Raw genomic sequence first — 69,237 nt, 5'->3', positions numbered from 1 at the left:
ATGTTTACATATGGTTTTACCCACTTCATATGTATATACTGTATTCTAGTCAAGGTTAATCCTATATAACTACTGCTGTACACACCTTTTCTACTCGTATAATGTCCTGTCTATACACACCATCTTATACATACACTATACAGTGAGGGAAAAAAGTATTTGATCCCCTGCTGATTTTGTACGTTTGCCCACTGACAAAGAAATGATCAGTCTATAATTTTAATGGTAGGTTTATTTGAACAGTGAGAGACAGAATAACAACAAAGAAATCCAGAAAAACGCATGTCAAAAATGTTATAAATTGATTTGCATTTTAATGAGGGAAATAAGTATTTGAACCCTCTGCAAAACATGACTTAGTACTTGGTGGCAAAACCCTTGTTGGCAATCACAGAGGTCAGACGTTTCTTGTAGTTGGCCACCAGGTTTGCACACATCTCAGGAGGGATTTTGTCCCACTCCTCTTTGCAGATCTTCTCCAAGTCATTAAGGTTTCGAGGCTGACGTTTGGCAACTCAAACCTTCAGCTCCCTCCACAGATTTTCTATGGGATTAAGGTCTGGTGACTGGCTAGGCCACTGTCGTATCGGATGAGTGGTGGCAATTATTGCTGATGAACAAAAGGAGTCTGCTCATACTGAACGTTGATCATAAGGTTTATTCAGATCAGAAGCTTCAGCATGAGTGACAGGTGACATGACACCCGGAGAGCGACGCCTCAGAATGGCTGCTCGCTCTGCCCTCTCCCTCGTTTTCCCCCCTATTTATAACAATGATGCTCCCTCTTCTGGCCAATCACCAGTCTCCCCTGGGGCGTCACCCTAAAACATTCCCTTTTGATACTAACATAAACAACATTCATTGTTCCTCCAAAACAGTCATAATGTTAATACACCACACCACTCCAGGATCTTAATGTGCTTCTTCTTGAGCCACTTAGCTCAAGTCCCCTTAGCAGAAAAACACCCCCAAAGCATAACGTTTCCACCTCCATGTTTGACAGTGGGGATGGTGTTCTTGGGGTCATAGGCAGCATTCCTCCTCCTCCAAACACGGCGAGTTGAGTTGATGCCAAAGAGCTCCATTTTGGTCTCATCTGACCACAACACTTTCACCCAGTTCTCCTCGGAATCATTCAGATGTTCATTGGAAAACTTCAGAGGGGCATGTATATGTCCTTTCTTGAGCAGGGGGACCTTGCGGGCACTGCAGGATTTCAGTCCTTCACGGCATAGTGTGTTACCAACTGTTTTCTTGGTGACTATGGTCCCAGCTGCCTTGAGATCATTGACAAGATCCTCCCGTGTAGTTCTGGGCTGATTCCTCACCGTTCTCATGATCATTGCAACTCCACGAGATGAGATCTTGCATGGAGCCCCAGGCCGAGGGAGATTGACAGTTGAGTTAATACTTGGTGGAACCACCTTTTGCTTGAATTACAGCCATGAGTCTCTTTGAATACCTCTCTACTAACTTTGCACACCTAGACTGTGCAATATTTGCCCACTCTTCCTTGCAGAATTGTTCAAGCTCAGTCAAATTGCATGGTGACCGCTCATGGACTGCACTCATCAAGTCATTCCACAGATTCTCAATGGGATTTAGGTCGGGGCTCTGACTAGACCACTCAAGGACATTCACCTTCTTGTCCTTCAGCCACTGTACGGTTGCTTTGGCAGTGTGCTTTGGGTCATTGTCATGTTGAAACGTGAACCATCTTCCCATTTTCAACTTCCTGGCAGAGGGCTGCATGTTCTCCTCAAGAATCTGTCGGTATTTTGCGCTGTCCATTTTCCCTTCGATCCTGACAAGTGCTTCAGTCCCTGCTGAAGAGAAACACCCCCCCCCCCCCACCCCACCCCCCAACAGGATGCTGCCCCCGTTGTGCTTTACTGTAGGCATGGTGTTCTTTGGGTGGAAAGATGTATTGGGTTTTCGCCAGACATATCGTTTTGCATTCAGGCCAAAAAGTTCAATTTTAGTCTCATCTGACCACAGCACCTTTTGCCACTTGGCCTCGGAATCTACAATGTGCTTTTTGGCAAAGCTCAAACGAGACTTGATGTTGCCTTTTTTGAGGAGTGTTTTTTTTCTTGCCATCCTCCCATAGAGGCCAGATTTGTGGAGCGGCTGTGATATTGTGGTCACATGCACACATTGACCAGCTTTGCCATGAAGGCCTTCAAAGTCACCATTGGCTTCTTGGTAGCCTCTCTGATCAGTCTCCTCCTCCTTCCAGTTTGGAGGAATGGCCTGATCTAAATCAAATCAAATCACATTTTATTTGCCACATGCGCCGAATACAACAGGTGTAGACATTACAGTGAAATGCTTACTTACAAGCCCTTAACCAACAATGCAGTTTTTTACAGAAAAAGTAAAATAAATAAAGTGTTAAGTGAAAAAATAAAAGCAAATAACTAAAGAGCAGCAGTAAAATAAAATAACAGTAGGGAGGCTATATACATGGGGGTACCGGTACAGAGTCAATGTGCGGGGGCACCAGCTAGTCGAGGTAATTGAGGTAATATGTACATGTGGGTAGAGTTAAAGTGACTATGCATAAATAATAAACAGAGTAGCAGCAGCGTAAAAGGTGGGGTGGGGTGGGGGGGCAGTGCAAATAGTCTGGGTAGCCATGATTAGCTGTTCAGGAGTCTTATGGCTTGGGGGTAGACGCTGTTGAGAAGCCTTTTGGACCTAGACTTGGTGCTCCGGTACCGCTTGCCGTGCAGTAGCAGAGAGAACATTCTATGACTAGGGTGGCTGGAATCTTTGACATTTTTTAGGGCCTTCCTCTGACACCGCCTGGCATAGAGGTCCTGGCTGGCAGGAAGCTTGGCCCCAGTGATGTACTGGGCCGTACACACTACCCTCTAGTGCCTTGTCGTCGGAGGCCGTTCAGACCCCTTGACTTTTTCCACATTTTGTTACGTTACAGTCTTATTCTAAAATTGATTACATTATTTTACACAATGCCCCATAATGACAAAGTGAAAACAGGTTTTTTGAATGCCAAGCATCACGTCTTGCACCATCCCTACGGTGAAGCATGGTGGTGGCAGCATCATGCTGTGGGGATGTTTTTCAGCGGCAGGGACTGGGAGACTAGTCAGGATAGAGGAAAAGATGAACGGAGCAAAGTAAAGAGAGATCCTTGATGAAAACCTGCTCCAGAGCGCTCAGGACGTCAGACTGGGGCGAAGGTTCACCTTCCAACAGGACAACGACCCTACGCACACAGCCAAGAAATGCAGCAGTGGCTTCGGGACAAGTCTCTGAACGTCCTTGAGAGGCCCTGCCAGAGCCCAGACTTGAACCCGATCGAACATCTCTGGAGAGACCTGAAAATAGCTGTGCAGCGATGCTCCCCATCCAACCTGACAGAGCTTGAGAGGATCTGCAGAGAAGAATGGGAGAAACTCCCCAAATACAGGTGTGCCAAGCATGTAGCGTCATACCCAAGACTCAAGGCTGTAATCGCTGCCAAAGGTGCTTCAACAAAGTACTGAGTAAAGGGTCTGAATACTTATGTAAATGTAATATTTTTTATAAATGTACGAACAAATCTACAAACCTGTTTTTGATTTGTCATTATGGGGTATTGTGTGTAGATTGATGAGGGGGAAAAAACTATTTAGTCCATTTTAGAATAAGGCTGTAAAGTAACAAAGTGGAAAAAGTAAGGGGTCTGAATACTTTCCGAATGCACTGAACCAAAATATAGCAACAATTTCAACGATTTTACTGAGTTACAGTTCATATAAGCAAATCAGTCAGTTGAAATAAATAAATAAAGCCCTGATCTATTGATTTCACATGACAGGGCGGGGGAGCAGCCATGGGTGGGCCTGGGAGGGCATAGGCCCACCCACTTGGGAGCCAGGCCCATCCACTGGGGAGCCAGGCCCAACCAATCAGAATGTGTTTTTCCCCACAAAACGGCTTTATTACAGACAGAAATACTCAGTTTCATCAGCTGTCCGGGTGGCTGGTCTCAGATGATCCCGCAGGTGAAGAAGCTGGATGTGGAGGTCCTGAGCTGGCGTGGTTACACGTAGTCTGCGGTTGTGAGTCCGGTTGGACGTACTGCCAAATTCTCTAAAACGACGTTGGAGGCGGCTTATGGTTGAAAAATTTACATTCAATTCTCTGGCAACAGCTCTGGTGAACATTCCTGCACTCAGCATACCAATTGCATGCTCCCTCAACACCTGAGACAACTGTGATATTGTGTTGTGTGACAAAACTGCACATTTTAGAGTGGCCTTTTATTGTCCCCAGCACAAGGTGCACCTGTATAATGAACATGCTGTTTAATCATCTTCTTGATATGCCACACCTGTCAGGTGGATGGATTATCTTGGCGAAGGAGAAATGCTCAATAACAGGAATGTAAACAAATGTGTGCACAACATTTGAGAGAAAGAAGCTTTTTGTGCATATGGAACATTTCTGGGATCTTTTATTTCAGCTCATGAAACATGGGACCAACACTTCACATAGTGTTTATATTTTTGTTCAGTGTAATTATATATGTATGTACAGTGCATTCGGAAAGTATTCAGACCCCTTGACTTGTTTCACATTTTGTTACATTACAGCCTTATTCTAAAATGGTATAAAACATAAAAAATACTCAATCTACACACAATACCCCATAATGACAAAGCGAAAAAACAGGTTTATAGAAATGTTAGCAAATGTATTAAAAATACAAAACAGATACCTTATTTACGTAAGTATTCAGACCCTTTGCTATGATACTCGAAATTGAGCTCAGGTGCATCCTGTTTCCATTGATCATCCTTGAGATGTTTCTACAACTTGATTGGAGTCCACCTGTGGTAAATTCAATTGATTGGACATGATTTGGAAAGGCAGACACCTGTCTATATAAGGTCCCACAGTTGACAGTGCATGTCAGAGCAAAAACCAAGCCATGAGGTCAAAGGAATTGCCCGTAGAGCTCAGAGACAGGATTGTGTCGAGGCACAGATATGGAGAAGGGTATTAAAACAATTCTGCAGCATTAAAGGTCCCCAAGAACACAGTGGCCTCCATCATTCTTAAATGGAAGAAGTTTGGAACCACCAGACTCTTCCTAGAGCTGGCTGCCTGGCCAAACTGAGCAATCTGGGGAGAAGGGCCTTGGTCAGGGAGGTGACCAAGAACCCAATGGTCACTCTGACAGAACTCTGTGGAGATGGGAGAACCTTCCAGAAGGACAATCATCTCTGCAGCACTCCACCAATCAGGCCTTTATGGTAGAGTGGCCAGACAGAAGCCACTCCTCAGTAAAAGGCAAATGACAGCCCACTTGGAGTTTGCCAAAAGGCACCTAAAGGACTCTCAGACCATGAGAAACAAGATTCTCTGGTCTGATGAATCCAAGATTGAACTCTTTGGCCTGAATGCCAAGCGTCACATCTGGAGGAAACCTGGCACCATCCTATGGTGAAGCGTGGTGGCAGCATCATGCTGTGCAGATATTTTTCAGTGGCAGGGACTGGGAGACTAGTCAGGATCGAGGGAAAGATGAACAGAGCAAAGTACAGAGAGATCCTTGATGAAAACCTGCTCCAGAGCTCTCAGGACCTCAGACTGGGGTAAAGGTTTTGTATTTGTATCTATTATAGATCCCAATTAGCTGCTGCCAAGGCAGCAGGTACTCTTCCTGGGGTCCAGCAACATAAGACCGTTATATACAGTTTCAAATACTTAATGGCATTACATTTCATGACACCTTACCCAACACATTCAGTGTTTTCCCTCAGGCTACCACAACATCCATGTGCACGTGTGTGTAGTGTCTTATCATGTGTATGTGTGTCTGTGTGTGTCTCTTCATAGTCCCCATTGTTCCATAAAGTGTATTTTTATCAGTTTTTAAAAAATCAGTTTCTACTGCTTGCATCAGTTACCTGATGTGGAATAGAGTTCCATGTAGCCATGGCTCTATGTAGTACTCTGCACCTCCCATGAAGAGACCTTTGGTGGCATTTCTTGTGGGGTATGCATGGGTTTCCGAGCTGTGTGCTAGTACTTGAAACAGACACCTCGGTGCATTCAGCATGTCAACACATCTTACAAAAACAAGTAATGATGAAGTCAATCCCTCCTCCACTTTGAGCCAAGAGAGATTTACATGCATACAGTGGGGGAAAAAAGTATTTAGTCAGCCACCAATTGTGCAAGTTCTCCCACTTAAAAAGATGAGAGAGGCCTGTAATTTTCATCATAGGTACACATCAACTATGACAGACAAATTGAGAAAAAGAAATCCAGAAAATCACATTGTAGGATTTTTAATGAATTTATTTGAAAATTATGGTGGAAAATAAGTATTTGGTCAATAACAAAAGTTTCTCAATACTTTGTTATATACCCTTTGTTGGCAATGACACAGGTCAAACGTTTTCTGTAAGTCTTCACAAGGTTTTCACACACTGTTGCTGGTATTTTGGCCCATTCCTCCATGCAGATCTCCTCTGGAGCAGTGATGTTTTGGGGCTGTCGCTGGGCAACACGGACTTTCAACTCCCTCCAAAGATCTTCTATGGGGTTGAGATCTGGAGACTGGCTAGGCCACTCCAGGACCTTGAAATGCTTCTTACGAAGCCACTCCTTCGTTGCCCGGGCAGTGTGTTTGGGATCATTGTCATGCTGAAAGACCCAGGCACTTTTCATCTTCAATGCCCGTGCTGATGGAAGGAGGTTTTCACTCAAAATCTCACGATACATGGCCCCATTCATTCTTTCCTTTACACGGATCAGTCGTCCTGGTCCCTTTGCAGAAAAACAGCCCCAAAGCATGATGTTTCCACCCCCATGCTTCACAGTAGGTATGGTGTTCTTTGGATGCAACTCAGCATTCTTTGTCCTCCAAACACGACGAGTTGAGTTTTTACCAAAAAGTTATATTTTGGTTTCATCCGACCATATGACATTCTCCCAATCCTCTTCTGGATCATCCAAATGCACTCTAGCAAACTTCAGACGGGCCTGGACATGTACTGGCTTAAGCAGGGGGACACATCTGGCACTGCAGGATTTGAGTCCCTGGCGGCGTAGTGTGTTACTGATGGTAGGCTTTGTTACTTTGGTCCCAGCTCTCTGCAGGTCATTCACTAGGTCCCCCCGTGTGGTTCTGGGATTTTTGCTCACTGTTCTTGTGATAATTTTGACCCCACAGGGTGAGATCTTGCGTGGAGCCCCAGATCGAGGGAGATTATCAGTGGTCTTGTATGTCTTCCATTTCCTAATAATTGCTCCCACAGTTGATTTCTTCAAACCAGGCTGCTTACCTATTGCAGATTCAGTCTTCCCAGCCTGGTGCAGGTCTACAATTTTGTTTCTGGTGTCCTTTGACAGCTCTTTGGTCTTGGCCATAGTGGAGTTTGGAGTGTGACTGTTTGAGGTTGTGGACAGGTGTCTTTTATACTGATAACAAGTTCAAACAGGTGCCATTAATACAGGTAACGAGTGGAGGACAGAGGAGCCTCTTAAAGAAGAAGTTACAGGTCTGTGAGAGCCAGAAATCTTGCTTGTTTGTAGGTGACCAAATACTTATTTTCTACCATAATTTGCAAATAAATTCATTAAAAATCCTACAATGTGTTTTTCTGGATTTTATTTTCTCAATTTTTCTGTCATAGTTGACGTGTACCTATGATGAAAATTACAGGCCTCTCTCATCTTTTTAAGTGGGAGAACTTGCACAATTGGTGACTGATTAAATACTTTTTTTCCCCACTGTATTATTGTAAGCTCTTCGTGTACATTTAAGGGCCAGCCCTGCTGCCCTGTTCTGAGCCAATTGAAATGTTCAGAGGTCCCTCTTTGTGGCACCTGACCACACGACTGAACAGTAGTCCAGGTGCGACAAAACTAGAGCCTGTAGGACCTGCCTTGTTGATAGTGTTGTTAAAAAGCCAGAGCAGCGCTTTATTATGGAAAGACTTCGCTACTGTTGTATCAACATGTTTTGACCATGACAGTTTACAATCCAGGGTTACTCCAAGCAGTTTAGTCACCTCAATTTGTTAAATTTTCACAATTTATTACAAGATTTAGTTGAGGTTTATGGTTTAGTGAATGATTTGTCCCAAATACAATGCTTTTAGTTTTTGAAATATTTAGGACTAACTTATTACTTGCCACCTATTCTGAAACCAACTGCAGCTCTTTGTTAAGTGTTGCAGTGATTTCACTCGCTATAGTGTTGAATCATCCGCATACATATCCACACTGGCTTTACTCAAGGCCAGTGGAATGTCATTAGTAAAGATTGAACAAAGTAAGGAGCCTAGACAGCTGCCCTGGGGACTTCCTGATTCTACCTAGATTATATTGGAGGCTTCCATTAAAGAACACTCCCGTGTACTGTTAGACAGGTAAGTCTTTATCCACAATATAGCAGGGGGTGGAAAGCCATGACACATAAGTTTTTCCATCAGCAGACTATGATCGTAAATGTCAAAAACCACACTGAAGTTTAACAAAACAGCTCCCACAATCTTTTTTATCATCAATTTCTCTCAGCCAATCATTAGTCATTTGTATAAGTGATGTGCTTGTTGAGTGGATGTTGGTCTGGGCCAATGATGCTATTAGGGGGAATTCCGACCCGAGTTAAGAGCGCGTAAATGGAACGTAGTTCCCTTTATATGTACTTTTCTCTCTATGCGTATTCGGACCTTGAACTTAAGCATGAGAATAGCATGCTATTCAACCCGCTATTTGTTTGGGATGGAGATCAACAAAATGAAGGCGTGGCGGAGGTGTGTCTACAGATACGCCATATTCTGACTTTGACTTAAGTCCCTCATAATTCCACCACCTTTACGCTCGAGGAAACCATTGTAGTGTATTAGGATTATGTCTTTGTTAATGTTTTTCATGTAGAACTGAAAATATGTTTATTTTAGTTCAAAAGTAGCCATTTGTAGGGTGACGCCCCAGGGGAGACAGGTGATTGGACAGCAGAGGGAGCAACCCATATTTTTGCATTGTTTATAAGTATATGCTGGAGGCAGAGGGGGGGAGAGCAGACATTACAATTCGAGGACACTGCTCTCCGGGTGTCATGACATCTGTAAAACTTATGCTGAAAGCTTGTGATATGAATAAACTTATGATCAAGGTTCAGTATGAGCAGACTCCTTTGTTTATCAGCAATGACTAGCAACATTTACTCGACACAACACCATGAATAAGGTTGAGTGAACCTGCCGGTTCCAAGTGGGAAAGTTGGTAGAGCATGGTGCTTGCAACGCCAGGGTTGTGGGTTCGTTTCCCACGGGGGCCAGTATGAAAAATGTATGCACTCACTAACTGTAAGTCGCTCTGGATAAGAGCATCTGCTAAATGACAAAAAAAAAAAAAAAAAAAAAAAATGGAAAAGCATTTACTTTATTTTTTCTGATTAGAAATAACAGCATTCTCCATGCACTGTAATTTATAAATGATAAGAGCTATTAATAAGAGCTAGGTAAATTAGTCATTCGTTTGGAGAAGGGGATTGTAAATACACATAGCAATTGTTTTAGATTAAGTTTTCTTATGATCCATGGAGACGAATATTAAACCAGTCATATGGAAGCAAACTAAAAATCGTATCAACATGACATGTATTGCGGCCCCTTTTCCACAGTGAAGGAGGCTCTAAATAGCTGTGCCATTAAGAATTGTAATTGTATACCCTCATCATTTGCGTGGATGAAATATGGAGACCCAAGCTATAGGCTTATGTAGGTCCGAATCTGCCGAGTTGATGTATGCGCTTTAGAATGTTTAAATTATATGCCCGGCCTTTTCTCAGTTTAATTTTACAATGTGTATCATGTTAATTAGACATTATCGGGAACCACCATCAGTAACCCACATACCTTTATAACTGTCACTTTAGTGTTCGTTTCCTTCAATTTGTAGCCTACATTTTGCATCATTCCATTCAATTCCATTTACCTTTTTTTCCTCTGTAATGTCCGTGTAGTAGTTCCTGAGTGACGCTAGCATTAGTGGATCATATTAGGCTAACGTTAGGACATGTAGCCTATTTGAATCATTATGGAACGCAGACCACACATAGCAGTTTAAACCTGGAGCCTGGCGCACGGTTCACAACGACTGGACCGTTGTCATCACAGTTCCATGATTAGTGAGGATTAGTGTAGATTTATAGGACTATTATTCAACCCCTATTGTACACTTTTTTCCCCATGGATTGAACTTGAATATGGCAACATTCAGGATGAACCAAACCATTGTATTTTTCATTCCTATAAATATATTTTGTGCGTTAAGGCTCTCCAAAACTGTTTTTATGATTCATACATACTTTCCTAACCCTAATATTTGCCTAAGTAATCTACAAGATGAGTATTTTTAAATCTACCAATTAGTGCTGAAATGGAGACGAATATGCATATATTTAGATGGCTTTCTTTCATTGATCACTATATTCTGAACACGTTTTCTCGACGAATTCTAGTGAGTGTCAACATAATTCTAATTAAAGGTATACCGTATTTAAAGGGATGGCTTAAAATAAATGTACTGAAAACCCTACTGAATGAAAACTCCACAAAAATATGTTGGACAGCTAGTGGGAGGGTTTTCAGTGGTTGAATTACATTTATTCAGTGCTTGCAAGGTAGACACACCTGTAGAGCGCATTACGCACCTGCATTAGGTAAGTCTGAATACCAACTACTGAGAAGTGCGTAGGAAAGGCGTACATTTCCTACATCTGAATCGGGCCCTTAGTCATCAACTGTATCAATCTATTCAAACTACAGCACACAGACTCTTGATCAACCTAGCAGATTTTCCTTGCTTTGGTCTTTATTTTGCTAGTTGTAGGTATTGGAATGTTCTATCGTTTTTACCCTCTTGCCATTTAGGTTGTTGCTCACCAAATATATTTCTCTCCATTGGTGCGCTATTTAAAAGATCATGGCGAGTTTGAAATAGAAGACGGGACCATTATTCTTCTGAAGAAAAACAGTCAGGTATGTTCAAAACCCATAATCTTACTTTACATGTGAAAACCATCACTATATACACTGAACAAAAATATAAATGCAACATGCAACAATTTCAGAGTTCATGTAAGGAAATCAGTCAATTGAAATAAATAAATTAGGCCCTAATCTATGGATTTCACATGACTGGGAATACAGATATGCATCTGTTGGTCACAGATGCAATAAAAAAAGGTAAGGGCATGGATCAGAAAACCAGTCAATATCTGATGTGACTACCATTAGCCTCATGCAGCTCGACACATCTCCTTCGCATAGAGTTGATCAGGCTGTTGATTGTGGCCTGAGGAATGTTGTCCCACTCCTCTTCAATGGCTGTGCGAAGTGTATGGATATTGGCGAGAACTGGAACACGCTGTCGTACACGTCGATCCAGAGCATCCCAAACATGTTCAATGGGTGACATGTCTGGTGAGTATGCAGGCCATGGAAGAACTGGGACATTTTCAGCTTCCAGGAATTGTGTATTAATCTTTGCGACATTATCATTCTGAAACATGAGGTGATGGCGGCAGATGAATGGCACGACAATGGGCCTCAGGATCTCATCACGGTATCTCTGTGCATTCAAATTGCCATTGATAATAAATGCAATTATGTTCGTTGTCCGTAGCTTATGCCTGCCCAAACCATAACCCCACTGCCAACGTTGGGCATTGTGTTTACAATGTTGACATTAGCCAGTGTTGGAAAAAGTACCCAATTGTTATACCTCAGTAAAAGTAAAGATACCTTCATGGAAAATGACTCAAGTTAAAGTGAAAGTCACCCAGTAAAATCTTATTTGAGTAAAAGTCTAAAGGTATTTGGTTTTAAATATATTAAAGTATCAAAAGTAAATGTAATTGCTAAAATATAAATTTCAAATTCATTATATTAAGCAAACGGCACCATTTTCTAGTTTTTTATTTATTTACGGATAGCCAGGAGCACGCTCCAACACTCAGACATCATTTACAAACTAAGCATGTGTTTAGTGAGTCCGCCAGATCAGAGGCAGGGATGTTCTCTTGATAAGTGTGAGAATTAGACTATTTTCCTGTCCTGCTAAGCATTCAAAATGTAACGAGTACTTTTGGGTGCCAGGTAAAATGTATGGAGTAAAAAGTACAAAATATTATTTAGGAATGTATTGAAATAAAAGTAGTCAAAAATATAAATAGTAAAGTACAGATACACCCAAAAAACGACTTAAGTAAAACTACTTAAGTACTTCACACAACTGACATTAGCAAACCCACACAACACCATACACGCTGTCTGCCTTCTGCCCAGTACAGTTGAAACCGTGATTAATTCGTGAAGAGCACACTTCTCCAGCGTGCCAGTGGCCATCGAAGGTGAGCATTTGCCCACTGAAGTCGGTTACAACGCCGAACTGCAGTCAGGTCAAGACCCTGGTGAGGATGATGAGCACGAAGATGAGCTTCCCTGAGATGGTTTCTGACAGTGTGCAGAAACTCTGTTTCATCAGCTGTTCGGGTGGCTGATCTCAGACGATCCCGCAGGTGAAGAAGCCAGATGTGGAGGTCCTGGGCTGGCATGGTTACACATGGTCTGCAGTTGTGAGGCCGGTTGGATGTACTGCCAAATTCTCTAAAACAACGTTGGAGGCGGCTTATGGTAGAGAAATTAACAAATTCTCTGGCTACAGCTCTGATGGACATTCCTGCAGTCAGCATGCCAACTGCACGCCCACTCAAAACAGAGAGACATTTGTGGCATTGTGTTGTTAGAGAACTGCACATTTTAGTGGCCTTTTAGTCCACAGCACAAGGTGCACCTGTGTAATGATCATGCTGTTTAATCAGTTTCTTGATATGCCACATCTGTGAGGTGGATGGATTATCTTGGCAAAGGAGAAATGCTCACTAACAAGGATGTAAACAAACTTGTGCACAAAATAAGATTTTTGTGCATATGGACATTTCTGGGAACTTATTTCAGCTCATGAAACAATACTTTAAATTTTGCGTTTATATTTTTGTTCTGTGTATATGTGTTTTGTAAGGCAATGAACATGATTAACTCTCAAACTCAACTGCTCGGTCTCCACAGCACTTTCTACCACAATGGCTGGAGGACATGTATTACATGGTCAGGTTTGTTTTACATTGATTGTGTAGTGCATGACAAATCCACAGCTTGCATGTTAGTGTTTTTACAATAATTAAAATAATTTAGGAATCAAAAGGTTGACTGTACAGCAGTGCATCAGGATAGAAAATTGTGCAGATTTTATGAAAGGCCATGTGTATCAAAACTTTACATTTGTAAATACTGTACTGTGCTTTTGATTGATACTCTAAAATACCACAAATAATACTTTTAAAATAAAGTAGCTAAAACCTTTCTTTGATTAATCTTGTGTGATTAAATGAGGTTTCAGCCTTTAGCTTACAGTACCGTTCATCTCAGACAGACCAAAACATAAACTTAAAAGTTAAGTACCTTAATGGAGTGTGTTTGGTGATCAAACTGGAATGTTATTTACACATTAAAACATCTAATTGACTCTCAGACCTACCAACACAGCATGATGCTGGAGGATAGTCTGTTCATTATCTTCTAGTAACCTAACAGACTACATGTCTCTACAGAGACAGAATACTTCATATAAACTTCTGATTGAACTTCACAAAAAAAGGGTCTTGCGTTAACCTCAATATAATTAAAATAAAAAAATATATTTTATATACACAAAAACACAAGTCATGCATATTACCCTGGTATCTGAAAACACTTAAGACTTTCTGTTCCACTTACCCACAACCTGTGCTAATTGTGTGCAGTTACACAGTGATTTTGTTATAGATCGTACAGAATCATATTGTGGACCACTTGCCACATTAAGCATAAACAGGTAATTGGGATGGTCATCCCTATACTAAGGTTAAGGGAAGGAAACTAAGGTGTTTCCCAAATGTCAATGTATTTTGGGGAGTAGCATTGTTCTGAGTAGTAGGGAACTCCTACGCAGAGAGGGAGGCAGGGGTGATTTTACGAAGGAGCTTGTTGAGGGCTGTAATCTTCTCCTCTAATATGAAGTTATTTTTCTCAGCACTCTTCTGCCGCTGCTCAGTGACCTGCAGTGCCTTCATCAGCTGGGAGTTCTCCACATACAGGTCCTTTAGCATGATGTCCGACTTGGCATTCTTCGCCAGCTGTGGGAGGGAAAGGGACACAATTAATTAGTCCGATTTTCAGGACATGTTTCTCTGACTCTGCTGTGTCTCATATGAACGGTAAACTGACCTGCTCCTTCAGCTGGTTCACCTTCTCCTGCAGCACCATGTGCACACTCCTCAGCTTGGTTTCCACCTCCTCCATCCTCTCCTGCATGTCCCCCATCACCTTCTCATATTGCTCCTGAGCACCAACAGAGAGAGAGAGAGCATTTAGACCATGTCAACATCATACACATTTCCTGTGGTGCAGTAAAGTACCTGCTGCAGGCCCATCTGGGTGCTGGCCTGCTGGGCCTGTATGCGGAGGGTCTGCTCCAGCTGCTGCCCCCTGTGCCGCTCCTCTGCCAGCTGGGCCTGGAGGTGTGCCAGCTGCTCCCTAGACCCCAGTTCTGCCTGCTCCCTCAACCGCTGCAGCTGCTGGGCATGCTGGGCCTGGGCCAGGGTCAAGGATGTGTCTGCCCTCAGTGCCTGCATCAAATAAACAGTGTGTTTGAGCATCGACTACATTGTAGTCAGACTTGCATCCCAAACTATTCTTGCTCAAACTGATCCCCTCAAACATGCTGATAGACTCAATAGGACATAGGAATGGAGTTTGGAAATTTCCATGAAAGGAATTTGCCTAAACTTTCACAAGCCTGAGAGGGAGGATTAGTGCAAACTTAGACCATGGTGTTAGTTGCTTAATTTGAGTTTAAATTGGCAAACCTGCTTTCAATTTAGAGATTTGGTGCCTCAGCAAATGTAATTGATCAATGATTTGACCAAAATGTGTGGCTTATCACCTGGTCCTGTGCCTCCGCCCAAGCAGTCTCCAGTTGTGCCTGTTTGCTCTTCAGAGTCAGGCACTCCTGGGTCAGACTCTGTACCTCCACGTCCTGGCCCTGCAGCTGACACACCTGAAGGAAACAAAGCACAACAACCGTGAACTTCAACCTACATTTCAGAAAGACTATCAAAGACACTGGTAACCAATGTTCCCTCAAATGTTTGGGGGCACTGAGCAAATTTTCCTTGTCAACGGAAACTTGAACGTGGTGAGAATGTTGTGCAACTTCCGGCGCACATTTATAGTGAACACTGAGGCTGTACCCCTAAAGTTTTCGACAGTAGCCAATAGGCATAATGTAGGCCTACCAACAAAACAAAATGGAGCAAATCCCATAACATTTTCACAAAGAAATAGCTTTTGATTTATATGATATAGCCTACAGTAGCCTATATGTGGTGTTCCATGCAGGCCTACATTGCATGAGACTTTAAAAAAAGCTTGACATTAATTAATGATTTTATTCTTGGTCTTTAACACCATGGGCCACATAGGTGACTGTAAATTGCATTGTATGATGCTAGAAACAGAGAATACGGAGAATTAGACATGCAGAGGGCTAGCCTACATATTGGCTTATTGCCCCTTTTCATAAAGACAAAAGCTTTTTACCTGACTGGCTTTTCAAAGACAGCTTGAAATGTAGCCTACACATTTTGTGCTCTTGTAGGAAGCAGTAACTCCCCAATGCTGACCTATACGCATCTATAACTGGGCTAATAACTCGCTAACTAGCAAAGAATATCAACAAATGTGCACACGCGCGGCTCTGAACTGATCTGAAAAGCACATTCACTCGCGGGGGATTGAAAGACAGCTTGTGGGCTACCCCCAACAATAGAATTCTACTCTGTTGCGCTCTGGCTCTGCCTACAACAAAATCAGACTAATTTGTTTCGGTTTGTTGCATTGAAAAGGGGCTTATATAGTGTTGATTTGATCACAGAAAAAAATGATCTATATAGTGAAAATTAATGGGTCGAACTCAGTGAAGTTCATGATCTTGCGTCTCTGTGCGGCCTGGCAATTCTTCTGCGCGGCAGTCCTGGAGGAGGTGCGTGGCCGCGCGCAGCTTCGAGGGAACATTGCTGGTAACTATCCCAAGATACACCACCGGTGTTGTTTCCAATTGGGAGAAAATGAAGCATAGTGGGCGGAAGAAGCAAGGAGGTGGAAAGCCAAGCATGAGCTAGCAAGATCTTATTGGTGCGTTCTAGCATGCATTTGCATATTTACATTAGGGAAAGCCTACTCTGAAGTGCGCGTGTGCAATAACTCAATTCGCCCTTGCATTCCTTCTAAACAATGTCATTTGTTTTACTTTTAGAAATGGTAAAGTCTACAAAACTTGGTGCACTCTTATTAACAGATTCTAGTTTTGGGAGCAGAAATGTATTGAGATCGAATGTTTCATCAATGAGATTTGCAGAATGTTGGCCTAAGTTTCATCTAGCTCCATGTTCTCCCACTGGACTTCCTCTCAATCACCATATTTGGTGGTGAGAAGAAGTGCTAAACGGATGCTTCAGATTTATACATCCGGTGAGACATCTGTCTCCTATCTGTTCTACTATGTTAACTTACTGCCCATCACATCAACTGCCTCAGTGTTATATGTTGTTGAGCAAGGAAGAACAATATCTTTAGGAGCAGGTGACATAGTCCTACCTTGTGGAGCAGCTCCTGGTTTTGGAGGCGCAGGCTCTGGCACTCCTCCTGTAGGGCCATGGTGGCCTCCTCCTCATGATGTTTCTGGGCCAGACACAGCTGCTCCTTATCCCTACTCAGCCTGCCCATGCTGGCCTCCAGCTCCTTTACCTGATGATCAGCACACAACAATGAAGTCAGTCAAAGCACTGTTGTATCAATACTCTATATTAAAGAGCAAATTCAGGAGCAGCAAAAAGTGAGCAGACATTTCCAATGTTTTCATCGTCAGTATGTCACCCACCTTGTCCTGGGCATCCTGCAGCATCCTCTGGTGGTTGGCAACTTCCTGGGCCTGGCCAGTCTTCTCCTGACCCACAGCCTGGAGCTTGGAACGAAGCAGCTCTGTCTGGGAGTCCATGGAGCGAAGAGAATCCTGGAGCTTCTCAACCTGTAAACAAACATAATTCATACATAGGTCAGAGGAAACCTAGCATTTAGTACCTGGAAGATGACAATTCCCCCCCCAACAAAGATGCTATAGCCAAGTAGATCCTTCTCTCACTATATGGGTCCTCCCCTCCACCTCCCTCAGCAGCCTCTCCTTATCCTGCTCCAGCCACTGGTGTTTCAGGGTCAGGCTGGTCAGCGAGGACTCCACCTCTGACAAACGCTGGAGCTAAGAACAAACAAGACATTCAAGAACCAAGGTACATTAATGACACCCGTTAATAAGTTAGAAGATGAATAAAAAATGCTGAACAATAAATTCTTACATTCTCTACAATTTAGACCAAACTTAGTATCGAGATCAGGGATGGGTAACTTTGATGGGGGAACTCAAACGGGTGGAGGCAAATGTTTGCAGTTTTTCATATGATAACTGAGTTGAAGCACCGTCGGCAGCGATTACTGCCTTGAGTCTTCTTGGGTATGACGCTACAAGCTTGACACACCTGTATTTGGGAAGTTTCTCCCATTCTTCTCTGCAGATCCTCTCGAGCTCTGTCAGGTTGGATGGGGAGCATCGCTACACAGATATTTTCAGGTCTCTCCAGAGATGTTCGATCGGGTTCAAGTCCGGGCTCTGGCTGGGCCACTCAAGGATTCAGAGACTTGTCCTGAAGCCACTCCTGCATTGTCTTGGCTGTGTGCTTAGGGTTGTTGTCCTGTTGGAAGGTGAACCATCGCCCCAGTCTGAGGTCCGGAGCGCTCTGGAGCAGGTTTTCATCAAGGAACTCTCTGTCCTTTGCTCCGTTCATCATTCCCTCGATCCTGACTAGTCTCCCAGTCCCTGCTGCTAAAAAACATCCCCACAGCATGATGCTCCCACCTCCATGCTTCACCGTAGGGATGGTGCCAGGTTACCTCCAGACGTGATGCTTGCCATTCAGGCCAAAGTGTTCAATCTTGGTTTCATCAGACCAGAGAATCTTGTTTCTCATGGTTTGAGAGTCCTTTAGGTACCTTTTGGCAAACTCCAAGCGGTCTGTCATTTGCCTTTTACTGAGGAGTGGCTTCCGTCTGGCCACTGTACCATAAAGGCCTGATTGGTGGAGTGCTGCAGAGATGGTTGTCCTTCTGGACAACTTTGGAGCGCTGTCAGTGACCATCGGGTTCTTGGTCACCTCCCTGACCAAGGCCCTTCTACCCCGATTGCTCAGTTTGGCAGAGCGGCCAGCTCTAGGAAAAGTCTTGGTGGTTCAAAACTTCTTCCATAAGAATGATGGTGGCCACTGTGCAGAATGTTTTGGTACCCTTCCCCAGATCTGTGCCTTGACACAATCCTGTCTCTGATCTCTACGGACAATTCCTTTGACCTCATGGCTTGGTTTTTGCTCTGACATGCACTGTCAACTGTGGGACCTTATATAAACAGGTGTGTGCCTTTCCAAATCCAATCAATTGAATTTACCCCAGGTGGACTCCAATCAAGTTGTAGAAATGTCTCAAGGATAATCAATGGAAACAGGATGCACCTGAGCTATATTTCAAATCACTTAGCAAAGGGTGTGAATACTTATGTAAATAAGGTATTTCAGTTTTTTATTTTTAATACATTTGCAAACATTTATAAAAACCTGTTTTCTCTTTGTCATTATGGGGTATTGTGTGTAGATTGATAAGGGGAAAAAAACAAACATTTTAATCAATTTTAGAATAAGGTTGTAACATAACAAAATGCGGAAAAGGTCAAGGGATCTGAATACTTTCCGAATGCACTGTATGTATGTCTGTACAGTTGAAGTCGGAAGTTTACATACACCTTAGCCAAATACATTTAAACTCAGTTTTTCACAGTTGCTGACATTTAATCCTAGTAAATATTCCCTCTCTTAGGTCAGTTAGGATCACCACTTTATTTTAAGAATGTGAAATGTCAGAATAATAGTAGAGAGAATTATTTATTTCAGTTTTTCTTTCTTTCATCACATTCCCAGTGGGTCAGAAGTGTACATACACTCAATTAGTATTTGGTAGCATTGCCTTTAAAATTGTTTAACTTGGGTCAAACGTTTCGGGTAGCCTTCCACAAGCTTCCCACAATAAGTTGGGTGAATTTTGGCCCATTCCTCCTGACAGAGCTGGTGTAACTGAGTCAGGTTTGTAGGCCTCCTTGCTCGCACACGCCTTTTCAGTTGTGCCCGCAAATTTTCTATAGGATTGAGGTCAGGGCTTTGTGATGGCCACTCCAATACATTGACTTTGTTGTCCTTAAGCCATTTTGCCACAACTTTAGATGTATGCTTGAGGTCATTGTCCATTTGGAAGACCCATTTGCGACCAAGCTTTAACTTCCTGACTGATGTCTTGAGATGTTGCTTCAATATATCCACATCATTTTTCTTCCTCATGATGCCATCTACTTTGTGAAGCGCACCAGTCCCTCCTGCAGCAAAGCACCCCCACAGCACGATGCTGCCACCCCCGTGCTTCACGGTTGGGATGGTGTTCTTCTGCTTGCAAGCATCCCCCTTTTTCCTCCAAACATAACAATGGTCATTATGGCCAAACAGCTCTATTTGTGTTTCATCAGACCAGAGGAAATTTTCCAAAAAGTATGATCTTTGTCCCCATGTGCAGTTGCAAACCGTAGTCTGGCTTTTTTATGGCGGTTTTGGAGCAGTGGCTTCTTCCTTGCTGAGCGGCCTTTCAGGTTATGTCGATATAGGACTCGTTTTACTGTGGATATAGATCCTTTTGTACCTGTTTCCTCCAGCATCTCCACAAGGTCCTTTGCTGTTGTTCTGGGATTGATTTGTACTTTTCACACCAAAGTACCTTCATCTCTAGGAGACAGAACGCGTCTCCTTCCTGAGTGGTATGACGGCTGTGTGGTCCCATGGTGTTTATACTTGCGTACTATTGTTTGTACAGATGAACGTGGTACCTTCAGGTGTTTGGAAATTGCTCCCAAGGATGAACCAGACTTGTGGAGGTCTACCATTTATTTTTCTGAGGTATTGGCTGATTTCTTTTGATTTTCCCATGATGTCAAGCAAAGAGGCACTGAGTTTGAAGGTAGGCCTTGAAATACATCCACAGGTACACCTCCAATTGACTCAAATTATGTCAATTAGCCTATCAGAAGCTTCTAAACCCATGACATCATTTTCTGGAATTTTCCAAGCTGTTTAAAGGCACAGTCAATTTAGTGTATGTAAATTTCTGACCCACTGGAATTGTGATACAGTGAATTATAAGTGAAATAATCTGTCTGTAAAGAATTCTTGGAAAAATGACTTGCGTCATGCACAAAGTAGATGTCCTAACCGACTTGCCAAAACTATAGTTTGTTAACAAGACATTTGTGGAGTGGTTGAAAAATGACTTTTAATGACTCCAACCTAAGTGTATGTAAACCTCCGACTTCAACTGTATGTATGTAAGTATGTATGTACAGTGAGGGAAAAAGTATTTGATCCCCTGCTGATTTTGTACGTTTGCCCACTGACAAAGAAATGATCAGTCTATAATTTTAATGGTAGGTTTATTTGAACAGTGAGAGACAGAATAACAACAAAAAAATCCAGAAAAACACATGTCAAAAATGTTATAAATTGATTGGCATTTTAATGAGGGAAATAAGTATTTGACCCCCTCTCAATCAGAAAGATTTATGGCTCCCAGGTGTCTTTTATACAGGTAACGAGCTGAGATTAGGAGCACACTCTTAACCTGTCCACAGAAGCAATCAATCAATCAGATTCCAAACTCTCCACCATGGCCAAGACCAAAGAGCTCACCAAGGATGTCAGGGACAAGATTCTAGACCTACACAAGGCTGGAATGGGCTACAAGACCATCGCCAAGCAGCTTGGTGAGAAGGTGACAACAGTTGGTGCGATTATTTGCAAATGGAAGAAACACAAAATAACTGTCAATCTCCCTCTGCCTGGGGCTCCATGCAAGATCTCACCTCGTGGAGTTGCAATGATCATGATAACGGTGAGGAAACAGTCCAGAACTACACAAGAGGATATTGTCAATGATCTCAAGGCAGCTGGGACCATAGTCACCAAGAAAACAATTGGTAACACACTATGCCGTGAAGGACTGAAATCCTGCAGCGCCCGCAAGGTCTCCCTGCTCAAGAAAGCACATATACAGGGCCTTCTGAAGTTTGCCAATGAACATCTGAATGATTCAGAGGAGAATTGGGTGAAAGTGTTGTGGTCAGATGAGACCAAAATCGAGCTCTTTGGCATCAACTCAACTTGCTGTGTTTGGAGGAGGAGGAATGCTGCCTATGACCCCAAGAACACCATCCCCACCGTCAAACATGGAGGTGGAAACATTATGCTAAGGGTGTGTTTTTCTGCTAAGGGGACAGGACAACTTCACCGCATCAAAGGGACGATGGACGGGGCCATGTACCGTCAAATCTTGGGTGAGAACCTCCTTCCCTCAGCCAGGGCATTGAAAATGGGTCATGGATGGGTATTCCAGCATGACAATGACCCAAAACACACGGCCAAGGCAACAAAGGAGTGGCTCAAGAAGAAGCACATTAAGGTCCTGGAGTGGCCTAGCCAGTCTCCAGACCTTAATCCCATAGAAAATCTGTGGAGGGAGCTGAAGGTTCAAGTTGCCAAACGTCAGTCTCGAAACCTAATGCCTTGGAGAAGATCTGCAAAGAGGAGTGGGACAAAATCCCTCCTGAGATGTGTGCAAACCTGGTGGCCAACTACAAGAAACGTCTGACCTCTGTGATTGCCAACAAGGGTTTTGCCACCAAGTACTAAGTCATGTTTTGCAGAGGGGTCAAATACTTATTTCCCTCATTAAAATGCAAATCAATTCATAACATTTTTGACATGCGTTTTTCTGGATTTTTTTGTTGTTATTCTGTCTCTCACTGTTCAAATAAACCTACCATTAAAATTATAGACTGATCATGTCTTTGTCAGTGGGCAAACGTACAAAATCAGCAGGGGATCAAATACTTTTTTCCCTCACGCATTAAGAAGGAAAGAAATTCCACAAATTAAATTTTAACAAGGCACACCTATTAATTGAAATGCATTCCAGATGACTACCTCCCCTTAAGCAGGGGGACACGTCTGGCACTGCAGGATTTGAGTCCCTGGCGGCGTAGTGTGTTACTAATGGTAGGCTTTGTTACTTTGGTCCCAGCTCTCTGCAGGTCATTCACTAGGTCCCCCCGTGTGGTTCTGGGATTTTTGCTCACCGTTCTTGTGATCATTTTGACCCTACGGGGTGAGATCTTGCGTGGAGCCCCAGATCGAGGGAGATTATCAGTGGTCTTGTATGTCTTCCATTTCCTAATAATTGCTCCCACAGTTGATTTCTTCAAACCAAGCTGCTTACCTATTGCAGATTCAGTCTTCCCAGCCTGGTGCAGGTCTACAATTTTGTTTCTGGTGTCCTTTGACAGCTCTTTGGTCTTGGCCATAGTGGAGTTTGGAGTGTGACTGTTTGAGGTTGTGGACAGGTGTCTTTTATACTGATAACAAGTTCAAACAGGTGCCATTAATACAGGTAACGAGTGGAGGACAGAGGAGCCTCTTAAAGAAGAAGTTACAGGTCTGTGAGAGCCAGAAATCTTGCTTGTTTGTAGATGACCAAATACTTATTTTCCACCATAATTTGCAAATAAATTCATTAAAAATCCTACAATGTGATTTTCTGGATTTTTTTTCCTCATTTTGTCTGTCATAGTTGACGTGTACCTATGATGAAAATTACAGGCCTCTCTCATCTTTTTAAGTGGGAGAACATGCACAATTGGTGGCTGACTAAATACTTTTTTCCCCCACTGTATATACCTTTTCCTTGGTGGTGTTGAGCTCTCTCTCCAGCAGCTCCTTGTCATGCTGCCAGGCTGCCTGCAGGTGGAGCCTCTCCCTCTCCTGCTGGGTGGAGGTCTCCTGGAGCTGCCTGGCTGCGGCCAACCCCTCCTCCTGCTCCCGGGACACCTGCGCCAGCCGCTCCGTCAGCATCTGGACTGCCCCCTGGTCGGCACGGAGACGGGAGCTCAACTCAGCGTTCTCGTCGCTCAGCTGCAGGTTGCGGGCGCTCATGTTCAGGACCTCCTCGCGGTATTTGGCGTTCTGAGAGTGAGGGGATCAAGGAAGGGCTCATCAGACTGGGTCTTGGGTCATTGAGAATGTTCATGTGTCCATTGATCAAATGTAGGCTATGAAAATCTATAAGGCTAAAAGGGTCAGTTAAACTATGCAGGGTTATTATGGTAAAATGGAAAAAAACATTTAAACAAACCTCTTTGCAATGTCTCTCCTGCTCCTCCCTGTTCTTCTCATGTTCCCGCTCCACTTCGTACAGTTTCTTTCTGATGGAATCAAAGATGGAAAGGAATGGTTAATAGCTGTGTAGACAGGATAAAGCTTAAATAAGACATTTGTAAACCCTATCTGAATTGAGCATTTTCTCACAGCAACATTACTGATGGAGCAACTTACTTCTTCATGATGATCTCCACCTCAAGTCTCTGGACATCCTGCTCTAACATGGCCAATCTGTCCTTCAGTGCACTGTTCTCACAGTTGACCTTGTCTAGCTGAGACCTAGAGTTGAAATAGTTGAGATATGATGAGTTTCTCCTCAAATGCATTTTAATCTGGCAGATATTTCAACAGAATATGTTTCTGGGGAATAATTTCATTGAAGCATTTACTATTTCAAGCTAACATTTGAGTTCCAGATAAAACTCTGGGTGAAATCAATGCACTTATGTGATGAAGCAAAATGGACACAGGATTAGACGGGCAAACATTCAATGATACAAATGTTATTTTTCAAACAAATGAAATCTACTAGCATGCACATCTAGGTTGAAAACCATTCCGTTAGAGACACTGTAAATTGTTAATGCATTCCAGACCATTCAAATTTCAAAAGTTTGATGTTGGAGCACAGCCTGCTAAGGTGTAGAAAAGGTTACAGACAGAAGGTTTCTGAGGAGAAAAGGTGAGGATCTCTTTCAGATGAGAGCTGGGCGGTTGCAATTAGTCATTCAAATCTCAGCCTCCATGTTTGGGGCAGAAAACATTACAATCAGGCAGGTGAAGGTTAGTCGTTCGAAGATTGGTTTGATTTGATTTCTGGCAACCGGCCTGCCTGCACAAACCTGTGTGGACTGGCAGGGTCCATCACCATCTCCAGAGCCATGACCAGCTTCTCCATCTCCACCAGCTGCTCCTTCATTCTGCCCTTCTCCCACTCAAAGGCCTCCTCCAACCTGTGGACCTCTGCCTGAGAGGACAGCAGAGCCTGCTGGAGTTGGACAGTGCTGCTGCTGCCAGCCTTTCCTCTGAGGGAGCACAGCTCGCTCTCCTTGGTCTCCAGCTGGGCGTTCAGCAGCTCCTCTTCCCTAGAGTGCTTATTAGACAGGGCTTCCGCTATCTCTAACAGACCTGCCGTCTGCTTCATATCTGACTCAAGGTGGTCTACCTCTGTGGATTTGGCCTCTAGCTGGGTCCTGAGATTAGAAACCAGGTTGGACGTTTCGCTCAGTTGGGCTTTCAGTTCTTGGATGTGGTCTCGGAGTTTGGATGATTCAGTTTCCATTTCTACGATCTGGTTGGAGAGTTGGTCTACCAGGCGGATGTAGTGGGCGTTCTCCTGGCTCAGACTGCCAGTCTCTTCCCTCTCCAGGTCCAGGGTGGATTGGATCTGCGTGACCTTGGTTCGTTCCTGCCTCAAGGCATCCTGTAGACTCTCCTTAGCTCTTTTCCATTGGTCTAACTCCTCAGTGACACAGTCAAGATCTGACTTTAGACGGTCAATGGTTGTCATGTGTTTTCTCAGCTCCTCCATCAGTTTTACTCGGTCCGTCTTTAGGGAGTCCAGCTCAGCAGTCTGCCTTGAGCATCGTTCAACTTCGATTCTCAGAGCCTCCTGTGCCCTCTCCAACTCCCCCCTCAGGGTATCCGTGTCTTCCTTTTTGGCCCTCAGCTGAACTTGCGGTTGTATGAAAGCGCTGGACCGACAGCTGCAATTCTCTGCCACCATTTCTTTGTCCTGAAGAAGTGTCTCAGATTCAGACCGTAGAATATGCAGCTCCTCTCTTAGCTGAGACAACTCACTGAGGAGCACCCTCTCTCTATTCCTCACCAACCCCAGCTCCTCTACAGCATGCTGTTCAGAGGTCAGGCGCTCGGTCAAAGCCTCATGAAACTCCAGAGATGCAGTGCTTTCCTCCAGCTGGGCACAAACCACCTCCAGCCTGGCCTCCAGTTGACTGCAATGTCCGCAAGTCTCTTCCAGTTCAGCCTCTAACTGACTGTGCTGTATATGTGACTCTGAGGCCAGATCTGCCTGCTCCTGCAGACTGGCTATGTGCTCCCTCAGCTGCTGGACTTCCTCCTGGTGCTCCTCCTCCAGCCTCTTCCTTTCCACAGCGGCCCGGCTGCAGATCCTGGCCTGCTCCTCACTCGCCCTCTCTGTGCTGTGGAGCCTCTCCCTGTGCCTCTCCTGCTCCAGTTCCTGCAGCCACTCACAGTGTAGCTGGTGCATGAGGCTGTACTGGGCCTTGTCTTGCTGTGTCTTCATCTGAGACACCTGCTGCTCTGCTTCTTCCCTGATTACATAGCACAGACTGTTCACTTAGGCACACACACACACACACACACACACACACACACACACACTGTACACACACTCACATTGTACACCATTCCCAGTTCACACACACCATTGTTTTGTAAGTCCAGCGTATGTGTTACGGAGTTAAAGGGATGAAGTTGTAGGGACTACGGTTGGCACAAGAAATGTTGAATGAGAAACAGGTCGCCAACCTATACAACAATGTGAACTTGAAATGAATTGAGTTGAATTACAAAATACAGGCCTGGGGAGTAAGATAGGTTGGCCACACCCACCTTACAAGCAGCACTTCCTGGTCCATTCTGAGCTTCAGCTCAGCCTCCAGCTGGTCTTTCTCTGAGGTCAGCCTCTGGACCAGGTTACTGATCTCCCGGGCATAGTTCTGCTCCAGCTCTGCCTGTTCGCGCTGGGCCCGTCTCTCCTGGTCAGTGCCCCAGCCTGGCCCTCCCAGGCCCCCGGAGCTGCGCTGTAGCTGGGCCTGCAGCTTCTCCACTTCCTCCCTGAGCCTCTTAACCTGCTCCTCCACCTGGGCCTTCTGCTCCTCCAGCTCACTGATCTCCATCTTGAAGCCCTGAGAGATGTCCTTCCTCTCCACCTCCATGTTCCGCCGCATCAGCTCCAGGCTGCGCTCGTAGAAATTCACCTGTGGGGTGAGAATGATGAGGAGGAGGGGTCAGGGATATCCCAGAATTAGAAAAATGCACCTCACATGTACTGAACTTCATTTTTTACATCTTATTTCACTCAAATTACCTACAATTTCACATAAAAATAGGAGACGATAATCAAAACAATCCAACAATGTGTCACAATGTATCACAATGCCTCCTCTCTACCTTGGTCTCTAACTCAATCTTCAAGTCCTGCACCTCCTGGCTGTGCCTCTCCTTAAGCTGTCCCATGGCCATCTCCGTCTCAATGCTCACAACAGGGCCTGGCAGACTCTCCAGAGAACCCAGGCCTGAGGGAACAGAAACAAAAACACCAAGGTGTGCGAGTCACACCCAACACGCATTTAGAGAGAGAAAAAAAAAAAAAAGATTGACGTTTCCAATTCTTACCATTCTTATTGGCCACTTGTAGCTTTTTCCTCGCCATGGGAGATATGCCTCTTTTCATCTCAGGGTCATCTGAAGCACAATGGACAAGATTACAGTAAAGAGTAGTTATGCGACTTGTCAGAGTAACTGGAGAGAGACTGAGTAGAGGAATGAGAAGATGTGTGTGAAAGGTATGTGCATATTAGAGAACAACATTTTATAAATGTTCAGGTAACACTTTAGTATACATTATTATACTGTATGTCAAAATAAATAAACTGAACAAAAATATAAACGCAACATGTAAAGTGTTGGTCCCATGTTTCATGAGCTGAAAGAAAGAATCCCAGACATTTTCCATACACACAAAGCTTATTTCTCTCAAATGTTGTGCACAAATGTGTTTACATCTCTGTTAGTGAGCATTTCTCCTTTACCAAGATAATCCATCCAGCTGACAGGTGTGGCATATCAAGAAGCTGATTAAACAGGGGATGTAGCTCAGTTGGTAGAGCATGGCGAGCATGGCGTTTGCAACGCCAGGGTTGTGGGTTCGATAAAAATAATGTATGTGCTAACTGTAAGTCGCTCTGGATAAGAGCGTCTGCTAAATGACTAAAATGTAAAAATGTAAACAGCATGATCATTACATAGGTGCACCTTGTGCTGAGGACAATAAAAGGCCACTTTAAAAATATGCAGTTGTGTCACACAACACAAGTTGTGTCAAGTTGAGGGAGTAACCATAACAGCCCAGGACCTCCACATTCGGCTGCTTCACCTGCGGGATTGTCTGAGGGGGAGTGTGTGTGGGGGGGGGGGGTATTTATGTCTGTAATAAAGCCCTTTTGTGGGGGAAAAACACATTATGATTGGCTGGTCCTGGCTGCCAAGTGGGTGGCCTATGCCCTCCAAAGACCACCCATGGCTGCACCCCTGCCCAGTCGTGAAATCCATAGATTAGGGCCTAATTTATTTATTTCAATTGACTGATTTCCTTATATGAACTGTAACTGAAATTGTTGCATGTTGCGTTTATATTTTTGTTCAGTATACATTTCAAAGTAAAAATTGAAAACGACAAAAACAATATTTAAATATGTTCTAAACAGAGCACAAATATAGATTCTAGAGGCAAATCGGGTGAACACAGTTTATAGCTGAGGGGGATTTACCAGAGTCTGACTCAGTAGTCAGTGATCGTCGGCTGGACCACGCGTGTGTGGACGTGTCCCTTTCCTGTCTGGATCTCCTCCCTATCCCCTGACTCTTTAAAACATCCACCTCCGAGTTCAACTCATCATTCCGGTCCCGCAGCTCCTGTGACACACATACTTGTCATTTAGCAGAGTGGTGATACTTCAGACAAACATAAATAACACACCCAGTAAAACACAGCAGACTTACTATAGAGATAGAGCAACACCAGTCACAATGTACTCACCAACTGCCACGCACATGCTAAATCAAACCACACAGCAACACTAATTCTGTGAACCCAGAATAACACACGCTCACCTTCACTTTCTAGTTTCCCAAAATGGGAGGCATTTGGATAAATCAAGAGGCTTGTCAAGATACACTCAAAACAGATCTCAACTCTGTACAGGCAAGTGGGTGAAAAGTCAGTTTGCCATGAATCATGAATGTTATGTATGCAGTGTATAACCAATTACTATGCTTTGGAAAATTGTGAAAGGTAAACCAGGTCAAGCCTAGTCTGGGTACCAGTCTTTTTAGCTTACAATCCACTCCTTGCCACTCCTGTCATTTGCCAAATTAGTAGAATGTTAGGTAAAAAGACTGGTACCCAGGCTAGGTCAAGCCCCCTCGGGGCTTCCACGCAAGGCAATATTCTTTAAACACACACGCGAGCACACATATACACACACACACACTTTCTCTGGCTCCCCCTCTCGCTTACCCGGCACTGCAGCTCGTACTCCTTGATGATCTCAGAGAAGCGCTCCTCCTGGTTAAGCAGTCCCGTGTTGTTCGGATCCAGGCTCCCAAACTGTGTCAGCCAACCAAAACGGAAACCCTCATCAATCATTCATTGGCAAAACTGCATAGCTCACTCCCTGAGGGATGAGTTACCACAGCATGACATCATCACGCCGATCCTCACATAGCTCCCTCTCACCTTGTCTAGTAAGAGCTGGTCCAGGTCTCTCTGCAGTTTAGAGATGGTTTTCTCTGCCTCTGACAGCTTCCCCTTCAGAACACTGCCCTCCTCCTCCAAACGGCTATTCTCCTGTTAGCCCAGAGGGAGGGTTACTTAGAGTGATACGATAACACATTAAGATATCCACAGCAACACAGTATGATCACTCCACAATAGAGAACAATAGGGGTACTAACGATGGGGGATTGTTAAGAAGCTAAGCATCAGTCTGCCATTGGTTGGTTGTCCGTGGGCGGGTGGTTCTAGTTGGAGTCTGAATAGAGCATGTCTGTGTCTGAAGGTGGATGTTGCAAACAGGAAGGCCAAGACAAAAATCACATGGGCTAATCTAATCCTCTCCTTTGAGTTGTCTAGTCTAGAAATTCCTTGCAGAACATTAACCAGTTTATACTCACACAAAAGTGTATTAAAAAGCTTGAGGAGCCTAATGCAATGCAATCAAATAGAGGTTACGTTCAAGGAATCTTGTAGGAAGGGTGGTCAAGCAATCGCCTGCCTTCTTAGCACTCTTTTGTCATTGTAAAAACCTCATGGTGTAGATCTATAGTGCCAGGCACCTGGGTGGCATTGCAGACTTCCTCGTGCAGACTGGCATCATGTGCCCGTAGGACCTCCACTTCCTCTTTGAGCTTGGCCCGCTCACGCTCCACCTGCTGCAGCAGGACATCGCTCTCCTGCGCAGATTCACTACGCAGGGCTGTAAGCCTATCCCGGAACTCCTGCTCCAGACCCCTGCCAATCAGAGAGAAGTTTAACTAAATGGCCCCTCCTCCGATCATGACTCCGATCATGACAATTCACAACCAGTCAAGCAACATTTTCCAACCACAAGATCAGTCTAATCTGTAACGAGAAGGAAGAACAGGTCTTACTTGATTTTGGTTTCATTCAGTGACTCAATGGTGGCGTGCCTGTCATCCACCTCTCTGACCAGCTGGAGGTTCCTCCTGTCGGCCCACTCCAGGTCGGCCTTTACCTTGTCCCTCTCCCGACACGCCTGGTCTGCTAGGACCCTGAGGGACAGACAGTGGACAAACATCTCAGCATGGACTTTAGCACAACACTCACCTGAAATACCCGATAGCTCAGTACATCATGGAGGACTAACTTTAACAGCAGATATTCTCTATATTATATCTACATTACGCATATAGAATCCAAATAGGCTTACCACGGCAGTTGAATACTGGCAAATTAATACTTAAATGAAAGAATGCTGTATTTTGGTTCCAAAGTTGGTCATTAAATTGACAAAGCAATGATTTTTACAATCAACAATATAAAAGCATCATCACCTCTCGTCTCTAGGTGGAGACATAGTAAAATCAGTTAGAACCAAAATCCATTATGCAAGCTATAGGCTACAGTTTCCCTGAACATTAGTGAAGTTGAACCAATGATTCCCCTTAAAGCAATGCCTGACCATGAAATCAAAAAACAGTTGATGTAAATTAATTAAGGGTCATTGGCTCATACAGGAAATGAACCCAGGGGATGCAATAGAGCTGGCCAGCTTGTAGTCCTAAAAAACAGAAATTAGTTACCATTCCTATGGGGTAAATGAATGGGGAAAGAATGGGGTTTTGGGATAAATACAGAAAATAAGGTCTGAGGTTGACACAGGCTTAGAAGATCTTACACGTTCTGTTCTATGAGATATCAGTCAGTTAATGTGACCTTTATGAATTATAAAGCCTTTATGTGCTCATTTTGATTACATAAATGCTTCGAAATTCACAAAAAGTGATCTCAGAACAAAACGTATAAGATCTCCTAAGCCTGTGTTTACCACAGACCTTATTTTTACCATTTATCCAAAAACCCTACAAAAAAAAACATTAATTTCCCCATATGCTTTGGCCAACGAGCAATGGCGGAGTTAGTGCCTACAAAAAGACACCATTACTTTTGCTCTCTATTGAGTCTCTTTGGCCATGACCTCTATACGAGAGTCCAATGGAAACATGCAGTACCAAATTATCAAACCAAAGACTCACTGGAGGAACTGGATCTCGTTCTTGTAGGAGATGAGGGCTGCCTGGTGGATGCCGTTGCCGCTGACCAGCAGCTCATTGTCCAGGGCCAGGGTGAGCTCCGCCAGACTGACCCGCTCCTCCAGGGGGAAGTCCAGAGTCTGGAGGGGACCGAACAGCACGGGTCAATTTATGAAAGTATGGCACTGGTAACTTAATCACCAACCCTGGTCCTGGAGTGCAATTTGGTGTTTTAGTGCAGCCTCCATCCATGGACCAGGTGTTTTGACAACTGGTGTATGGTAAATATAAATTCAGGTCAAAGTTCAGCCCATCCTCATGTTTACCCTCTACTGTAATCAAAATGTTTCAGATTATAAAATGATTATTTCAGTAACACATAATATAAATCCGAGCGTGTCTAGCTAGGGGCTTTTGTAGGCTGCGTTACATAGATTATAGGTTCTACACTAAAGCATGTAATCTAAACCAAACAGCTAACTGGAACTCACAATCTCAATTCTACTCCTATTACACATTTCACACACAGGAAGGAGATGCCCCTAGAAACCCTGCAGCCTTTATCCTGTACAAACCACCTAACACCAAAGCTTTTCAGCAACATATCAAGTCAAGCAGCCGTAAAGGCAGAGTAATCAACATTTCAAGGCTACTTCTGAAAATAACTGGCACAAGCAATGAGCGTATGTATCCATGACTACAGGACATTCAAATAAAAACAGTAGTTGGATGAACACGTGCATTGGTTCACATTTAGTCCGGGACTAACCTGTAGGATGTCGCTGCTGTTCCGTATGCCCTCCTCGGTCCAGAGGGCGATAACCCTCTCTGGACTGGTGCAGCCCGACCCTTCGTCCAGCCTGGTCAGCAGCCTCTGGCCCACGGTGGCAGACAGGAGAGAGGGAGAGGTGGAGCGCACCAGCCGCTCCTCGAAGGCCTGGGAGAAAACAGAGGAAGACATGAGAGCTACAGGAACAGGCTAGCGGATGGCCCAATTCAGTTCCTCCTCCACAGAACACTGCTACAGACCAGTGCGGCACTGTGTAGTACAGACGTGCTGTGTAGCCTCACTGCTGTTCCCAAATACCATAGAAATACAAAGAAGTCCTTGAGAGGCATGGCATTGTCGCAGGAACACCTCCTTCGGTCATGCAGCTCTCTCCAAGAATAACCTGACATCCTCCACTGTGCATTGTGTAATCCAGGCTCCCACAGACAAAAGAGCTTCAGTGCCACAAATACATTTATTTCACGCGCCACTAATAAAACGCCTTTTTGGTGTCGTAACACTTAATCTGACTTAGCCTACTTTCCATTCCCTATTTGCACATGACATACATCTACCACTACACCCACCAGTTTAGGACATGGAGGAGTGTCAGTAGTATGTAGGTCCTGAACAAGCCTTAGAAACACACTGGTGTCTCAGTGCTGGTTCATGTAGCTATCAAACAAAGTGCAAGTGGTTCCTAATACCTGAGAGGCACCAACATGCCCAGCTTTGAAAGAACGGATGTTGTCTTTCATAGCCCATGTTAACAAACCACAGCCAGATTTCAGTCCTGAAATGCAATACATGATTTCTGACCTTGACTTTCTCCTTGTGTGGAAATGGTCATTCTGCAAAGGAATGTAGGAAGGGCAGACTAAGCTCAATTACAGTCAATTACTTGATTGGTAGCTGCCTAAAGTTCCTTAATTGACCAGCAGGAAAATGGTCTGAGAGACAGATAGCCTACTAATTATACTGTAAAAGTTTCTGTGTATAAGTTTGCCTTGTATGTCAGATCCTGAAGGGAAAATGTATAAATCAATAGATCATACAGTATTTTAAATACTTTATTACATCTTTATCTTAATCCTAAACTATGAGCCACAGAGAATATCTCAATAGGCTCCTTAAACACCAATCAGCCACACATTTAAAGCAAAGAGACAGTTTATTTTGCATAAATATAATTAATATTAAATACTCCTCTTCAGTTAGAGCCAGATGGAGGTCCCACGTGCCAATGTATTGTCATTTGTATTATCCACGGATCATTGTTCTGGCCTAATTAAATGCATTTACTCTACTGACCCAGACCCAATTGCATACATTTCCATATAAATCAATTACTGTTAAACATGTACGCATACCCTAAAAACAGTGTTGTTCTGTGTCTGTCTGGTCGGTCTGCTCACCTGCTGGAGTGAGCGCTGGGGGTTGGGGTGTATGGGGGTGGAGGAGGATGTGGGCGCTGGGACACCCCCCTTTCTGAAAACACCCTTCTGGAACTCCCTGAGGCTGACCCTCCCATCCAGGTCAGTGTCCAACCTTCTGAAGAGGGCGTCCAACTCCTGTGTGATAACACGTAGAGTCAGGGGTTAAAAACATGAAGTCAAATTCACACAGATACTGAGAGAGGGATTTAAACAATTCATACATAGGATAACACACCCAATATACAGTATCTTTGGCTTGTAACCACTGACTTCAGTCTGACTACCTGCCCGTCTCCCTGGTGTGCACTCTTACACGTCATGGATGCACCTCATGGATTCAAAAGGAATGGACGGATGTACGTACTGATATAAGAAATATGGTGAAAACTCCCTTCAGTGAGCAAGTGCACACTTCCGGGAATTAGGGAATTAAAACACAGCCACAGGCTGGAATGATGGGCTGGCCATACCTCTGGATTCAGGTCCTGCAGGCCAAGGTGATCACAGACCAGGGACAGCTCCTGCCTGTTCAGAAAGCCACCTACTCCGACCCCCAGCTCCTCCCACACCGCCCTCATCCGGCTGTCTGTCACCTCGGCCCGCGGCCCAGGGTAGTGGAGCGTGCACTCTGAACTGTCCCGCTTCCATCGCTTCTGCTGCCCTGAGACATACATACACATGTCAGGATGGAAGTCCCTCAGAGGATATAGCAGTAGACTGTATGAATAGGGCCAGGAGTTTTTCCTGATCACATGACCTAACCAGGAAAAACGACTGTCTTGAAGAATGAATGTACAATGAAGTAAATTTAAATACAAATATTTAAATACCTTTAAATACAAATATTTAAATACCTTTAAATACAAATATTTAAGTACCTTGTGCCTCAAAAGTTTGATGTATGGCGTCCTTATGGCTTCCGGTGTCCTCATCCGACTTTAGACTCTGGAAGTAAGACATTGATGAGTGTCACCAAGTGTTCACAACTGAAGAAAAAAAACGACTTTGCCTAAATACTGACCCGTATGACTGTCCACATACAGTCTCATAATCTGGCTATGTTGTTTAGTCAGTGTGTAGTGTGTGTAGGTCTGTGTGTGAACTGCACTGTGAAAGCTAGTTTACCCTACTACTAGGTGTGTTGTGAGAGTGTGTATAGCAGATGAAGTGTGTGTGTGTGTGTGTGTGTGTGTGTGTGTGTGTGTGTATGTATGTATGTAAGTGTGCCTGCGAAGTGTGAAAGAGAGAAATCTGTAAGCGAGTGCTAGCCTATTAGCGATAAGCAATGATAACAGAGAGAGAGAACAATTAACTGATCATAAGGAATTCCACCCCGTCAACATTACTTCTGCTACACTGATCAAGAACAACCAGCAGATTGTGATTCCAGCAGGCTCAAGAGTAGACTGGACTCCCCAGCAGCATATGGGGCTGTTGGCTCTCACGCAGAGGAACTTGTGTGTGTGTGTGTGTGTGTGTGTGTGTACACGTGCTGCAGACTCACTAATTATTTACATTTTACATTTTAGTCATTTAGCAGACGCTCTTATCCAGAGCGACTTACAGGAGCAATTAGGGTTAAGTGCCTTGCTCAAGGGCACATCGACAGATTTTTCACCTAGTCGGCTCGGGGATTAGAACCAGCGACCTTTCGGTTACTGGCACAATGCTCTTAACCACTAAGCTACCTTTCGCCCTCTGTGGTTTATGGTCTAGGTCTTACATAATACCCTGTCTGAAAAGACCAAGTTTAACTGAAGTTAGTAATGGATTAGTTATGGAAGTTAGTTATTGAGTACTGTAGAGGTAAGTTCCAAAGGACTTTGTTGAATTAAATGCATAACTTCAGTTGATGTAATACAAACTTCCCTAATTATCTAACCAAATTAATCCTGGCAACGTCTTAAAAACAGATAATATATTTGTGGAAGGATTGGCTGCTACTATCTTGGTTCCAAGGTCACATTTCCCCCCTCAAAATCTTTGAAATGTATCATTTTAATCAATCCCATGTGGAAGACGGGTCTATTGATTTCATGGCTTCATTATAAGGAATCAATCTGGGCATGGCCCCAAGCTGCAGCAGCGCCACATCAGAAACAGGCCACTTATCATGGGACAACGAGACTATACATTTTTATCATCTTACATTTTTGAACAACATTAACTCATCCATGAAAGACTTTTCAAATGGGAACACTGTGTTGGTTTCAGTATTGTCTCCCTCTCTCCCTCATTTTCTCTCTCTAACGAATCCATTTGGTTCTCTCCAACACATGGCAGCTCAGGGAGTTTATTATTGTTGTCATCAGCACCACTTCAGGGTCACAGAGCACCATTGTGCTCCTTACTACAGTGGCCCAAGGCTTAAGAAATGTAAACAAACACTGTACCAACACAAAATGGTGGGCAGTGATGTAGTCAGCTGAGAAGGGTAAGACATGACTAATCCTCTCAACATAAAGGATAAACATTCAAAACCAATCATTTCAGCTGGATGATGAAATCATAATGTTTATGTCTGTATCTCAACAATAGTTTGACGATTCTTGACTACCAGCTGTAACCAGACAAAATGAATTCTCTTTCTGAACAGAGAGAATGTACAGAATTCTCAACAAATTGCATTTGTGAAAGAAAGGTGAGTGGAAACTGATGCTAAATTAAGCATGCCAGCTAAATGGGACACTAATATTAACATGTCCTTGAGAAAGGTTCTTCAGGCATTTAACCCGGACAGCACGCTGCGCTGTAGAAGGATGTGTAGATATAAATGTAGGATGTGTATGAACTAAATAAGTCATATGAAGTGATGTGAAGAGGGATAAGCGTGTGTGAAATATTTAACAGGGCCAGTTCAATTATTTACATAACAAGGGGTAGCTGACGGCAACATTCCACCACGATACTTCCATAAAGAATGTGTGTTTCAGCCCAAAAGTGGTAAACGACCTATCAACTCCCCAGCCCCATGAATCCCACCCTCCCCCATTCCAATCACATAGTTCACCCAGACAACTGTATATTCCGGTTACCAAGGAGTTGACTGTTACTATGTTCTGCCTGAGTGAACTGCTGTGACCTATCCTGTGTAACCAACACTACGACAGGGATGCCATACAGTAGTTCCCTCTCTATCTTCCAGTAGCAAGAAATCCACCAAGGCTTAAACTGCTGGAAATGTTAACTATTTAAAAATAGATTATTGATGGAGCTTAATGAGAAACATGGCACAGGGATCTATCTGGCACTATGGCCTTAACGAGAGAGAGGCTTTGGAAAGACGTAATCTCACAAGCTATCAGAGAGTCAGTGCAGCGTTACATAAAAGCTGTAAATATTTCAAACTGAAAAAAGAGAAAATCTGGGATAACAGAATGGGTTTCTAAAATGAGCACTGTGTTCACAGGCAGCGGCAGACAGAGGTCAACCATTGCTTTTCAATTATTATGTAGGCTAGTTTATGTATGATAACTCAGATAAATGTGAGAAATGAATAGTCTCATAATCAAAATCTCCATCCAGACGATTTATGCAACCCTTACCTCAAATTAACCTACTCATTCCAGACTCAAAACACACACACACACACACACACGGTGGCTGACTGCAAAGTGCGCCAAACTTTTCACTCTCAGCAGAGTTTCCCACAGTCTTTAACACTTTTAACACTGACAGATACCCCTGTCAGCCACCACAATGACATTTCCTTCACTAGTTGTCTTCTACTGTTATACAATTTAGAGCCCAAATCAATGGGCCTTCAATAGACATGATGTTTTGAGATAAGCACACAGCATCCCCCAACCATGACTTGTAATAAAATGCAATGAGACTAATGAAACCAATGAAAGACAAAGCCATGGAAGATCAGATCCCTTAAGTACCTGATATATGCACCAAGCCAGCAGCATACCAGAGGATTCCACTCATTCCAATATTATCAGTCTCTGAGTCAGCAGATCAAAAATCACAATATTACACAATGCAAAGATACAATATACAGTATAATCAGATGGTCCAAAGCTCTCCTCCCTTAGGTAGAGGTCTTGACTGGTAGAGAGTTTTTTTATTACAATGTATAATGTATACATTGATGCTTTGGCAATATTTACGCAATGCTTTTCATGCCAATAAAGCAATGAGAGAGAGAGAGAGTGCAAGAGAGCCAAAGCTAACACTGAGGGATGGATGGTGTGGGGCGGGAGCAGGGACCATGAGGGCTGCCAGTAGCACATTCCATATAATCCCACTTCCTGAGTGTGGAGTGGTCTGCTCAAAACCCCAAGTACCTCTGAGATTCAACTCTCTCACTCAGATATACAGTGGTCTGAAGAGAAGTATGTTGTGGAAACATAGAAATATGTGGTTGCCAACAAATTGCAGGTCATAGAGATTTGATCCAGACCTCACTCAGCACCAGCACAATGCACCATTCAAGGGGCACATATGAAGGAAATGGAAGTGAAGCACTGAGTTGGGAAATTCTCTCCAAACAGTCAGATCTAGACTAGGCCCTGTGCCAAGCTTGAGAAGTCAAAAGTCAGCAATCTTTCTCATCGACTCTCAAATGAGTGCACAGCCACAGTATAAACAAGGCAGGCAGAGGGTGAGAGGGAGGGAGGAGTAGCACGTCTCTTACCTCCACACTCTCCAGAGAAGTAGAGCGTCTGAGTTTTCCCCTCCTCACGACAGCGGGAGAGGGCTCCTCCTGCTCCGTCCTGAAAGGAGGAGAGCCCTCCAACTCAGCTGTGAGCTCAGAGTCGGGCCTGTCCGGCTGGGACCTCCGGCCGTAGCGCTTCGTTCCCTTCACAAACTTGGGCTTCACTTCCTCAGGAACAACTGGAGCGCCAGGAGAGGAGAGGAAAGAGAGGGTGATTGGGAAGGACAGAGAGAGATTACAGTAGAATGTCTAAAGAATAGGGCTGGGAATTGCCAGGGACCTCATGATACGATATTATTTCAAGTTTTATTGTCACATGCACAAGTACAGTGAAATGCCTTTCTTGCAAGCTCTTTCCCAACGATGCAGTAATCAATATCAGTAGTACTACAAAATTAAATAAAGTAAAGTAGAACAAACACAAAATAAATACAAATAAGAAGAACATGAGAAAGTGTCACGATCGTCATAGGGAACAGACCAAGGCGCAGCGTGATGAACGAACATGTTTAAACTTTATTATCTTTAGTGATCATAGACAACAATAAACAAAACAAGAAACGACTCGTGAAGTCCACGGTAACAATGACCAACACGGAACAAGAACACACAAACACAAAGGGAAAACAGACAGTTTAAATATGGCTCCCAATCAGAGACAACCAACGACAGCTGACACTCGTTGCCTCTGATTGGGAGTCACTCTAGCCAACATAGAAATAAACACAACTAGAACTACCAACATAGAAATCTAACACATAGAATGAACACACCCTGGCTCAACATATAGAGTCCCAGAGCCAGGGTGTGACAGTAAGTAAGCTATATACAGTACAAAACTACAAAATCCAAGTAAAAACCAAGGCAAACAGCAGTAAGTGTAGTTACTGCATTATGGCTTTGTTCCACCGTGTTTTGACTGCAGTTACCCGCTCTGCCATACAAAAGCAAAGAGCAGTAACTATGTACAGTGAAACTGAGAAAAATGGCTTTAACGTTTATTTGCTGTCCAGCCAAATATGATGTATTATATTATTCTGAATACATTTATGCATATCATGACCACTGATTTGACCTATGACCCCCTCAAGTGAAATAAATGACCATACGAAGTCAAAACAGAAAAACTGGAAAATTGGATAAACACATTTAGACTGTAGATACTGCACAAAGTTATATTTTTTTCAAGTATAAGAATTCTGCATGATGAAATAGTTCTTACCTTATGGCAAAAAAAATACTTGCGGGTTACTACAATAAAACATTAAAAACATGAAAACATAAAACCATTAAATACAGTAGGAATGTAGCTAGAACTCTCAAACTTTCATTAAACAGAAAAACAACAAGAAAGTTGGATAAACACTTTTAGATACTGCACTTTGCAATACGCATATAGATGTATAAGGTCAAACAAAGGCAGAGTGCAGTATCTGCATTTTGGGGGGCATAGGTCAAATCAGTGGTCATGGTTGATATGCATGAAATAATTACTAAATAATAACGTTATACGGGGCCTCCCGAGTGGCGCACCGGTATAAGGCACTGCATCGCAGTGCTGAGGCGCCACTACAGCCTAGGGTTCGATCCCAGGCTGTGTCATGGCCGGCCGTGACCAGGAGCCCCATGGCACAGCGCACAATTGGCCCAGCGTCGCCCGGGTTAGGGGAGGGTTTGGCCGGGGGGAGATTTCCTTGGCTCATCGTGCTCTAGCGGCTCCTTGTGGCGGGCCGTGCGCCTGCAAGCTGACTACGGTCATCAGTTGGATGGTGTTTCCTCTGACAAATTGGTGTGGCTGGCTTCCGGGTTAAGCGAGCAGTGTGTCAAGAAGCAGTGCGGCTTGGCAGGGTCATGTTTCGGGGGACGCATGGCTCTCGACCTTCGCCTCTCCCGAATCCGTTGGGGAGTTGCAGCGATGAGACAAGATCGTAACTACCAATTGGATATCACGAAAAATGTTTTTATATAATAACACTATACATCAGTACATTATCTCTTATCTACCTACAACATACTGTATTTGTCTGGCTAGCAAAAAAATATTAAAGCAATTTTTCTCAGTTTCACTGTTGGCGTAGTTACTGCGTTTTGCCTTTGTAAGGCTGTATAGGTGACTAGGCATCAGGATATATGATAAACAAAGTAGCAGCAGCGTATTTGATGATTGTACAGTGCATTCAGAAAGTATTCAGACCGTTGACTTTTTCCACATTTTGTTATATTACAGCCTTATTCTAAAACTGATTAAATTGTTTCCCCCCCCTCAATCTACACACAATACCCCATAAATGACAAAGCAAAATATCACATTTACATAAGTATTCAGACCCTTTGCTCAGTACTTTGTTGAAGCACCTTTGGCAGTGATTACAGCCTCGAGTCTTCTTGGGTATGTTGCTACAAGCTTGGCACACCTGTATTTGGGGAGTTTCTCCCATTCTTCTCTTCAGATCCTTTCAAGCTCTGTTAGGTTGGATGGGGTGCATCACTGCACAGATATTTTCAGGTCTCTCCAGAGATGTTCAATCGGGTTCAAGTCCAGGCTCTGGCTGGGTCACTCAAGGACATTCAGAGACTTGTCCCGAAGCCACTCCTGTGTTGCTTGGCTGTGTGCTTAGGGTCGCTGTCCTGTTGGAAGGTGAACCTTTGCCCCAGTCTGAGGCCCTAAGCGCTCTGGAGCAGGTTTTCATCAAGGATCTCTCTGTACTTTGCTCCATTCATCTTTCCCTTGATCCTGACTAGTCTCCCAGTCCCTGCCACTGAAAAACATCCCCACAGCATGATGCTGCCACCACCATGCTTCACCATAGGGATGGTGCCAGGTTTCCTCCAGATGTGACGCTTGGCATTCAGGCCAAATAGTTAAATCTTGGTTTCATCAGACCAGAGGATCTGGTTTCTCATGGTCTGAGAGTCCTTTAGGTGCCTTTTGGCAACTCCAAGCGGGCTGTCATGTGCCTTTTACTGAGGAGTGGCTTCAGTCTGGCCAATCTACCATAAAGGCCTGATTGGTGGAGTGCAGAAGAGATGGTTGTCCTTCTGGATGGTTCTCCCATCTCCACAGAGCTCTGGAGCTCTGTCAGAGTGACCATTGGGTTCTTGGTCACCTCCCTGACTAAGGTCCTTCTCCCCCGATTGCTCAGTTTGGCAGGGCGGCCAGCTCTAGGAAGAGTCTTGGTGGTTCCAAACTTCTTCTATTTAAGAATGATGGAGGTCACGGTGTTCTTGGGGACCTTCAATGTTGCAGAAATGTTTTGGTATCCTTCCCCAGATCTGTGCCTCGACTCAATCCTGTCTCGGAGCCCTACGGACAATTCCTCGACCTCATGGCTTGGTTTTCGCTCTGACATGCACTGTCAACTGTGGGACCTTATATAGACAGGTGTGTGCCTTTCCAAATAATGTCCAATCAATTGAATTTACCACAGGTGGACTCCAATTCAAGTTGTAGAAACATCAAGGATGATCAATGGAAACAGGATGCACCGGAGCTCAATTTCAGAGTCTCATAGCAAAAGGTCTGAATACTTATGTAAATAAGTTATGTTTTTTATTTTTAATACATTTGCAAAAATTTCTGAAAACCTGTTTTCACTGTCATTATGAGGTATTGTGTGTAGATTGATGAGGAAAAAAAACAATTGAATCCATTTTAGAATAAGGCTGGAACGCAACAACATTTGGAAAAAGTCAAGGGGTCTGAATACTTTCCAAATGCACTGTATGAGAGTGTGTGTGCGTAGAGTCAGTAAGAATGTGTGCGTGTTATGTGTGTGTGAGCAAATGTGTGTTGGAGTGTCAGTGTGAATATATGTGAGTGAGTGTGTAGAGTCCTTTGAGTGTGCATAGTCAATTCAAAGATAAAAAATTAAATTAAAAAAGGGTCAATCCATGAAGCCATTTTGTTAGCTTTTTAGCAGTCTTATGGCTTGGGGATAGAAGCTGTTCAGGAGACTCATGGTGTCAGACTTGTTGCTCCGGTACCACTTGCCATGGAGAAGCAGAGAGAACAGCCTATGGCTTGGGTGGATGGAGCCTTTAACAATTTTCCGGGCCTTCCTTTATATAGAGGTCCTGGATGGCAGGGAGCTCAACCCCAGTGATGTACTGGGCTGTCCGCACAACACTTAGGTGCCGATACGATATGTATTGCGATTCTCACGATTCTATATGTATTGTGATTCGATACAGCGATTTTATTACGATTTAATGTTCCAAACATATTGCTCACTAGATGTCTGCTGCAGAGAGACAAGAGAGAGCATGATAAATTGTATTTTGATCAGTCATGGAAATAAAAGTGCTGAAAAACATGTTGGCTCACTATTTAAAAAGAAGATGGAGAACAAGCTATAGGATGAAAAATACCGGAGTTTTGGAGCAGGTACAGCCTAACTAAACATTTGTGTGTTGAAAATGCCTAACCACTTGTATAATCTATTTGTATACACTTCAAAACAGACATACCCCACCAGACACGCCACTATGGGTTTCTTCACTGTACCCAAACCAAAAACAGATTTAATGCGTCGATCAGTTATGTATAAAGAGCCATGTCATCGTGGAATGCTCTGCCACAAGAGGTTACTCAGGCAAAAAACAAGTTTAGCTTTAAAAAGAACATTAAAAAAACATATTGTATCACAGCGCCTCTTTCTAAAGATCTAATTTAACTGTATATAAGAATATGAATATGTATAAAAAGTGTGTAAATAGTATGTCTCCTGGTGTCTTTCTAAGACATACATTTTTTAATGATATCTATCCATCTATTCTTTTTATGTCCTTGTCTATAACGGTTCTGTACTATTTGAATGTTTTATGTGGACGCCAGGAAGAGTAGCTGCTGCATGTGCAGTAGCTAATGGAGATCCTAATAAACTAAATGAAACAGCCAACTAGCGCTAGCTAACGCTACCTAGCAAAAAAAAAGTATATACATTTTTTACAAAATCGATACTTGGAGTCAAAGTATCTATTTAATATTTTCCAGATATAATATCTTCCAAAGATAATATCGCGATATGTAACTGTATCAATTAAAGTAGTATCACTTCTTGTATCAACTGTATCAGTACTAAAGAAAAAACATTTTAGACCAGCTGGGCATTTTGTCTGCCCACAATTACTAATATAAACATATTCTCACAAAAGCTTGTAAATGTTTAGTTACAAAGTAACACGGGAGAAACTATAGTGGAGGCATAGTTAAAAAAGGGCATTTCAAAAGGACAGTGGTCATCAGTTCCCATAAACTAACTTGCCAATAAACTTTATCATACTGTAACATTCTGGGAATGAGGAGGGAACTCTGGTGCCCTCCTAGATCCTCCTACTGCAATCCCCTAAACTCAAGAAACACATTTCAAAATACAAGAACACATACCAATGTGTAGTCAAATCAAGTTCAGAAATCATATAAAATGAATGGCTGTACAATAAATGATATCTTAACTGAGTTTGGATTTGTTAAAGGTACAGAAAGTGTTATATATTTTAATCTGTATTTGTTTCAGAATAAAATCCATCCTGGGGCTAATCAGGACAGAGATTATTAACTGGATCAACTGCATTTCCTTAGGGAGGGAAGATACTAAATATAGCCTATCCCTTTGATGCCTCTATTAGTATTGTCATAATTTACTGTAGAAGTCCTCATTCAGGTGATCTCACGGTCAATCCACCCTGGGCAACAAACAACCAGAATATACAAAATGAATTACCACGAGTCTAAATAATGATTTAGATTGCTTTTGATGAGGTCATACTAACTAAGGCAGACTACAATGGCTCCAGCATCAGCGCGTTTTGAAAATGTGAAATGGCCCCAAGGATTGTCGTTATCTTAAATAAAAGCAGACGTTTACCCACAAGGATACAATGTTTACTTAAAACGATCAATCTTATCAGAGTGCAAATTACACCATGACATTCGGGGTGGTCTCTATTGAGTGCACACGCTTGCGTGCACAATTTAATTTTATGGGCCTAATAATAAAGATGTCATTTAAAATGGAAAAAATTAATTACCTTTTCATTTGGTATGAACACAACCACTCATGATATTTTCATCTGATTGTCAAACAAATCACTTCAAACAGTAGGCTGGCTACCTGTGCATGTTCGTCCACTCCAAAATAATTCCAGCATCCAAACTGCATGTAGCCTATACTCGCGCCATTTGATGAATGGAAATAGACAGTTACAAAACACACACAAAAAAGTGTGCCTAATGACATTCAGCGATTGCCATTGATTAGGCCTACATTAATTGACACGTCTTGCTGACAAATTGTAATTTTTTTGTAGCCTGAAAAGCTGGGACACCTGAAATGGGGCTGAAACTGTCCCGGGAAAAAACGGAATGGTCACACACACGCGGTCAACATACTAGACTAGGCTACAATGTGTATTACCATGAACTTCAAATAGGCATTCTGGTAGCCAGTGATGTAGTGGTAAAATAGGTGGGTAAACTCTGATTGCCAGTCATGGTAACGAAAAAGTATCGCTCCCTATACTTTCAATGCATTTTTCTGACAAAACACACATCACGACAAGAGAGACACCACTTGTTAGATGGATTGGATGAACATTGGTGTCTAGCTGTAGGCTAGTTGTCTAGTGATATTGTCAGCCATCATCAGCTGATCCAGGAAAGAAAACAAATATTGATAGAAAATACTAAAGCTAAATACACTGAGTATACCAAATTAAGGAACACCATCCCCTAATATTGAGTTGTTTAAAATGTAGTGGTAAATATATTACGATAGTTACATTTGCATTATTTAGAGACGCTCCAAAGATAGACTTTTGTTGCATTTAGGGGAGCTAACCTCTCATTAAGGGGAGCTGAGCCCCCCCTGGCTCCCCCGTAATTCGCACCTTGAATCTTATGAATAAACCCATCTTATTCACCACATGGGGCCAGTAGACATGGAAAAACAGCAATCTGAACTGCTTGGGTACATAAACAATCAAATCTGTTTGCACAGACATGTAATCAATGAAAGCCAGACGTAAAGCCCCACCTCCCCAGCATGCGTGTTTTACCTGGCTCCAGGTAGCTGCTCTCCTCTTCAGAGGTGCTGAAGTCCAGAGAGCGTGATAGCACAGCTACAAAGCCTTCTTTGAACTCCTCAAAATTCACCTGCATAACAAAAAGGGAAAGTGAATTAATTGTGTACACTATTAGCACATGCCCCGCCCACCTGATGTTCTGTCCCTTTTATCCATCTATTTCCTGTGTTTGAGGGCCATAATCCACTGGTCACTTCAATCTCGCAGGATTGATTGCTTTCATTTTACTCTGGCGGCTCTTGCTTGTTCCATTCGTTTTCCCCGTTAACAAAAACCGCGAAAATGTTTGTAATGACCTGTCAAACACTCTGGTTATGGCTGAAACGGGCTCAATGGAATACATTGGATTAACGTTGCATCTATTAGAACGCTTTGTCAGTGATTACATCACAAGAAAGAGAATAAATAACTTATTATTTTTGTCTGTGTTCATTTTTTGTGCAATTGAAAAATACATTTGACATTTTTGTCATTTAGCAGACGCTCTTATCCAGAGCGACTTACTGGCCCCCCGTGGGAAACGAACCCACAACCCTGGCGTTGCAAGTGCCATGCTCTACCAACTGAGCTACAGGAGGCCTCATTTGAAATGTTTACAAGAGAAACTTCTGAAATTGAACACTGATTATAGTGATATTATGTCTGATCTCGCAAACAATATAGCACATTGGAAAGTATTCAGACCCCTTGACTTTTTCCACTTTGTTAAGTTACAGCCTTATACTAAAATTGATTAAATAAATGAAAATCAATCTACGCACAGTACCCCATAATGACAAAACAAAAATGTATTTATTTTTATTTTAGCAAATGTATTACAAATAAAAAACATAAATACCTTATTTACCTAAGTATTCAGACCCTTTGCTATGAGACTCGAAATTGAGCTCAGGTGCATCCTGTTTCCATTGATCATCCGTGACATGTTTCTACAACTTGACTGGAGTCCACCTGTGGTAAATTCAATTGATTGGACATGATTTGGAAAGGCACACACCTGTCTATATAAGGTCCCACAGTTGACAGTGCATGTCAGAGCAAAAACCAAGCCATGAGGTCAAAGGAATTGTCCGTAGGGCTTCGAGCCGGGATTGTGTCGAGGCAGAGATCTGGGGAAGGGTACCAAAACATTTCTGCAGCATTGAAGGTCCCCAGGAATACAGTGGCCTCCATCATTAACAAATGGAAGAAGTTTGGAACCACAAAGACTTTTCCTAGAGCTGGCCGCCCGGCCAAACTGAGCAATCGGGGTAGAAGGGCCTTGGTCAGGGAGGTGACCAAGAACCAAATAGGTCACTCTGACAGACTTCTAGAGGTCCTCTGTGGAGATGGGAGAACCTTCCAGAAGGACAACCATCTCTGCAGCACTCCACTAATCAGACCTTTATGGTAGATTGGCCAGACGGAAGCCACTCCTCAGTAAAGCACATGACGCCCGCTTGGAGTTTGCCAAAAGGCACCTAAAGACTCTCAGACCATGAGAAACAAGATTCTCTGGTCTGATGAAACCAAGATTGAACTCTTTGGCCTGAATGCAAAGCGTCACATCTGGAGGAAACCTGGCACCATCCCTATGGTGAAGCATGGTGGTGGCAGCATCATGCTGTGGGGATGTTTTTCAGTGGCAGGGACTGGGAGACTAGTCAGGATCAAGGGAAAGATGAATGGAGCAAAGTACAGAGAGATCCTTGATGAAAACCTGCTCCAGAGCGCTTAGGGCCTCAGACTGGGGCAAAGGTTCACCTTCCAACAGGACAGCGACCCTAAGCACACAGCCAAGACAACGCAGGAGTGGCTTCGGGACAAGTCTCTGAATGTCCTTGAGTGGCCCAGCCAGAGCCCGGACTTGAACCTGATCGAACATCTCTGGAGAGACCTGAAAATAGCTGTGCAGCAAATGTCTAAAAACCAGTTTTTGCTTTGTCATTATGGGATAGTGTGTAGATTGATGAGGGGGAAAAAAACATATTGGTTTCATCAGACCAGAGAATCTTGTTTCTCATGGTTTGAGAGACCTTTAGGTGCCTTTTGGCTAACTCCAAGCAGGCTTTCATGTGCCTTTTACTGAGGAGTGGCTTCCATCTGGCCATTCTACCATAAAGGTCTGATTGGTGGAGTGCTGCAGAGAGGGTTGTCCTTCTGGAAGGTTCTCCCATCTCCACAGAGGAACTCTGGAGCTCTGTCAGAGAGACCATCGGGCTCTTGGTCACCTCCCTGACCAAAGGCCTTCTCCCCCAATTGCTCAGTTTGGCCGGGCGGCCAGCTCTAGAAAGAGCCTTGGTGATTCCAAACTTCTTCCATTCAAGAATGATGGAGGCCACGGTGTTCTTGGGGACCTTCAATGCTGCAGACATTTTTTGGTACCCTTCCCCAGATCTGTGCCTCGACACAATCCTGTCTCGGAGCTTTACGGACAATTCCTTTGACCTCATGGATTACTTTTTGCTCTGACACGCACTGTCAACTGTGGGACCGTATAGACAGGTGTGTGCATTTCCAAATCATGTCAAATCAATTGAATTTACCACAGGTGGACTCCAATCAAGTTGTAAAAACATCTCAAGGATGATCAATGGAAACATGATGCACCTGAGCTCAACTTCGAGTCTCATAGCAAAGGTATGTAAATAAGGTATTTCTGTTTTGTATTTTTAATACATTTGCAAAAATGTCTAAAAACCTGTTTTCGCTTTGTCATTATGGGGTATTGTGTGTTGATTGATGAGTAAAACAATTGCTTAAATCCATTTTAGAATATGGCTGTAACGTAACAAAATGTGGAAAAAGTGAAGGGGTCTGAATACTTTTCGAAGGCACTATGAGTGCATTATAAGAAAAGTGAAATTTTACAGTAAATTGAATACCTGAATTCCCACCAAAATACCTGAACTCCATTCATTATTTGTTTTATGTGCTATAATTCAGTCAATATCTGATTGATTTTTAAAATGCAATACGTTTGGAGTATCTTCATCCATTGTCCAACTAGTGCATTTATTAGAATAGTTTTGTAAACCTTTTAACAATTTCACCATTGTGAGACATGAATACAAAGGGTAACCCAGCTGCGAGCTGCCCAGTGACACGAGCCTACCAGACGGGCTAAATGCCTTTTATGCTTGCTTCAAGGCAAGCAACACTGAAGCATGCATGAGAGCACCAGCTGTTACGGACGACTGTGTGATCATGCTTTCTGTAGCCCATGTGAGCAAGACCTTTAAACAGGTCAACATTCACCGTGGGGCCAGACGGATTACCAGGACATGTACTCAGAGCATGCGTTGACCAACTGGCAAGTGTCTTCACTGACATTTTCAACCTCTCCCTGACCGAGTCTGTAATATCTACATGTTTCAAGCAGACCACCATAGTCCTTGTGCCCAAGAAAGCGAAGGTAACCTGCCTAAATGACTACCGCCCCGTAGCACTCACGTTGGTAGCCATAAAGTGCTTTGAAAGGCTGGTCATGGCTCATATCAAAACTATAATCCCGGAAACCATAAACCCACACCAATTCGCATACCGCCCCAAAAGATCCACAGATGACGCAATCTCCACACTGCCCTTTCCCACCTGGACAAAAGGAACACCTATGTGAGAATGCTGTTCATTGACTACAGCTCAGCGTTCAACACCATAGTGCCCACAAAGCTCATCACTAAGCTAAGGACCCTGGGACTAAACACCTCCCTCTGCAACTGGATCCTGGACTTCCTGACGGGCCACCCCCAGGTGGTAAGGATAGGCAACAACACATCTGCCATGCTGATCCTCAACACGGGGGGCTCTCAGGGGTGAGTGCTTAGTCCCCTCCTGTACTCCCTGTTCACCCACGACTGCGTGGCCAAGCATGACTCCAACACCATCATTAATATGCTGACGAAACAACGGTGGTAGGCCTGATCACCGACAACGATGTGACAGCCTATAGGGAGGAGGTCAGAGACCTGGCAGTGTGGTGCCAGGACAACAACCTCTCCCTCAACGTGAGCAAGACGAAGGAGATGATCGTGGACTACAGTAAAAGGAGTGCTGAACACGCTACCATTCACATCGACGGGCTGTAGTGGAGTGGGTTGAGTGTTTCAAGTTCCTTGGTGTCCACATCAACAACAAACTATCATGGTCCAAACACACCAAGAAAGTTGTGAAGAGGGCACGACAACGCCTTTTCCCCATCAGGAGACTGAAAAGATTTGGCATGGGTCCCCAGATCCTCAAAAAGTTATCAGCTGCACCAATGAGAGCATCCTGACCGGTTGCATCACCGCCTGGTATGGCAACTGCTCGGCATCCGACCGTAAGGCGCTACAGAGGGTAGTGCGTACAGCCCAGTACATCACTGGGGCCAAGCTTCCTGCCATCCAGGACCTCTATACTAGGCGGTATCAGAGGAAAGCCCCAAAAATTGTCAAAGACTCCAGTCACCCAAGTCATAGACCGCTCTCTCTGCTACCGCATGGCAAGTGGTATCGGAGCACCAAGTCTAGGTCCAAAAGGCTCCTTAACAGCTTCTACCCCAAGCCATAAGACTGCTGAACAATTAATCAAATGGCCACCTGAACTATTTACATTGACCCCCCCCCCCCCCCCCTTTGTTTTGTTTTTACACTGCTACTACTCACTTTTTATTATCTATGCATAGTCACTTTACCACTACCTACATGTATAAATTACCTCGACTAACCTTTACCCCTGCACATTGACTCGGTACCGGTACCCCCGTATATAGCCTCGTTATTGTTATTGTGTTACTTTTTATTAAATGTTTTACTTTAGTTTATTTAGTAAATATTTTCTTAACTCTATTTCTTGAATTGCATTGTTGGTTAAGATGATTTCATTTATTAGAATTTTAGCAACCAGTAAATAGCGGGGGTGTCTTGTGTGTGTGTGAATTTGAATACAATACAATACAATTTGATTTGACTACTGTGAATAAAAAAGGTAGGAAAGTGTCATAACACCGCTATTACACAACTACTACTCATTTACTACAACATGTCAGAGCTTTACATGTTTTAAAGTAAGGGGAATTTAAGGTAAATCCACAACAGAGAGAGAAGTTACTAAGGTGGTCTGGTCTCATACCCGAGCATAGTGGTGTGGTCCTAGCAAGGTGTCCAACAGTAGGGGAAGGTGAGCATCCAGGGATAGCTTGTGGCAAAGGGCTGACAACTCTTCCTTGTCCAGGTAACCAGTGCCTGTGGTGTCACAGCTGTCAAACTCCTCCTTCAGCTGGGCCACATAGCGGTTCTGCTCTTCCTCATCCATCCCAGTACATATTGCAAGGCTTGCACCTACAGTGAAGTGGGATGGTGGACAGGAAGAGACAGTGGTAAGCACAATAAACTTTCAATCACATATTGCTACAGCTGCACTCTTGCACAATACACACACACACACACACACACACACACACACAAATGCAACTTCAATTAGTCTTACATCCAGGGTACTCTATACATTGCAATAGACTACTAGGCCTGGACTATGTACAGTGGTAAAATGTTTTATAGTAAGACGGTCCATCTAAATATATTTGCTGCCCTTAGGCTTGGATTTAGTTCCCTTGGGCCTGTGGCTGTAATCCAAGGCCAAAACATCTGCCTCAGTGGTTGCAATGGCCTGCACTGAATTCTGCAGTTGGTCCTGATTGGCATCAATTATGTAAGGCGGGGGAGTTCTGTCATTGTTGTTGTAGTGAGAAATGTATGCAGTATGAAAAATGTATGCACTCACTAACTGTAAGTCGCTCTGGATAAGAGCATCTGCTAAATGACTAAAATGTAAATGTTGTCATCCACCCCTTACCCCCAAAAACAAAAAAGGCGAATTATTTTTACCTGCATATTTTGTTTGGCTTCTATACATACCATTGCAAAAAAAGATATATATATATAAAACTTGCTATATATATATATATATATATATATATATACACAGTGGGGAGAACAAGTATTTGATACACTGCCAATTTTGCAGGTTTTCCTACTTACAAAGCATGTAGAGGTCTGCAATTTTTTATCATAGGTACACTTCTTCTGTGAGAGACGGAATCTAAAACAAAAATCCAGAAAATCACATTGTATGATTTTTAAGTAATTAATTTGCATTTTATTGCATGACATACGTATTTGATCACCTACCAACCAGTAAGAATTCCGGCTCTCACAGACCTGTTAGTTTTTATTTAAGAAGCCCTCATGTTCTCCACTCATTAACTGTATTAACTGCACACGTTTGAACTCGTTACCTGTATAAAAAACACCTGTCCACACACTCAATCAAACAGACTCCAACCTCTCCACAATGGCCAAGACCAGTGAGCTGTGTAAGGACATCAGGGATACAATTGTAGACCTGCACAAGGCTGGGATGGGCTACAGGACAATAGGCAAGCAGCTTGGTGAGAAGGCAACAACTGTTGGCACAATTATTAGAAAATGGAAGAAGTTCAAGATGACGGTCAATCACCCTCGGTCTGGGGCTCCATGCAAGATCTCACCTTGTGGGGCATCAGTGATCATGAGGAAGGTGAGGGATCAGCCTATAACTACACGGCAGGACCTGGTCAATGACCTGAAGAAAGCTGGGACCACAGTCTCAAAGAAAACCATTAGTAACACACTACGGCGTCATGGATTAAAATCTTGCAGCGCATGCAAGGTCCCCCTGCTCAAGCCAGCGCATGTCCAGGCCCTTCTGAAGTTTGCCAATGACCATCTGGATGATCCAGAGGAGGAATGGGAGAAGGTCATGTGGTCTGATGAGACAAAAATATAGCTTTTTGGTCTAAACTCCACTCGCCGTGTTTGGAGGAAGAAGAAGGATGAGTACAACCCCAAGAACACCATCCCAACCGTGAAGCATGGAGGTGGAAACATCATTCTTTGGGGATGCTTTTCTGCAAAGGGGACAGGACGACTGCACCGTATTGAGGGGAGGATGGATGGGGCCATGTATCGCGAGATCTTGGCCAACAACCTCCTTCCCTCAGTAAGAGCATTGAAGATGGGTCGTGGCTGGGTCTTCCAGCATGACAACAACCCGAAACACACAGCCAGGGCAACTAAGGAGTGGCTCCGTAAGAAGCATCTCAAGGTCCTGGAGTGGCCTAGCCAGTCTCCAGACCTGAACCCAATTGAAAATCTTTGGAGGGAGCTGAAAGTCCGTATTGCCCAGCGACAGCCCCGAAACCTGAAGGATCTGGAGAAGGTCTGTATGGAGGAGTGGGCCAAAATCCCTGCTGCAGTGTGTGCAAACATGGTCAAGACCTACAGGAAACTTATGATCTCTGTAAATGCAAACAAAGGTTTCTGTACCAAATATTAAGTTCTGCTTTTCTGATGTATCAAATACTTAGGTCATGCAATAAAATGCAAATGAATTACTTAAAAATCATACAATGTGATTTTCTGGATTTTTGTTTTAGATTCCGTCTCTCACAGTTGAAGTGTACCTATGATAAATATTACAGACCTCTACATGCTTGTAAGTAGGAAAACCTGCAAAATCGGCAGTGTATCAAATACTTGTTCTCCCCACTGTGTGTGTGTGTATATATATATATATATATATATATATATATATATATATGACTGCCTAGGACCTTGGGGTTTAGTAGCACAAGTAACAGCAGTTTATAAATATCAGGATATTCAGCAATGAATAAACTCTTGCACAAATTGTAAAGGATTGAGGTTGGGTCAACATTTGGCAATGAATAGGCTAGAAGAGAATGCCGTTCATAGACTACAGCTCAGTGTTCAAAAACAGTCCCCTCCAAGCTCATCACCAAGCTCGGGTCCCTGGGACTGAACACCTCCCTCTGCAACTGGATCCTGGACTTCCTGACGGGCCGCCCCCAGCCTTGCCTTATTCACCATAAAGTTTGCTGACAACACAACAGCGGTTAAGAGCATTGGGCCGGTAACCGAAAGATCACTGGTTCGAATCCCAGAGCCAGCAAGGTTAGAAAAAATCTGCCATTCTGCCCTCGAGCAAGGCAGTTAACCCCCAACAACAACAACAACAACTTTGACGTCGTCGGGTGAGGTTGTGTCTCTCTCTGGCGGGAGGTAAGCTTGGCTTATATACATAGTTTGGGCTTTGTTGAGTAAGGCTTAAACTATGTATTTAGATTGTAGTTAGGTATTGTAGGTAGTTATCGTGGGTTGTTGTATGTAATTATTGTAGGTTAGTATTGTATTTGGCTGAGCCCGGTGAAGCACGAAGCTAGCTAACCCACTACCTGGACTAGCTGGCGGGTAGCTACTGGTAACTATTTGCAACTGTGGATAGTTGTTTCACGCCTGAGAGTGCCTGTAATTACGCCAGCTAGCTGCCTACAATAATTACATACAATAATGCCTACCATTCAGCTGTTTTTCTAACCTCATTGTCTGAAGCGTTAACGTTAGGTAGTAAGTGGCTACTGTACTTGAAATTTAGCTAGCTTGTTGCTACCTGGATAGCTACTAAACAATGGCTGGAACGACCTAGCGAACAGACGCGAACTGGCAGAGTCAATTCAGTGGCTAGCTTTGCACTTGGCTAGCTAACAGTAGCTGCTAGGGGTAAGTTATAACCTACATTTGTGTTTTGTTTTTACATACTGGTAGCCAGAGTCGTTCAAGGGAATTCGGGACATGGGTGACTAGTTAACGTTAGCTTGGCTCTCTCTGTGTGTTCGTGCCGTGGGAGGAGGGGTTTCTTCTTTGTCTGAAAGCCATGGCTAGCTAGTATGCTAACTATTCTAGCTAACTAACTGGCTGAATAAGTTGACGACGGACTCGCTCAAGCTGTCGGGACTAACCCACAACGTTAGACACGGACACTAATGATCTGCTTGGCGTGTTGACACTGGTGGTTTGTTGTGGACGAGTATTGGTGCTAAACCGTGTTGTTGGAGTCCGGCATGCTATTTGGCTGTGGCGTCATATGACTAGGTGCCCTGGACGATTTTCACGTAAGAATACTGTACCAAGTTAGCTAGCTGAATAAACTAAGTTAGTCTATTCCTAGAAAACATTGAACCGCTGTAGTTTACAACAATTATAGTTTCTGAGGTGGAAGTTGGGAGAGTTATATTTGGGTGTTTCAGTGAAACGTAAGTGAGGGAGGCCCCGCTCTCTCCTTTCCCAGATGTTTAGTTCATTTCATCCTCCAGTCTCGACTTCTTGGCGCTGACGGAAACATGGATTACCACTGAAAACACTGCTACTCCTACTGCTCTCTCCTCGTCTGACCATGTGTTCTCGTATACCCCGAGAGCATCTGGTCAGCGGGGTGGTGGCACAGGAATCCTCATCTCTCCCAAGTGGACATTCTCTCTTTTTCCCCCTGACCCATCTGTCTATCTCCTCATTTGAATTCCATGCTGTCACAGTCACTAGCCCATTCAAGCTTAACATCCTTGTCATTTATCGCCCTCCAGGTTCCCTTGACGCCTTGATAAGTTCCTTTCCTGAGGATGGCTCACCCCTCACAGTTCTGGGTGACTTCAACCTCCTTATGTCTACCTTTGACTAATTTCTCTCTGCCTCCTTCTTTCCACTACTCTCCTCTTTTGACCTCACCCTCTCACCGTCCCCCCCTACTCACAAGGCAGGCAATACGCTTGACCTCATCTTTACTAGATGCTGTTCTTCTACTAATCTCACTGCAACTCCCCTCCATGTCTCCGACCACTACTTTGTATCCTTTTCTCTCTCGCTCTCCTCCAACACTACTCACTCTGCCCCTACTCAGATGGTAATGCGCTGTCGCAACCTTCGCTCTCTCTCTCCCGCTACTCTCTCCTCTTCCATCCTATCATCTCTTCCCTCTGCTCAATCCTTCTCCCTCCAATCTCCTGATTCTGCCTCCTCAACCCTCCTCTCCTCCCTTTCTGCATCCTTTGACTCTCTATGTCCCCTATCCTCCCGGCCGGCTCGGTCCTCCCCTCCTGCTCCGTGGCTTGATGACTCATTGCGAGCTCACAGAACAGGGCTCCGGGCAGCCGAGCGGAAATGGAGGAAAACTAGACACTAGAAAGTGGCATCTTTTCACTCCCTCCTCTCTACATTTTCTTCATCTGTTTCTGCTGCTAAAGCCACTTTCTACCACTCTAAATTCCAAGCATCTGCCTCTAACCCTAGGAAGCTCTTTGCCACCTTCTCCTCCCTGCTGAATCCCCCCCCCCCCCGAACCTCGGCAAGACGGAGCTGCTCTTCCTCCCGGGGAAGGACTGCCCGTTCCATGATCTCGCCATCACGGTTGACAACTCCGTTGTGTCCTCCTCCCAGAGTGCGAAGAGCCTTGGCATGACCCTGGACAACACCCTGTCGTTCTCCGCTAACATCGAGGCGGTGACCCGATCCTGTAGGTTCATGCTCTACAACATTCGGAGAGTACGACCCTGCCTTACACAGGAAGCGGCACAGGTCCTAATCCAGGCACTTGTCATCTCCCGTCTGGATTACTGCAACTCGCTAAACCCCTACAACTCATCCAGAATGCCGCAGCCCGTCTGGTGTTCAACCTTCCCAAGTTCTCTCACGTCACCCCGCTCCTCTGCACACTCCACTGGCTTCCAGTTGAAGCTCGCATCTGCTACAAGACCATGGTGCTTGCCTATGGAGCTGTGAGGGGAACGGCACCTCCGTACCTTCAGGCTCTGATCAGTCCCTACACCCAAACGAGGGCATTGCGTTCATCCACCTCTGGCCTGCTGGCCCCCCTACCTCTTCGGAAGCACAGTTCCCGCTCAGCCCAGTCAAAACTATTCGCTGCTCTGGCACCCCAATGGTGGAACAAGCTCCCTCACGACGCCAGGACAGAGGAGTCACTCACCACCTTCCGGAGACACTTGAAACCCCACCTCTTTAAGGAATACCTGGGATAGGATAAAGTAATCCTTCTACCCCCCCTTACCTCACCCCCCCCCCCCCCCCCCAATTTTTTTTTATTATATATATATACAGTGGGGAAAAAAAGTATTTAGTCAGCCACCAATTGTGCAAGTTCTCCCACTTAAAAAGATGAGAGAGGCCTGTAATTTTCATCATAGGTACACGTCAACTATGACAGACAAAATGAGAAAATAAAATCCAGAAAATCACATTGTAGGATTTTTTATGAATTTATTTGCAAATTATGGTGGAAAATAAATATTTGGTCAATAACAAAAATGTCTCAATACTTTGTTATATACCCTTTGTTGTTAATGACACAGGTCAAACGTTTTCTGTAAGTCTTCACAAGGTTTTCACCCACTGTTGCTGGTATTTTGGCCCATTCCTCCATGCAGATCTCCTCTAGAGCAGTGATGTTTTGGGGCTGTCGCTGGGCAACACAGACTTTCAACTTCCTCCAAAGATTTTCTATGGGGTTGAGATCTGGAGACTGGCTAGGCCACTCCAGGACCTTGAAATGCTTCTTACGAAGCCACTCCTTTGTTGCCCGGGCGGTGTGTTTGGGATCATTGTCATGCTGAAAGACCCAGCCACGTTTCATCTTCAATGCCCTTGCTGATGGAAGGAGGTTTTCACTCAAAATCTCATGATACATGGCCCCATTCATTCTTTCCTTTACACGGATCAGTCGTCCTGGTCCCTTTGCAGAAAAACAGCCCCAAAGCATGATGTTTCCACCCCCATGCTTCACAGTAGGTATGGTGTTCTTTGGATGCAACTCAACATTCTTTGTCCTCCAAACACGACGAGTTGAGTTTTTACCAAAAAGTTCTATTTTGGTTTCATCTGACCATATGACATTCTCCCAATCCTCTTCTGGATCATCCAAATGCACTCTAGCAAACTTCAGACGGGCCTGGACATGTACTGGCTTAAGCAGGGGGACACGTCTTGCACTGCAGGATTTGAGTCCCTGGCGGCGTAGTGTGTTACTGATGGTAGGCTTTGTTACTTTGGTCCCAGCTCTCTGCAGGTCATTCACTAGGTCCCCCCGTGTGGTTCTGGGATTTTTGCTCACCGTTCTTGTGATCATTTTGACCCCACGGGGTGAGATCTTGAGTGGAGCCCCAGATCGAGGGAGATTATCAGTGGTCTTGTATGTCTTCCATTTCCTAATAATTGCTCCCACAGTTGATTTCTTCAAACCAAGCTGCTTACCTATTGCAGATTCAGTCTTCCCAGCCTGGTGCAGGTCTACAATTTTGTTTCTGGTGTCCTTTGACAGCTCTTTGGTCTTGGCCATAGTGGAGTTTGGAGTGTGACTGTTTGAGGTTGTGGACAGGTGTCTTTTATACTGATAACAAGTTCAAACAGGTGCCATTAATACAGGTAACGAGTGGAGGACAGAGGAGCCTCTTAAAGAAGAAGTTACAGGTCTGTGAGAGCCAGAAATCTTGCTTGTTTGTAGGTGACCAAATACTTATTTTCCACCATAATTTGCAAATAAATTCATAAAAAAATCCTACAATGTGATTTTCTGGAATTTTTTTCCTCAATGTGTCTGTCATAGTTGACGTGTACCTATGATGAAAATTACAGGCCTCTCTCATCTTTTTAAGTGGGAGAACTTGCACAATTGGTGGCTGACTAAATACTTTTTCCCCCCACTGTGTGTGTGTATATATATATATATATATATATATATATATATATATATATATATATATATATATATATATATATATATATATATATATATATATATATATATATATATATATATATATATATATATATATATATAGTAAAGTGGTTATCCCACTGGCTATAAGGTGAATGCACCAATTTGTAAGTCGCTCTGGATAAGAGCGTCTGCTAAATGACGTAAATGTAAATGTAAACTGCTCCCCAGGCGCCGATGACGTGGACTTCGATTAAGGCAGCCCCCCGCACCTCTCTGATTCAGAGTTAAATGCGGAAGACACATTTCCGTTGAATGCATTCAGTTGTGCAACTGACTAGGTATCCCCTTTCGGTAGGCTTGATCACTGACGGTAATGAAACAGCCTACAGGGAGGAGGACAAAGACATGGCAGTGTGGTGCCAGGTGAACAACCTCTCCCTCAATGTCAGTCAGACCAAGAAGCTGATCGTGGACTACATTTACATTTTAGTCATTTAGCAGACTCTTTTATCCAGAGCGACTTACAGTTCCAGACTCACATTAAGCATCTCCAATCAAAAGTTAGATCTAGAATTGGCTTCCTATTTCGCAACAAAGCCTCCTTCACTCATGCTGCCAAACATGCCCTCGTAAAACTGACTATCCTACCGATCCTTGACTTCGGCGATGTCATTTACAAAATAGCCTCCAACACTCTACTCAGCAAATTGGATGTAGTCTATCACAGTGCCATCCGTTTTGTCACCAAAGCCCCATATACTACCCACCATTGTGACCTGTACGCTCTTGTTGGCTGGCCCTCACTACATATTCGTCGCCAAACCCACTGGCTCCAGGTCATTTATAAATCACTGCTAGGCAAATCCCAGTCTTACCTTAGCTCTCTGGTCACCATAGCAACACCCACCCGTAGTCTGCGCTCCAGCAGGTATATCTCACTGGTCATCCCCAAAGCCAACCCCTCCTTTGGCCGCCATTCCTTCCAGTTCTCTGCTGCCAATGACTGGAACGAACTGCAAAAATCTCTGAAGCTGGAGACTTATCTCCCTCACTAACTTTAAGCGTCAGTTGTCAGAGCAGCTTACCGATCACTGCACCTGTACACAGCCATTCTGAAATTAGCCCACCCAACTACCTCATCCCCATATTGTTATTTATTTTGCAAATTTGCACCCCAGTATCTCTATTTGCACATCATCTTTTGCACATCTTTCATTCCAGTGTTAGTTACAATTTCGTATTATTTTGCACTATGGCCTATTTATTGCCTTACCTCCATAACTTACTACATTTGCACACACTGTATATATATTTTCTGTTTGTATTTTTGACTTTATGTTTTGTTTACCCCATATGTAACTCTGTGTTGTTGTTTTTAAATCGCACTGCTTTGCTTTATCTTGGCCAGGTCGCAGTTGTAAATGAGAACTTGTTCTCAACTGGCTTACCTGGTTAAATAAAGGTGAAAAAATAAAAATAAATAAACAGTTAGTGAGTGCATACATTTTTCATACTGGCCCCCCGTGGGAATCGAACCCACAACCCTGGCGTTGCAAGCGCCATGCTCTAACAACTGAGCTACAGGAGGGCCACATGGGGGAGAGCACGCCCCCATCCACATCAACGGGGCTGTAGTTGAGCAGGTCGAGAGCTTCAAGTTCCTTAGCATCCACATCACTAAGGACTTAACATGGTCCACACATGCCCGCACACTCTTGAAGAGGGCACGACAGCGTGTCTTCCCCCTCAGGAGGCTGAAAAGATTTGGCAAAGGCCCTCAGATCCTCAAAAGGTTCTACAGCTGCACCTTTGAGAGAAAGTATTCAGACTCCTTGACTTTTTTCACTTTGTTACGTTACAGCCTAATTCTAAAATTGATTAAAATAGTTATTTTCCTCAATCTACACACAATACCCCATAATGACAAAGCAAAAACTGGTTTTGACATTTTAACAAATGTATAATAAAAAAAAAATAATCAGACCCTTTACTAAGTACTTTGTTGAAGCACCTTTGGTAGCGATTATGGCCTTGAGTCTTCTTGGGTGTGACGCTACAAGCTTGTTCCCCAATGGTGGAACAAGCTCCCCCACGACACCAGGACAGCGGAGTCACTGACCACCTTCCGGAGACACTTGAAACCCTACCTCTTTAAGGAATACCTGGAATAGTATAAAGTAATCCTTCTACCTCTACCCCCTGAGAGCTCTGGAGCAGGTTTTCATCAAGGATCTCTCTGTACTGTGCTCTGTTCATCTTTCCCTCGATCCTGACTAGTCTCCTAGTCCCTGCCGCTGAAAAGCATCCCCACAGCATGATGCTGCCACCACAATGCTTCACTGTAGGGATGGTGCCAGGTTTCCTCCAGACGTGACGCTTGGCATTCAGGCCAAAGAGTTCAATCTTGGTTTCATCAGACCAGAGAATCTTGTTTCTCATGGTTTGAGAGTCCTTTAGGTGCCTTTTGGCAAACTCCAAGCGGGCTGTCATGTGCCTTTTACTGAGGAGTGGCTTCCATCTGGCCACCATAAAGGTCTGATTAGTGGAGTGCTGCAGAGAGGGTTGTCCTTCTGGAAGGTTCTCCCATCTCCACAGAGGAACTCTGGAGCTCTGTCAGAGAGACCATCGGGCTCTTGGTCACCTCCCTGACCAAGGCCCTTCTCCCCCGATTGCTCAGTTTGGCCGGGCGGCCAGCTCTAGGAAGAGCCTTGGTGGTTCCAAACTTCTTCCATTCAAGAATGATGGAGGCCACGGTGTTCTTGGGGACCTTCAATGGTGCAGACATTTTTTAGTACCCTTCCCCAGATCTGTGCCTCGACACAATCCTGTCTCGGAGCTCAACGGACAATTCCTTTGACCTCATGGCTTGGTTTTTGCTCTGACACGCACTGTCAACTGTGGGACCGTATAGACAGGTGTGTGCATTTCCAAATCATGTCCAATCAATTGAATTTACCACATGTGGACTCCAATCAAGTTGTAAAAACATCTCAAGGATGATCAATTGAAACATGATGCACCTGAGCTCAACTTCGAGTCTCATAGCAAAGGTATGTAAATTAGGCATTTCTGTTTTGTATTTTTAATACATTTGCAAAAATGTCTAAAAACCTGTTTTCGCTTCGTCATTTTGGGGTATTGTGTGTTGATTGATGAGTAAAACAATTGCTTAAATCCATTTTAGAATAAGGTTGTAACATAACAAAATGTGGAAAAAGGGAAGGGGTCTGAATACTTTCCAAATGTACTGTATGTATATACACACACATACACTACACTGACACTCACACAAACGCCACACACACTTTCATACTCATCATATACTGCTGCTACTCTGTTCTTTATTACAGTTTCTTTCAAATCACTTTGGCGCATTTTTCAGATTTAAGTCATACATTTTTAAAAAAGTACAAAACTCTAAACTGATAACACTTGTGTTCCATCAGTCCTATTAGCCAATCTTCAATCATTGGATAACAAATTGGATGACCTAAGATTACGGTTATCCTACCAACGGGACATTAAAAACTGTAATATCCTATGTTTCACCGAGTCGTGGCTGAACGACGACAATGATAACATACAGCTAGCGGGCTATACGCTACATCGGCAGGATAGAACGGCTGACTCCGGTAAGACAAGGGGTGGCGGTCTGTGTATATTTGTAAACAACAGCTGGTGCACAAAATCAAATACTAAGGAAGTCTCGAGGTTTTGCTCGCCTGAGGTAGAGTATCTTATGATAAGCTGTAGACCACACTATTTACCAAGAGAGTTTTCATCTATATTTTTCATAGCTGTCTATTTACCACCACAAACCAATGCTGGCATTAAGATTGCACTGAATGAGTTGTACAAGGCCATAAATCAACAGGAAAACGCTCATCCAGATGCAGCGCTCCTAGTGGCCGGGGACTTTAATGCAGGGAAACTTAAATCCGTTCTACCTAATTTCTACCAGCATGTTAAATGTGCAACCAGAGGAAAAAATACTCTAGACCACCTTTACTCCACACACAGAGACGCATACAAAGCTCTCCCTCGCCCTCCATTTGGCAAATCTGACCATAACTCTATCCTCCTGATTCCTGCTTATAAGCAAAAACTAAAGCAGGAAGCACCAGTGACTCGGTTAATAAAAAAAGTGGTCAGATGACGCAGATGCTAAGCTACAGGACTGTTTTGCTAGCGCAGACTGGAACATGTTCCGGGATTCTTCAGACAGCATTGAGGAGTACACCACATCAGTCACTGGCTTCATCAATAAGTGCATCGATGATGTCGTCCCCACAGTGACCGTACGTACATACCCCAACCAGAAGCCATGGATTACAGGAAACATCCGCACTGAGCTAAAGGGTAGAGCTGCCGCTTTCAAGGAACGGGACTCTAACCCGGACGCTTATAAGAAATCCCGCTATGCCCTCCGACGAACCATCAAACAGGCAAAGAGTCAATACAGGGCTAAGATTGAATCGTACTACACACTGGCTCTGACGCTCGTCGGATGTGGCAGGGCTTGAAAACTATTACAGACTACAAAGGGAAGCACAGCCGCGAGCTGCCCAGTGACACAAGCCTACCAGACGAGCTAAACCACTTCTATGCTCGCTTCGAGGCAAGCAACACTGAAGCATGCATGAGAGCACCAGCTGTTCTGGATGACTATGTGATCACGCTCTCCGTAGCCGATGTGAGTAAGACTTTTAAGCAGGTCAACATTCACAAGGCCGCAGGGCCAGACGGATTACCAGGACGTGTACTCCGAGCATGTGCTGACCAACTGGCAAGTGTCTTCACTGACATTTTCAACATGTCCCTGACTGAGTCTGTAATACCAACATGTTTCAAGCAGACCACCATAGTCCCCGTGCCCAAGGACTCTAAGATAACCTGCCTAAATGACTACCGACCCGTAGCACTGACGTCTGTAGCCATGAAGTGCTTTGAAAGGCTGGTCATGGCTCACATCAACAGCATTATCCCAGAAACCCTAGACCCACTACAATTTGCATACCGCCCCAACAGATCCACAGATGATGCAATCTCTATTGCACTCCACACTGCCCTTTCCCACCTGGACAAGAGGAACACCTACGTGAGAATGCTATTCATTGACTACAGCTCAGCATTCAACACCATAGTGCCCTCTAAGCTCATCACTAAGCTAAGGATCCTGGGACTAAACACCTCCCTCTGCAACTGGATCCTGGACTTCCTGACGGGCCGCCCCCAGGTGGTAAGGGTAGGTAACAACACATCTGCCACACTGATCCTCAACACGGGGGCCCCTCAGTGGTGCGTGCTCAGTCCCCTCCTGTACTCTCTGTTCACCCATGACTGCATGGCCAGGCACGACTCCAACACCATCATTAAGTTTGCCGACGACACAACAGTGGTAGGCCTGATCACCGACAACGATGAGACAGCCTATAGGGAGGAGGTCAGAGACCTGGCCGTGTGGTGCCAGGACAACAACCTCTCCCTCAACGTGACCAAGACAAATGAGATGATTGTGGACTACAGGAAAAAAAAGAGGACTGAGCACGCCCCCCATTCTCATCGACGGGGCTGTAGTGGAACAGGTTGAGAGCTTCAAGTTCCTTGGTGTCCACATCACCAACGAACTATTATGGTCCAAACACACCAAGACAGTCGTGAAGAGGGCACGACAAAGCCTATTCCCCCTCAGGAGACTGAAAAGATTTGGCATGGGTCCTCAGATCCTCAAAAAAATCTACAGCTGCACCATCGAGAGCATCCTGACTGGTTGCATCACCGCCTGGTATGGCAACTGCTTGGCCTCCGACCGCAAGGCACTACAGAGGGTAGTGCGTACGGCCCAGTACATCACTGGGGCCAAGCTTCCTGCCATCCAGGACCTCTATACCAGGCGGTGTCAGAGGAAGGCCCTCAAAATTGTCAAAGACTCCAGCCACCCTAGTCATAGACTGTTCTCCCTGCTACCGCACGGCAAGCAGTACCGGAGTGCCAAGTCTAGGTCCAAAAGACTAGGATTACTTTATCCTATCCCAGGTATTCCTTACAGAGGTGGGGTTTCAAATGTCTCCGGAAGGTGGTGAGTGACTCCGCTGTCCTGGCGTCGTGAGGGAGCTTGTTCCACCATTGGGGTGCCAGAGCAGCGAACAGTTTTGACTGGGCTGAGCGGGAACTATGCTTCCGCAGAGGAAGGGGAGCCAGCAGGCCAGAGGTGGATGAACGCAATGCCCTCGTTTGGGTGTAGGGACTGATCAGAGCCCGAAGGTACAGAGGTGCCGTTCCCCTCACTGCTCCATAGGCAAGCACCATGATCTTGTAGCGGATGCGAGCTTCAACTGGAAGCCAGTGGAGTGTGCGGAGGAGGGGGGTGACGTGAGAGAACTTGGGAAGGTTGAACACCAGACGGGCTGCGGCATTCTGGATGAGTTGTAGGGGTTTAATGGCACAGGCAGGGAGGCCAGCCAACAGCGAGTTGCAGTAGTCCAGACGGGAGATGACAAGTGCCTGGATTAGGACCTGTGCCGCTTCCTGTGTAAGGCAGGGTCGTACTCTCCGGATGTTGTAGAGCATGAACCTGCAGGAGCGGGTCACCGCCTTGATGTTGGCGGAGAACGACAGGGTGTTGTCCAGGGTCACGCCTAGGCTCTTCGCACTCTGGGAGGAGGACACAGCGGAGTTGTCAACCGTGATGGCGAGATCATGGAACGGGCAGTCCTTCCCCGGGAGGAAGAGCAGCTCCGTCTTGCCAGGGTCACCTTTTCTACGTGACTTGTCAACTGATACAGCATCGCCTGTCTCTCTGCTTGAAATCCATCAGCTTACAGTGTTTAAATGAAATTCAGATAATGAGTGGAATATATTGTTATATACAACCCAGGTACTTCAGCAGTGCATTGTACACTACACTATAATTCCTAATGGTAGCACATAAGAGTGACTCTTTCTGCTTTTTCCTATTGAAGCACACCGGCTGATGGGATAATGTAGTCCAGTTGTAGGCAGCCCTGGTCCTGGAATTCCGCAGGGACTTCATGTTTTTGATTTAATCAACCTGGAATACCAGGTGTGTCGAATTTAGGCAATCACTGAACTGATCAATTATCTCAGTTGGTCAGGTGTGGTGTCAACGTGAACATTTACAAATCCAATGACGTTTCACCATGTCATTGGATTTAGGTTTAAAGTTGGGTGAAACAATGACAAAATACCCTTACGTTGATGAGTCTTTGCAAATCAAATCAGTTTTCATGTCATCACAATGATTTTTGGTGTTGAAATTACATGGAAATAACGTTGATTCAACCAGTTTTTGCCCAGTCGGTATGTTGGAACAAAATCCTGCAGTACCTGAGGCACTCCAGGAACAGGGTTGCCTACCCCTGATGTAGGCAAGTATTTACAACCACATCCATTTATATGATTTGGTTTTACCTTCCACATAAATTGATGTCAAATTTATACATTTGAGGTAAAAAATATATAATTGTACAGTGCTCAGCAGTTATCAAACTATATACAGTACGTTAACTAGGCACTACATAATTTTGGTTCAGTAGTTATCATTTTGAGCAGTTAGATTAATAGTCATTATCATAATTCTACATTAAAGTATATACAACATACTTTATATGTTTCTACTTTACAGACATACATTTTCATTACGTAGTTCTCAAAATCTGTAGTAGACAAACCAGTTTAAAATATATAGGTTTACCAAACAGTTATGTGATTATCGATTAAGAGAAGTCAGATTAAAGATGCACTAAGCAGAAATCACTCCGCTATTTCCTGGTTGCTAAAATTCTAACATGCTGACCACACCACTCGCGTTACGTGCGCTCGCATTGCAAAATAAATGTACATATTATTCAATAATTTCATCCAAACTGCTCACGTGCGTCTGCGTAGCCAGGCACTAAAATAGAACTTGCTTCTATTTTTGACCCTTGACACGCTGCAAGTAGACTAACTACAAGCACGTATATCCTACCAACAGGACATTAAAAACTGTAATAGCTTATGTTTCACCGAGTCGTGGCTGAACGAAGACATGAATAACATACAGCCGGCGGGTTCTACACTGTATCGGCAGGATAGAACAGCAGCCTCTGGTAAGACAAGGGGTGGCGGTCTATGTATATTTGTAAACAACAACTGGAGCATGATATCTAAGGAAGTCTCGAGGTTTTGCTCGCCTGAGGTAGAGTATCTCATGATAAGCTGTAGACCACACTATCTACCAAGAGAGTTTTCATCTATATTCTTCATAGCTGTCTATTTACCACCACAAACCGACACTGGCACTAAGATCGCACTCAATGAACTGTAAACGGCCATAAGCAAACAGGAAAACACTCATCCAGAGGCGGCTCGCCTAGTGGCCGGGGACTTTAATGCAGGGAAACTTACATCCGTTTTACCTAATTTCTACCAGCATGTTAAATGTGCAACCAAAGGGAAAAAAACTCTAGACCACCTTTACTCCACACAAAGAGACGATAATAAAAGCTCTCCCTCGCCCTCTATTTGGCAAATCTGACCATAATTATATCCTCCTGATTCCTGCTTACAAACAAAAACTAAAGCAGGAAGCACCAGTGACTCAGTCAATAAAAGTGTCAGATGAAGAAGATGCTAAGCTACAGGACTGTTTTGCTAGCACAGACTGGAATATGTTCCGGGAATCTTCCAATGGCATTGAGGAGTACACCACATCAGTCACTGGCTTCATCAATAAGTCCATCGATGACGTCGTCCCCACAGTGACAGTACGTACATACCCCAACCAGAAGCCATGGATTACAGGCAACATCCCCACTGAGCTAAAGGGTAGAGCTGCCGCTTTCAAGGAGCGGGACTCTAACCCGGAAGCTTATAAGAAATCCCGCTATGCCCTCCGACGCACCATCAAACAGGCAAAGCGTCAATACAGGACTAAGATCAAATCATACTACACCGGCTCTGACGCTCGTCGGATGTGGCAGGGCTTGCAAACTATTACGGACTACAAAAGGGAAGCACAGCCGCGAGCTGCCCAGTGACACGAGCCTACCGACGAGCTAAATTACTTCTATGCTCACGTCGAGGCAAGTAACACTGAAACATTTTCAACCTCTTCCTGTCTGAGTCTGTAATACCAACATGTTTCAAGCAGACCACCATAGTCCCTGTGCCCAAGAACACTAAGGTAACCTTGTCCCAGAAACCCTAGACCCACTCCAATTTGCATACCGCCCCAACAGATCCACAGATGATGCAATCTCTATTGCGCTCCACACTGCCCTTTCACACCTGGACAAAAGGAACAACTACAGGTGAAGTCGGAAGTTTACATACACTTAGGTTGGTGTCATTAAAACTCGTTTTTTAACCACTCCACAAATTTCTTGTTAACAAACTATAGTTTTGGCAAGTCGGTTAGGACATCTACTTTGTGCATGACACAAGTCATTTTTCCAACAATTGTTTACAAACAGATTACTTCACTTATAATTCACTGTATCACAATTCCAGTGGGTCAGAAGTTTACATACACTAAGTTGACTGTATCTTCAAACAGCTTGGAAAATTCCAGAAAATGATGTCATGGCTTTAGAAGCCAATACCTCAGAAAAACATTGTAGACCTCCAAAAGTCTGGTTCATCCTTGGGAGCAATTTCCAAACGCCTGAAGGTACCGCGTTCATCTGTACAAACAATAGTACGCAAGTATAAACACCATGGGACCATGCAGCGTCATACCGCTCAGGAAGGAGACGTGCTCTGTCTCCTAGAGATGAACGTACTTTGGTACAAAAAGTGCAAATCAATCCCAGAACAACAGCAAAGGACCTTGTGAAGATGCTGACGGAAACAGGTACAAAAGTATCTATATCCACAGTAAAACGAGTCCTATATCGACATAACCTGAAAGGCCGCTCAGCAAGGAAGAAGCCACTGCTCCAAAACCGCCATAAAAAAGCCAGATTACGGTTTGCAACTGCACATAGGGACAAAGATCGTACTTTTTGGAGAAATGTCCTCTGGTCTGATGAAACAAAAATAGAACTGTTTGGCCATAATGACCATTGTTATGTTTGGAGGAAAAAGGGGGTTGCTTGCAAGCCGAAGAACACCATCCCAACCGTGAAGCACGGGTATGGCAGCATCATGCTGTGGGGATGCTTTGCTGCAAGAGGGATTGGTGCACTTCACAAAATAGATGACATCATGAGGAAGGAAAATTATGTGGATATATTGAAGCAACATCTCAAGACATCAGTCAGGAAGTTAAAGCTTGGTCGCAAATGTGTCTTCCAAATGGACAATGACAAGCATACTTAAAAAGTTGTGGCAAAATGGCTTAAGGACAACAAAGTCAAGGTGTTGGAGTGGCCATCACAAAGCCCTGACCTCAATCCTATAGAACATTTGTGGGCAGAACTGAAAAAGCGTGTGCGAGCAAGGAGGCCTACAAACCTGACTCAGTTACACCAGCAACTGTCAGGAGGAATGGGCCAAAATTCACCCAACTTATTGTGGGAAGCTTGTGGAAGGCTACCCAAAACGTTTGACCCAAGTTAAACAATTTAAAGGCAATGCTACCAAATACTAATTGAGTGTATGTAAACTTCTGACCCACTGGGAATGTGATGAAAGAACTAAAAGCTGAAATAAATAATTCTCTCTACTATTACTCTGACATTTCACATTCTTAAAATAAAGTGGTGATCCTAACTGACCTAAGACAGGGAATTTTTACTAGGATTAAATGTCAGGAATTGTGAAAAACTGAGTTTAAATGTATTTGGCTAAGGTGTATGTAAACTTCCGACTTTAACTGTATGTAAGAATGCTATTCATTGACTACAGCTCAGCGTTCAACACCATAGTGCCCTCAAAGCTCATCACTAAGCTAAGGACCCTGGGACTAAACACCTCCCTCCAACTGGATCCTGGACTTCCTGAGGGGCCGCCCCCAGGTGGTAAGGGTAGGTAACAACACATCCACCACGCTGATCCTCAACACGGGGGCCCCTCAGGGGTGCGTGCTTAGTCCCCTCCTGTACTCCCTGTTCACTCATGACTGCATGGCCAGGCACGACTCCAACACCATCATTAAGTTTGACGATGACACAACAGTGGTAGGCCTGATCACCGACAACGACGAGACAGCCTATAGGGAGGAGGTCAGAGACTTGGCCATGTGGTGCCAGCACAACAACCTCTCCCTCAAAGTGAGCAAGACAAAGGAGTTGATTGTGGACTACAGGAAAAAGAAGAGGACCGAGCACGCCCCCATTCTCATCAACAGGGCTGTACTGGAGCAGGTTGAGTGCTTCAAGTTCCTTGGTGTCCACATCACCAACAAACTATCATGGTCCAAGCCCACCAAGACAGTCGTGAGGAGGGCACGACAAAACCTATTCCCCTAAGGAGACTGAAAATATTTGGCATGGGTCCTCAGATCCTCAAAAGGTTCTACAGCTGCACCATCGAGAGCATCCTGACTGGTTGCATCACTGCCTGGTATGGCAACTGCTCGGCCTCCGACCGCAAGGCACTACAGAGGGTAGTGCGTATGGCCCAGTACATCACCGGGGCCAAGCTTCCTGCCATCCAGGACCTCTATACCAGGCGGTGTCAGAGGAAGGCTCTCAAAATTGTGAAAGACTCCAGCCACCTTAGTCACGGAGTGCCAAGT

The 69,237-nt window shown here is 44.1% G+C and overlaps 1 protein-coding gene across 1 annotated transcript; it reads right to left on the bottom strand.

The window, feature by feature from the left end:
- Window positions 1-14,020: 14,020 nt before the first annotated feature.
- LOC311130320 (ninein-like protein) lies at window positions 14,021-50,246 on the bottom strand (the record flags this gene model as incomplete). The annotated part of the gene is made up of 27 exons (XM_084163052.1): window positions 14,021-14,212; window positions 14,304-14,417; window positions 14,495-14,704; window positions 15,022-15,135; window positions 16,734-16,883; window positions 17,017-17,163; window positions 17,278-17,391; window positions 23,003-23,287; window positions 23,457-23,526; window positions 23,657-23,761; window positions 24,325-25,776; window positions 26,078-26,445; window positions 26,639-26,763; window positions 26,864-26,932; window positions 28,018-28,162; window positions 28,767-28,856; window positions 28,986-29,096; window positions 29,585-29,759; window positions 29,900-30,040; window positions 31,025-31,161; window positions 31,791-31,958; window positions 33,206-33,361; window positions 33,697-33,887; window positions 34,105-34,171; window positions 37,869-38,068; window positions 44,946-45,042; window positions 50,064-50,246. 27 exons carry the CDS (start codon window positions 50,244-50,246, stop codon window positions 14,021-14,023), a joined length of 5,376 nt encoding a protein of 1,791 aa, XP_084019178.1.
- Window positions 50,247-69,237: the final 18,991 nt, after the last annotated feature.

The sequence above is a fragment of the Coregonus lavaretus genome (assembly GCF_964263955.1).
Source record: "Coregonus lavaretus genome assembly, chromosome: 1".
In the NCBI taxonomy this organism is placed as follows: domain Eukaryota; kingdom Metazoa; phylum Chordata; class Actinopteri; order Salmoniformes; family Salmonidae; genus Coregonus; species Coregonus lavaretus.
This window is presented reverse-complemented; position numbering and strand designations above follow the sequence as displayed.